The 68596-nt window shown below is 51.2% G+C and overlaps 3 protein-coding genes and 1 long non-coding RNA gene across 9 annotated transcripts; 1 reads left to right on the top strand and 3 right to left on the bottom strand.

Moving 5' to 3' along the window:
- Nucleotides 1-9217: 9217 nt before the first annotated feature.
- Nucleotides 9218-16782, bottom strand: TAGLN2 (transgelin 2). Of its 2 annotated transcripts, none has more exons than XM_053608095.1 (5): nucleotides 16636-16782; nucleotides 11217-11424; nucleotides 10579-10753; nucleotides 10313-10415; nucleotides 9218-9990 (listed from the first exon to the last, which is right to left on the bottom strand). In XM_053608095.1, the coding sequence occupies exons 2-5, from the start codon at nucleotides 11394-11396 to the stop codon at nucleotides 9849-9851; spliced, it is 600 nt and encodes a 199-aa protein (XP_053464070.1). In that variant the 5' UTR covers nucleotides 11397-11424; nucleotides 16636-16782; the 3' UTR covers nucleotides 9218-9848. The 2 variants fall into 2 exon arrangements, with proteins under 2 accessions (XP_053464070.1, XP_053464071.1); XM_053608096.1 differs by lacking the exon at nucleotides 16636-16782 and adding an exon at nucleotides 15596-15684.
- A 1373-nt stretch (nucleotides 16783-18155) lies between these two features.
- IGSF9 (immunoglobulin superfamily member 9) lies at nucleotides 18156-36716 on the bottom strand. 5 transcript variants are annotated; one of them, XM_053608091.1, is made up of 21 exons: nucleotides 36592-36716; nucleotides 33757-34014; nucleotides 33364-33552; nucleotides 28496-28648; nucleotides 27600-27754; nucleotides 27212-27329; nucleotides 25412-25553; nucleotides 25166-25311; nucleotides 24932-25074; nucleotides 23360-23500; nucleotides 22759-22875; nucleotides 22408-22558; nucleotides 22098-22221; nucleotides 21684-21859; nucleotides 21188-21438; nucleotides 20922-21006; nucleotides 20664-20840; nucleotides 20341-20383; nucleotides 19201-20061; nucleotides 18868-18995; nucleotides 18156-18641 (listed from the first exon to the last, which is right to left on the bottom strand). In XM_053608091.1, exons 2-21 carry the CDS (start codon nucleotides 33812-33814, stop codon nucleotides 18460-18462), a joined length of 3540 nt encoding a protein of 1179 aa, XP_053464066.1. In that variant the 5' UTR covers nucleotides 33815-34014; nucleotides 36592-36716; the 3' UTR covers nucleotides 18156-18459. The 5 variants fall into 5 exon arrangements, with proteins under 5 accessions (XP_053464066.1, XP_053464063.1, XP_053464062.1 ...); XM_053608088.1 differs by lacking the exon at nucleotides 36592-36716 and adding an exon at nucleotides 36399-36498; XM_053608087.1 differs by lacking the exon at nucleotides 36592-36716 and adding an exon at nucleotides 36028-36167.
- Nucleotides 36707-38780, top strand: LOC128597596 (uncharacterized). Its single transcript, XR_008383295.1, has 3 exons — nucleotides 36707-36841; nucleotides 37338-37587; nucleotides 38169-38780. It is a non-coding gene; the product is annotated as an uncharacterized LOC128597596 (long non-coding RNA).
- A 1890-nt stretch (nucleotides 38781-40670) lies between these two features.
- SLAMF9 (SLAM family member 9) lies at nucleotides 40671-45934 on the bottom strand. Its single transcript, XM_053608093.1, has 4 exons — nucleotides 43592-45934; nucleotides 42840-43181; nucleotides 41837-42109; nucleotides 40671-41464 (listed from the first exon to the last, which is right to left on the bottom strand). Exons 1-4 carry the CDS (start codon nucleotides 43635-43637, stop codon nucleotides 41259-41261), a joined length of 867 nt encoding a protein of 288 aa, XP_053464068.1. The 5' UTR covers nucleotides 43638-45934; the 3' UTR covers nucleotides 40671-41258.
- Between the last annotated feature and the right edge of the window lie 22662 nt (nucleotides 45935-68596).

Here is a 68596-nt window from a genome sequence, read left to right as displayed (position 1 = left end):
ATCACTGCCAGAGGCAAGAGGCCCAAGGCCAGGAGAAGAGTTGGGCCAAACGGGAGCAGAGCCCAGCAACTGAGGCTGGACCTGGGCCTGACACCTCCTCCTCAGCCTCCCTGGGATGTTGCAGTCTTCCTGATCACCACCTGGTCACCCCACTGGCCTCTGAGCTGCTCCCTGCACTGGCTGAGGAAATTTTGACTCTGTGATGAATGAGCACATTTTAAATGGGAGGAGCCTGGGAGGCAAGCTCCAAGTCTGGCCTCTCATTTGAGGTTATCTCCCCTCTCAGAATAGGGAGAGGGAGAGTAGACCCCTGCTTCTTGCTCTCTCCTCCTCTGAAGTATGCTTGGGAGCCTTCACTTCCCAGCTCAGGAAGCAGAGATGCTGAAGCTGGTGGGATAGAAGAGCGGGAAGAAAGTGGTCTAGGGAGCAGAGCTGTATGTTTAGAGTGAGACAAGGGGTTTCAACAGTCCTGTTGAAGAGTCTCTGACAAGTGTGTGTTGCTCTTTGTTAGTGATGGTCTGTTTCTTTTGTGTTTTCTCTGACCTCCTTTGCTAACTCCTGGGAGTTCTCTAAGACAAGGGTCACCACCTTCCTCTGGACCTGCCCCATTGCCCTGCACAGGCTCTGTTCCCATTGAAAGGGTGCCTGACCACCGGTGAAAGGATTTCTACGATGCCCATTTAGTCCTCAGTAGAGCATCCTTTCTCCTAGGCCTGGTTCCTAGTCAATAATTCCACTTCACACAGCCTCGAAGAAGCTCTCCCATGCACTGTGTTCCCTGGGGATCACAGTGAAGAAGAAAAGTGACAGTTGGTTTAGAAGACAGACTAACAGGGTTTGAACCCTGGCTCAGCCACTCAGAGCTGAGAGACCTTGGTTAACACGCTAAACCGCCTGGGCCCTGATTCCTTTTCTGTGAAATGGGGAAATAGCCCCACAGAGAGGTAGCGTGAGGATAAGACCAGGCTCAAAAGTCAATTTGCACTATGTCTGGCTATTTGCTTCCCTTTCCTTTCCCTTAGTGCATGGGAATGTGGGGGGCTCTTTGTCCTTAGTGTAATATAAACACCACCAGGAATCAGATCATAAATCCTCTAAGTTGCATAGACGTCTGAGAGGCTAGTTCACTATTCCCCTTCTTCCTGGAATACTTGAACTCGAGAACTGCCTTACATTCTTTCTAAATCAAAGTTGGGCTTAAAACATAAATAAATACTCAGATGCATGAATGATTTTACTCAAACTATTTGTTGTGCTCTCTCTTTCTTCAAAACTCTCCTTCTCTTTCCCATTCTTGAAGATTGTCAGAACTTCCCGCAACAGTCTGTGTGAGGCCAACCATGGGCAAGGAGAGGGGAGAGAGTTCTTACTAGAGGGGAACCCAAGTGAAAACTACCAGGGGGCACGTGTGGCTATAGGCCCCAGGTCTAGAGAAGAGAGGAAGGAAGGAGGAGAGGAGAGAACACAGGCCAGAAGGACACAGTGATATTGGTGCCCACACTCCCAGGCAGGGGGCGTCCATCAGGCCTTGCGTGAGGAGTGCCACACCAGAGTAGGGACAAAGAGAGCCCCATGCTTGTCCCATCCCCCTTTCCCATATTCCCACTGGGCAGATATCTCTCAGGCCCAAGAGAAAGACTTTAATCTGTGGCCTTCCTGCCTTCTTGAAAACCACATCTCCACCCTCATGCCCACCCCAGGTCCTTGGGCCTGCATTGCCCTGGTGCCCTGGACACGCCTCCACACGCCTGGCACCAGCTTCCCCTCCTACGTGACCAGCACGGGCCCTGGACTGGGTGGTGGAAGCTGAGATAAGGCCAAGGAGGGGGAAAACCACCAAAGTCAGGAAGTTACACAGCCTGGTTTCCCTGGCAACCTAGCCACAGTCACCAAACAGTGCAGGGTTGGGGGCAGGGCCAGCTCCTGTTCAAGGCCTTGGCCCAGGGCCTCCCAGACCTCAATTTTCTTACTGGAGAAACTTCTCTCCAAATCTCCTAGGATAGTGCTGCCTAAAGATTATGGGAAAAGCGCGTTTAAAATGCAAATTCAAGATACCACCCCCTACGGCTCTGCCACAGATTCTGTCTGTAGGTGCCATGGCTCTAACTTGAATCTGCATTTTATTTTTTTTTTAATCCATTTAACACATTAATTTGTTGAAAGACCACTGTACCAGGCAGCATGTGGAGGAGGTACAGCAGGGCTAGAGGGAGTGTACAATAGGGATTAAGATGGTCAGGCCCTGCCCACATCCCTTGGTGACCACTGGGCCTCATGTCTCTGTGACCAGATGGTTGTGGAATCTACATTTCTAACCCGCATCCCAGGAGATTCCAGTGGTGGCAGTCTGAGGATGTCACCCGGAAAATAAAACAAGTTTCAAGAAGTTGGAACTCCTTACAGCAGGATTAGCAGATATAGACTGGTGCGAGGGATATCCAACCTTCTGTGTTTGCTGGAATTTACAGCCAATGCCATCTCCAGGGGTATTTAACTATGGATACTTTAAATATCAGCTGAGTGACCAGGAATCTAGAGGCATGGATTCTAGCACATGTAGAGCCAATTTAAATCCATGAACTTTAACCAAGTTCCTTCTTGGCCTGGCTTGTTTTGAGAACCATGAGCCTCGCAAAAGTACATAAGGTATGCTTTCTACTCTGGGCCCTGGACAAATCACTTATGGTCTCTAGACTTCAGTTTTTCTCTTCTCTCCGAAAAGTGTAAAAATACTAAAGCCTTATCAAGAAGTGACCGGCCTCTCTAAAATCAACAGATATGCTAATGCTAGCCAAGCACAGTGGCTGATGCCTATAATCCTAGCATTCTGGAAGGCCAAGATGGCTGGATCATCTGAGCTCAGGAGTTCAAGACCAGCCTAAGCAAGATCGAGACCCCATCTCCACTAAAAATAGAAAAACTATCCAGACATTGCGGTGAGCACCTGTAGTCCCAGCTACTCAAGAGGCTGAGGCAAGAGGATCACTTGAGCCCAAGAGTTTGAGGTTTCTGTGAGCTATGACACCAAGCTCTTTGTCTCAAAAAAAAAAAAAAGAAAGAAAGAAAAAAAAGAAAGAAATAGATATGCCAATGCCTTGGAAGTGCAACTCTCAGGCATGTCCTGATGGTTGTGCTAGCTTTTATTGCTGAAAGTAAAAGTTGGGCTTTTGGAGGGGTGTTCATAAGGACAGGGAGCGTTGAGGATAGAAACCCCAAGGAACAGCATTGGGGACTAGACCTCAGGTACTCTCCCTTAGTTCCTATCTAAGCATCCAGATCTGTGTTTGCCTCAGAGAGGAGGCTGCTGCAGAGCTGAGCTTCCTGTACCTCTTCCCCAGAGGGCCCTCTTCCTTCCTCCACAGTGGCCCTGGGCCTCTGCTCAAGCCAGCTGCAGGCTGAACCTGGCCCCAGGGAAAGACACCTCACAGGGAAATCCCAAGATGGGGACTGGACTTCTGTAGTCATAAGTTCAAATCTGTTTGTCCACTAGCTGGGTTCAGCAAGTTACTTTTACACTCTCAGCCTCAGTTTCCTCATCTGTCAAATGGGAGAGAATAACATTCTGTGGTGGTGCTGAGCTCCTTCCCCTGGATTTCCTATACTAGTGACAGATACCACCATTTGCTTAGTAGTGGAAGCCAGAAGGAGTCTTTCTTGACCCCTCTCCCTCTCCTTCCCTCTCCACAGTGAATCAAAGGGAACTTGAAAATTTTGAAATCCATTCTCTTTTTTCCATTCCCTCTGCCCTTCCCTAAACCCAGGCCACTCTCACTTCAGCCTGGGCTCCTGTCATGACCTCCTAAATCTGCTGCTTTCGGACTTCCGCAATCTTATGTCATTCTCTACCCTAATGCCTACAGGAGCTGTCTGAGTAAAGCACAGCCCTCAACTCTTCATTCCCCTGCTCAAAACCCTTTCACAGCACCCCAGGCCCTCAATGAGATATCCAAAATTGTTAACTTGACGAAGCTCTTTTGATGCTCTGGCCCCAACATCCCTTTTCAGGTGCATTTCTCAGCACCACCCCCCATGCCTCTGCATACACGCATCCCACAGCCGGTTCTGCCTGTTCTCACCTGCAGCCGACAACGTGCCACACTCCTCCTAGGACATGCTCCTCCTCACCATCTTGGGCCTTCCCCTCATGCTTCTAGTGATGCTTAAGTCTTCGGTTCAGACATCACCATCTTATAGAAACCTTCACTGACGCCCCTCCCCACCTCCCAGGGTTCTCCCAGCACCCAGATTCCACTATCATGCCACAAATCATACTGTGTGATTACTGGCTGTTTGGTTTCCTAGCTCCTCCCAGGAGGACACAGACTCTATTTGTCTGGTTAACTTCTGTATCATCCCACATGCAGCAGACAGCTCACTCTGCATAGGTGCTCAAAAATATTTTTTGAAGTAATAAAAGAACAAATAGAAAATGCAAGTAAAGCTTCTTAGCACAGTGAATAGCAGAAAAATAGTAGTGAATTACCACCACCATCATCATCATGGATCAGTACCCCATTGAGCTATATTTCTCTGAAAACCCCAATTCAAAATTCAGGTCCTGCTCATGGTGCAGGGAAGCAGTGAAACAGCCCCAGTATCTGAGGAGATGGTTGCATAACCTCTCCCCGACATACTTCTCACCCCAGTGACGTGGCTCTCTCCTTGCCTGATTCCAAGGGCTCACCCTGACTCAGCATGATTAAGCCTCTTTTCACATCCCTACCCCCAGGCAGGGAAGGAGCAACCCCTCCCCCACCACTGAAACCTGACCTCTGATCACAGAGCCAGTAACTGCTCTTTTCTCCAGAGAGCCCCCACCACTGGGCTTCACATTCCTCTGAACTAATCAAGGAAGACGATCCCTGAGGTATGTAGCCTCAGCTCCCGGTGACATCATCATCAATCACCATTCTGGAATGTGGCCAAAGCCCTGGGAGTCTGGCGAGTGGTCCTTTCACCGGCCTCCTGAATTATCAGGGCCACTACTTGTGTTTTATGTCCCTATAGAACAATGCAGTCTTTGAGCAAAAAGATCAGGTATTAATAATCCATTTCCTTAGGTAGGCATTGTGGAAGGGGCCTGTTGTCCCAGCTACTCAGCAAGCTGAGGCAGGAGGATCACTTGAGCCCAGGAGTTTGAGGTTGCTGTGAGCTAGGCTGACACCACTGCACTCTAGCCTGAGCGACAGAGAGACTCTGTCTCAAAAAATAAAATAAAATAAAATAATCTATTCCCCCCATAAGGCCTGACTTAACGTAGAACCTCAATAATTATTAAATCAATGAATATATGAATGATAAAACTAGTGTGTATATGAGCATTCCCAGACTGCCTATTTTCCTCCATAAGAAGATGAGATTTCTCCTATTATTAAACTTTCTTCTGGACCCTTAAGAGATTCCAGAGGCTAATAACCTTCAGAGTCAAGAGGATCATTTTTCCTTGTCCAACCTAAATTTCTCTAGATGCAAGTACAGTGCATTTTCTTCCTAATCTACCTCCCTTGCCTCTGGGACTAAAACCCATTTCTTTGCAAGGAGACAGTTATTAATTCACCCTCTTAGACTTTTCTTCAACAAATTTAATCCCAGGACCATGATTGTTCCCTCCCTGGAGTCCTATCTTCCAGCTCCTTCCCTGTTCCACTGCTCTTTGGGCCTTTTGCCAAGCTCCCAAAGGCGTCCTTCAGCTGTTGAGGCAGGAATGGACATATTGTTCTCCATGGAGCCATGTACAAACACACAGATGCCTACGCACACAGGACAAACGAACACCTCTCTGCACCCATTGTCCCGAAGTCTTGGTAAACACATACTCATAGGCAGTCCCCACACCCAGCCATGGGCTTAGTTCCTCCCACCAGCAGCCCCCTACCCCCTAATCTGTGAATTCCCACACACCTGTGTGCACACTCACAAGTGTATGAATAGGTCACACAGAACTACCTTTCACCCACAGGTGAGCCAAACTGGGTGGAGCATCTCAAACCTTCTTCCCTGGCTCTTCTCCTCCTCCTCCACCTCCTCCGCCTCCTCTCTGCCTCCCTTCTCCATTGGCCACTACAGGCCAAGCCTACTTTTCCTCCACCTCCAGTGATTTTCCACTTCAAGGCTGAAGGCAAAAATGTAAATGAACCACAGTTGGCTCCTACCTCTTCCTTTTGCCCTCCTACCATTCTCTCTCCCCCAAGTCCTCAAGGCACCTGCCATTTGCCCAGAGAATGCTCACCACCCTCCATCCCCAACCTCTACTCCTCTGGCTGCAGGAAGTACAGCTTCTTGGGTTTGTGCCTTTTGGAAATGAGCAATCAGGAAGCATTGCAAGCTGGGTTCCGCCTCAGATCCGCTGACAGTCTGGGTTGCTAGGCCCCAGGGCCGGGTCGGCCAATGTGTTACCAGGCCAGGGGACTGAGGAGCGTGAGGGTGGCGTGATGCTGTATTCATTCATTCAGCAAATATTTACCCAGCATCATGCCAACCACCACTCTACATGAACAAAACCAACAAGTGCCTGCCTATCTGTAGTGTGCGTTCTACGGATGAGGACTGAAAGTAAATAAAATATATTGAGTGATGGGCGGCACCTGTGGCTCAGTGGGTAAGGCGCCGGCCCCATATACCGAGGGTGGCGGGTTCAAACCTGGCCCCGGCCAAACTGCAACCAAAAAATAGCCGGGCGTTGTGGCGGGCGCCTGTAGTCCCAGCTACTCAGGAGGCTGAGGCAAGAGAATCGCTTAAGCCCAGGAGTTGGAGGTTGCTGTGAGCTGTGTGAGGCCACGGCACTCTACCGAGGGCCATAAAATGAGACTCTGTCTCTACAAAAAAAAAAAATATATATATATATATTGAGTGATAAAAGAAGGCAGGAGTGGAGAGTGGGGTGCAGGCTAAGGGTGGAGTGTGCAATTTCAAACAGCGTGGTCATGTGGATGGTGCCATGTGAACAAAGACAGGAAGGAGATGAAAGTGAGACCTGGGAGAGACTCTCCCCAGCAGCAGGAATAGCACTGCAAGTACAGTGTCACAAAACACCAGCACACAGAGCCACGGAGAACAGAGTACTGGGAGATGACAAGAAAAGGGAGTGCCATGCAGAGGAGCTTTTGCTCTGAGCCCCATTCTGGGCTCCAGGGCCTGAAGGGAGGTCAGGAGAGAGGGGAAAGGCCAAACTAGGAATGAAACTGTGACTTCAGATGGGACAAAATGCTAAAAAGCAAACCAACAGAAAACAAAGCAAAATTTTGAGATGCCATTCACTGGCCAGTTCCAGAAGGAAGAAAAATCCCTGAGATTCCTCACAAATCTGCTAGGTGACTGGCAAAGCTGCTGGGTGATGGGCACAGCCAGCCTTCCCCCCTCACCACCCTGAGCACCTCTCAAATCCAGTGTCTGCTTTGAGAATAAGCCATTCCAGAGAGTTGGGGTAGCACCACTCGAAGCCCAGGTCCAGCAGGACAGCGACTGAGGGTCATGGCATTGCTGGGCATCAGCTCCCTCCCAGCCCGGTATCCACACAAAGCCCAGCTTTGTCTTCCCCATGCTTCTGTTTCCTGAGCACTTGCCATGTGCTAGCATGCACTTTGCCATGCTCTCTCCACGAATGCCTTACCTAATTCTCACCACAGCCTCCACGTGGCAAGAATTATCATCCTCAGTTTACCTGAAGAGCACCCCCACCCCACCCTTCCACGCCCCCAGTCCCTCAGCAGTTCCACCTCTCAGGGAGCCTGGGACAGCACCAGATGGACTCACAGCCAGGACCACTGGACTCCAGTCCATGCTCCTTCACTTAATTGCTGTGTGGCCTTGAATAAATTTCTTGCCCTTCCTGAGACCCAGGGACCTCATCTGGGGACAAAATGGGGAAAATAATATAGTAATATCCCTATCCTGGGCTTTGGGGAGAATCTTCTGGGCACAGGCAATGGTTCTCGGTGCTGGCACTGAGGCAGAAAGCATTCCTCAGAGTTCTCAGGCCTCTGGCCAATAATTTGGAGCTATAAATAAGTTAGGGAAAGTAGCAAAGGGTTTGTTGTTTTAGGATAAATATCAGTGAATTCAATGTTTTGTCTGCAGTGACATCACTCTCCCTTGCTGGTATTTGCAGCTCTTCCTGAATGGAGATAAAAGGGTGGAGTGCCCAGTGCCTGGGGACCTGCACACAGGCTGTGCAAATGTTATCAGTGCCCCGCCCACGGGAAAAAGCAAGCAAACAAATCCCTCTCTGCATGGGGTGATGGAGTTGGACAGGGAAAGGTGGAGAGCCACAGAGCTGACAGCTTCTGCAGGGCACCTGGCCCCCAGTGTGGAAGGTGGAGCCTCAGGTGGCAGAGGAGCAATGGGGAGAGGAGAGAGCTCTCTGGTTGTAAGCCTGCATGGTCTGTTACTCTCGGGTACAGTCAGGGTGGCTTTCTCCTGCTAGGGAAACAGAGACACCCTAAAGTAGAAAGGTGAGAGGGACAACAGAGATCAGGCCCCTGGTGGGGGACAAGACCTAAGGTCAGGCAGGCCCACTGCCCCTCAAGTTCTCTCCAGGAAGACACAGGGTCTGATGGGAAGCTTTGAGGTAAAGACAGACACCTAGAGGTTGCAAACTATGGGTGGGACACTCATGCCTGGGTCAGGGCTGGCACTGGAGACAAGTTGATGGAAAATTCATTATCTTAGACCAAGGCCTCTGAGGCCGGCTCTTCTGAGCATGCAGCTCACAGGTGCTGCAGATGACACCAAAAATGCCTCTTCCCTCAACCACAGCCACCAACTCACTCATTCCCAGGCTTCCACATGTCCATCAGCACCACAACCTCCACCCAGGTCTGGCCAACCGCATCCAACACAGGCAGGCCCCTTGTCCTACAACTGCCTGAGGGGCCACCCACCTGGACTCAGCTGCACCTGCCAGGACTGTGGGCTGTGCCAAGAGTGAGCCCGCTCCCAGCCAGGAGCACCAAGACTGCCCAAATCCTTGGGTGGTGAGGGCCTCACCTCCCTGTGAACACTGCCCACGTGTTCTGCATTGTGGGGCCCAGCCCATAGGCAGCTGTGAGGTCCTGTCCCTTCTCAATCCCAACACCCCCTCCCCTGAAGTGAATGAGAAAGGGACAGAGAAGAAACTGCAGATGGGGACTAGTGCTGTGGCCCTCCCTCTCTGCCCTGGGCTTAGTGTTCCTCTCTTCCCCACAGTGGGCACAGTGGCCCCAGACACAGCCAGAGTCTATCCAAAAAATGACTGGGAATCTTTATTAAATCAGCAAACTCATATCCCTCAAGCCCGGGACCATACTGGGCTGCTCTCCCTTTTCTGTCCTCACCTCCCCTACCCCTTAGCCACAGTGAGGGGAATGGAAAATGAGAAGCCACAAGGGCCTCTGCCTGGGAAGGTTGCCCCACATGTGTGGTGAGCACAGTCCAGTTGTGGCCGGGGTAGCAGCTGCCACGGGCCCCTCCCTATAAATTAAGTCCCCACAGCCACAGCAGAAGGCAGGCCAATTGGAAGGTAGCATGTCTGACCCCAGCCAAGGAGTGGCTAAAGGAACAGAACTCAGGGGCAGAAGAGGCCAATGGGAAAAAGGAGAGTGGAGGGCAGGGGGAAGGTCCCCAAATTTTGGTCCCAGAGTAAAAGATAAGGCCAGTCGGTCCAGTTTTGATGGATGTGGAAAAGGGAATATCTTAGTAAGCACAGGGGAGAGGCTGCCATCAAGCACCCTAGAGGTAACAGGACAGGCTGGATCCTTCACCCTGGCAAAGAGGGAGCTCGAGAGCCCAGAGGCTCTCAGGGAATGTCACTGCTAAATATATACACACACATATATATTAACCATTCATGGGAAGGCGGGGCAGGGATGGGATCAGAGGATCTGGCGCGGCATCCCATAGCCAGTCATGCCCGCCTGAGATGCCCCGCGGTTGGTGCCCATCTGTAACCCAATCACGTTCTTGCCCTCTTGCAGCTGGTTGTCTGAGAAGTTCCGAGGGTTCTCCTTGGATTTCCTGGGTGGGAAGGGAGTGCCAATTAGGGGGAAGTTAGAGGCTGCCCAGTATATCCTGTCCCCACATAGAGCATAGGCTTTGCTGGGGCCCCAAGCCTTAGTGCCAGCTCTGGCTTTGAGCTCCCTGAAGCTGACTCCTCATCTTTCCAAAGGGATACTCTTCCCACCATGGGGAGAGGTGTGAGGACTAAGGGAGCCAGGAATATGAAAGTGCTTTGAAATGGGCTGGCTGCTCCCAAGATGATGTTAGTTTTTTCCTAGGGATAGGAATGGGCAGGAGCAGTGTGCTTGCTGGCCCCAGCAGCTACCCCAACAATACTTACTTAGGGAACCAATTGGGATCCCCAGAGAAGAGCCCATCATCCCGGGCTACTGCCAGCCCACCCAGGTTCATCAGGGTTCGTTGCACACAGGCCATGTTCTTTCCTAGGAAGGAGAATGGGAATGCATTGGCCACAGCAGGGCTGGGGTCACATCATCCCTTTTTGTCCTCAAGGAGCCAGACACTGGTTCCTTCTCCCTGGCCAAGATGGCCAGCACAATCTCTGGTCTCCTAAATGACAGGCCCCAGACCCTGGTCCTGGCCCACCTTCCCAGAGGTCCACAGTTTGGAAGATGTCAGTGGTGTTGATGCCGTAGCGCTCAGCTGCTTGCAGGAATTGAGAGATCTGCTCCATCTGTTTGAATGCCATGGTGGAGGACTGTATCTTCTTTACCGGGGCCTGCCCCTCAGGGTACAGTCCATTAATAAGCTCACACAGTACCTGGGTGAGGACAGTGGATGTGCAGAGGTGAGGATGCACTTAGCACAAATCAGTGTGCACCACTCCCGACAGCAGAGACAGAACCAGAAGGGGGTCTTCTCCTGCCTGAATACAGCTGGATCCCTTCCCCCAGAGTGAGCCTTGGGGTCCTTGGTCCAGCCCCCTGCCGCTGAACCCAGAGTGAAAGGCCAGTGTTCAGCCTTCCCTTGCCATTCCCGTAATACTGCATAACCTTCCTCATGTCACCAAGGCCTCCCAGGGCAGGGGAGGCACACTCACCCTTACGCTTCCCTCAGTGGGAAGGGAGGAAAGCTTGGGTCCTCTCCTAGCCTCAGTGAAGACACTCAGGCTTAGGAAGATGCTGGGACTGTATGCCCACATCTTCCCTTCCTCAGGTTAAACCACCGGAACTCGTCCTACTCCCTGTGTACTTCCAAGCTCCCCGTGGGGGCTCAGCTCTCACCGTGCCATCCTTGAGCCAGTTCTGGAAGTTCTCACGCCCAGGCTGGGGCCGGCCCACATCCTTGCGGCATTGGGTGGTGATCCACTGGATCAGGATCTGCTCCAAGTCAGCATCATATTGTTTCTCAATCTTCTGCTGCACCTCCCGGCTCAGGCCATACGCAGGTCCCCTGTTGGCCATTCTGAAGGGCAGTAGTAGCTGCGGGAAGCTGGGGAGAGGACAGGCCCAGACCTTCTGTCAACATCTGCAGCTTGTGCTGTGGGGAATCCTGCCTGTGGGGACCTACACCATACCTCCCATGGTGGGCCCTAAGGGTAAGAACCAGAAATGCTGCCAAATGAGGGAAATTTGGCCTTGATCCCTGGACACGGGCTGGAATAGCACTGCTCAGAATTCTGACTACACAGGCTGTCTCCAGATTCTCCCATCCCTATGACAAGCAATAGGTTTATTATATTGAAGCTCTCCATTAGATTTCATTTGAATAATAGAATAACTTTTTTTTAAAGCCTGAAATAGGATATGGGGTAAATGAGACTAAGACTGGGGTTTAGCTCCTCCTTTGGAATGGTCATCTTTAGCAAAGGTAAACTGGTCATTCTAACCACAGCCCTGCTCTTTAGAGCCCTGGGAAAGAGGAAGATTTGGGGAGAGGTGGAGAAAGATGGAGCAACTTGGGAAACCCATGCCAGGAGCTGGAGGACTGGTCAGATCCACTCTCAATCACCCACTGGGTTTCAATGGGGCACCTACCATCTGTGTTAGGGATTATAGAAGAGATACAAATCCTTGGTCCTAATGTGCCCACAGCACCATCAGGGAGACAGGGCAAGTACAATGAATAGGTTAAGGACTGCACACCATGAGTACCAGGCTGCACAGTTCAGATCACTCGTTGTAGGAATTAGAAGAAGAGGATGGGCAGAAGCAGCATGAGAAGACTTCCTAGAAGAGGCAGCCCTGAGTAGGCCCTTAACAAATTTCAGCAAGCAAAAGGAATGTCCCATGAGAAACCAGGCAGTAAAAACAAATTCTACTTTCCCTTCTAGGAATTGTAGTAGGCAGAATAATGGCTTCCCAAAGGAGTCCAGGTCCTAATTCCCAGAACCTGTGGATACTTTCATTACCTTACATGGCAAAAGGGGACTTCTCATGTGATTAAGAGTGTGAGGTGAGGAGGTGACCCTGGATCATCCAGGTGGGCCCAGAGTAATCACAAGGGTCCTTACTGGCTGAAAGGAGGAGGCGGAGGAGTCAGAGTGGTGTAAGTGAGTAAGGCAGCAGAGGTCAGGGTCATGCAGGGCCACAGACCAAGCAATGCAGGTGGCCTTCAGAAACCACAAAAGGCAAGGAAATGGATTCTCCCCCTAAGCCCTCAGAAGGAATGTAGCCCTGCCCACACCTGGATTTTAGCCAGGGATGCCCTTGTTGGGGTCTCTGGAAATGTACTAAATATGTGTTGCCTTAAGGCACTAAGTTTGCAATGATTTGTAATAGCAGATATAGGAAACTAATACAGGAGCCTTGAGCTGACCACGACCAGGATAGCAGCCCACAGTGTAAGATGCCAAAGGAAGCAGGCGGAAAGACAGTGCGGTCCCAATTTGGAGGGAATTGGTATTTTTTGGGAAACCTGGGAAGAGAGGGAAAGATGAGGAAATACATAGGAGAGTTTCTTTAACTTAGTTTGAGGGCCTGAGTTAGCAAGAACTGGGTGGTTTCCTGAACACTGGCTTGAGTTGGCAGAACTCACTGTGGGCAGTCTGTCCCCACCCACATCACTGCCAAGGTCCCACAGCCAGGGGCCTGCTGAGCAAGTCCCAGGAATGCTACTAACCCCAAAGGGAGCCAGGAACAGAGAAAGGACAGGGCCCCCCACTTCCTGCCCCATCCCCTCCCTGGACTGGCTTGTCTCTCTGCCCTGAAATAGTACCAGCTGTCTGGTTGCTCTCAAAAGTAGATCCCCAGGATGGATACCTGTGTTTAAGGAAAGGAAATGGAGCCACCTCTTTCCCCACATCTGGCTCTAGGCCAGGTGAGACATAAGGGACAAAGTGACTCTGGCTCTCTTTTTCCCAGGTTCAACAATCCTGCCACCCTCTCGATGGGCCTTAGGGCTCTGTCCAGGTACAAGAGGCCAGGCAGCCTCAAACACTCAAACCTCTCAGCCCCAGAGGCTTTGTGTCTGGGGCCAGTTCCCTCCCCACATTCCAGCATGGCTGCTCCTTTCTACTGTGGCTTATCAAGCTACACATTTCCAGCAGAGAAATCAGTTATTTTTAACCTTCATTAAGAGTGACCCACCCCCACCTCCATCTTCCCCCAGCCCTAGCCAGATAAATGTCAATCTGGGTCTGATCCACAGCATCAGCCACACATACAACCAGCTGGGGGAAGGCAAGTGGGTCAAGTGGCTGAGGCCAGAGGAGAAAGGGAAAGCAGCTTTCTTGCCCTTCCTGCCACTCAGTCTATAGAGCCTACAACCTCTGATGCACAGGGCACAGCTGGAGGCATGGCAGGAAGAGGAAGGGGAAGGGCTGTCATAGCCAGTGAGCTATCTTTGCCCAGCCCAACTTTCAGACCTCTCTTCTGGGAGTGGTCTCGCTAGGGTCACCTGGGTCTCAGGGCTGTGCTTCCAAGGGCCAAGTGGCACAGGGCACTATGGCACAAGTAAAGAAAGGGCAGGAGAATGATTAACTTAAGACACCAGAGTTCAGAGGGGAGGGGAGGGCCTGATGCCAAGAGCCCCTCAGGGCAGGACAAACTCAGCCTCGCAGACCCTCCTCTGAACAAAAGGTGGATGGATACTAAGTGCCCACACACACACACTCTGGGTCCTGAACAGAGCTGGCAGGGTTGCACGTCCAGCTGCAGTGTATCTGCTCCACACTGGGGCCATTGCCCTAGAAACCTGAGGTGCCAGAGCCACAGGGTGGACCTCTGGGGAGGGGCAGGCCCAGCCTTGTCAGCAGCTGTTTCTCTTCCCCACCCCTATGGCCAGGCAGGAGCTGATGGGCAGCGGCTGCTGGAGCTTCGAAGGCCCACCCTACTGAGACCCAGGGACCTACCCCTGCTCTCCCTCAAAGGAAGGGAGAATAGCAGATCGCCTACCAGGGTGGGCAGAAGAGATATGCCTAGCTGGAAGACAGGTGTGGGAGATGCCCCACAGCTGGGGAACCCAAGGGAAGGCAACAGCTGAACAACTTGGGGGGTAGGTTGGCAGCGAGCAACCTGAACTCTGGAGCTGACTGCAGCTGTGGGAACAACGCCAACCCCCACCCTCAGTGGTGGCCATGGGTAGGAAAGTTGGGAAAGGGGCAGGAGCCCGGGTAGACAGACACGCCAGCCCTGAGCCCCACCCGGCCCCTGGGCTGGAAGCTTACTTCACCCTAAGCCAAAGAAAAGGCGGACATGGGGTGGGGTGGAAGGATCTGAGGATTCTTGGCTGGGGTGCTCAGTTGAGAAGACAAAGGGACTCTCCAAACACCATGCAGATGGGACACAGGGGAACTTCCCAGCTCAGATTTGGGGCAGGGACTCTTCTGATAGACAGCAACCAGGATAGCAGCCCACAAAGTGAGATGCCACAGGAAGCAGGCAGAAAGACAGTAGGGGCCCATGGTCAAGGAATCCCCTTGGGGCAGCCCCTCACCACACCAAGAGTCCTGAGCAGAAGAGAAAGCTGAGGCTGCACAAACAGGAAGCCACAAGGCTTGAGCCAAGGAGGTGAAGTGGGGGCTGTTGCCATGGCTTCTGTGTACCAAACACAGAAATGGAGGCAGGGTGGGGGCACAGGCAAGAACGCCTGCTCAACACAGGCGTGGGAGGAGGAGGCTGAGCCCAGGAGGAGCAGTGGGATCCTCACAGCAGTTCTCAGGTGTAGCTAGGTTCAAGGGCATCATCCATCCAAGGGAGCCACAGGGGGCAGAGACAGCATTTGCAGAAGATGGGAAAGGAACAGTTCCGGGGTAGAGAGGGAGACTTAGGGAGGCAGAAGTTCAGAAGAAATACCCTGGAAGGGAAGGTGTGTTTTGAGCTAGAGCATTCATACCTGAAAATTCTGAAGGAAGAAGGGATAGTATGAAGAAAAGATGAGAGGCCACTCCCCTGGGGGTGCAGAGGCTGTAGGGTGAGAAAGGGGATTTACAGTTGGACAAAGACTATTTGTTGGTTCTGAAGTGACAGGACCTTGCTAGCCCAGGTCTATTATGGCCTCCTCTGCAGTTTTAGGTCTATCCTAGGGGATAGGAAGGAGAGTTTGGTGGCTGAATGTTGCTGTCTGGGGCTTTGGAATTACCAACGGTCAAAGAGAGAACTGGAGGAAGGAGGATTTTCCGGGCAAGCCACAGGTCTCATACACCGGATCCCCACTATCTAACCTCACAGGTACCAGGTGCGCTCAGAACCTCCACGCTACCGGCTCCAGGAGGCTCCAGAAGGCAACAGGAGGCTCCAGGAGGCCTGCAGAGCTCGGGGAACGCGGCAGTTCACTTCCGGTCCTGCAGGTCCAGCCTCCACAGCCGCTGCCCCCACCCCACGGCCACACCCTGGCCGTTACTGCCGATGAGTCACCACCGCCCGCCAGCGGGAGCGGGGTGGGGGGGTGACGCAGTGGTCTGGGCAGCCCGCCCGCCGCCCGCGGCCACCGCCGACTTTCCCAGCAGCAGGGGGCACGGGTGGGGCAGCGGGGTTCGGGCAGAAGTAGGAGAGTCTGGAAAGCAGCCGATCCTCCCGCACACACACACACTCACACACATACACACTGGCAGGGCATCCCAGGACGCAATCTAGGTTACAGCCCCCAGGTGTCTGAGAATGGGGCATCCTCCCGGAGAAAACTGGAGCTTCACAGAAGGTGAGGCCATAATGCGACCCACGCATGGAGTCTCCTAACCCCATCCCGCGACCATGCGTCTCCAAAAAAGTGAGCTGGCAGGAGAAGGAACAGAAAAGGCGGCCTCGGGGACTCAGAGGCATGCAGCGCCCACACGTGCTCCCAGAACCAGGAAGTGAAGGGTCGCGCGGGAAACCCCAAGAACGCCGAGCCGGCCCGGGGCTGGCGCCAGGGCCCAGTACGCGCGGTCATTCAGACCAGCCAGCTGAAGTCCGAGACCCTTTCACCCTCGCCCAAACGAGGACTCGGCACTGGAGCTGGCAGATGGGGCGCAGTCCCCGAGTCCCTGCTCCAGACGGACGCCCAGTCTATGCACCGGCCTGACCTCATCGTCCAACAATGCTGGGTCGGGGCTTGGGGACCTGGTCTGACAGCACAGGGCGGGGCAGAGCAGTTATTAGGTCATTGAACCCTCGCCTGGTACCAGCCCTTGATCCCCAAGCTAGCTAGAGCAAATCCCACGCTCTGGCTTCTCGCTCTCTACAGTCCATGCACATCCCCCCTTCGCCCTTCCACCCAGCTCACCGTTCAGACGGGCTGGACAGCTGCGCGCTCAAGGCAGGGTCTGCAGCGGCCAGTGGTGCGCCCTGGCGGGGCCGGGGGTTTTCAGTAGGGTCCCGCCTCAGACTGGGTGGAACAGGGGCGGGGCAAGGGCCCTGTGGGTTTAAAGGCGCCGCAGCTGAGATGGGGGGGGAGGGGCAGTGCTTAAGAGAGGGGCAGTGGACCAGAGGAAGGGTTAAAGGATCTCAGCTGTCTGGGCCTACAAAGGCAGTTGTGGTGGTCTCCACCCATGAGAACCTCAACTTCCACCCAGGAGCCCATAGACTCGCGCTCCCAGTAACTTTCTGCCTAGAAAGTTAGCCCAAGACTGTGGGCGTGTTTATGTAGGAAGAAACCTCTTGGTTTAAACGCGCCGGCAAAGTAAACGGAGGCACAGGAAGACCCGCCCCCCAACCCCAATTGACTAGGGTGTGGCAGGACTGGAGTTTGCAGGCCAGGGCAACACTCCCACGTGGTCTTGCTCCCCACCTGCTTCAAGCCTAGGCAGAAGGAACGGTGAGGTCACTCTTTGCCCTTGGCATGAGGGGCGTGGTGAACGCTGCGACCTGTGGTTCAGACCTGACTTCTCTCCTGCTTTCATCTTCTCTATGACCTGGCATCTTTCCTTAAACCTTGGAGGGATGGAGTGTGGGGGTCTCAGTGGAGGAGGAAGCCAGCCGGGTTCAGTCTCTCCAGGTTGGAGTCCTAACTTCAACCATCAGTGGAGCTCTCCACTTATAATATAGTCCCCAGCTGAGTCTCATATCAAGGACATCAACTACCAATCTTGTCCCACTTTTCCACAAACTGTCCCCTTTCCAAGTCCTACCCAGCCCTATATTCCAGTGCTATCAAGTGTTAGGTATGTTCACTCCCCTGTGCCTTACAAAGGCTGTTCCTCTGCCTGGGATGCTTTCCCTTCCTAAACTGGCTTCTCATCTGCTCTGCCTTTACCCACAGTGACTTTTGGGCAGAGCATTCTCTGCTTCAGTTCCCTAATCTGTGACATAGCACTAACAGTACTACCTAACTCAGAGAACTAGAGCAGTGTCTGGAACACAGTGAATGCTATTATTACTACCACCTTCTGCAAGGATCCCTCCGATGTACCTGTGTACCATTTGTCCCAGCACACACTGTAATCATTCACTGAGTATCTGTTGCCTTGAGCTGAACTCCTTCTGTTGTGCTGCCATAATAATCAACAGACAGCTTTATCTCAGAACTTATCACATCATACTGTAACTATTTCTTTACTTGTCTGCCTCACTGACTAGAAATAACTCCCCAAGGGCAAAGGCATGTCTTCGAAAACTTGTATTTTTCTCAGCATCTAGTTCAATGGCTGGTCTTTCGTAGCTGACTTCAGTAGGCACTTCTTGAATGAATGTTGAATGCAGCCCTATTCATTCAGGAAGATCCCCCTCGTCTTTAAGGACCCAGGGATTTCCCCACCTCCCTTTTAGATTCAAAGCCAGATAGATAACACACAGAAATATCTTTCAAACTTTCTTTATTCACCTGTAAAAAAAAACTTCACCCACACCACAAATACCAAACCCACACCCATACACATACACACACAGATACACACACACAAAGGGGCAGACCTATGATCCCTGTTCCAATCCCCAGACTCACCTATGGGATCAACACATACATCTCACACCAACCTCACCCAAACTCACTATCAGGGTTTATGCCTGGGCACCAAAGGGCCAAGGTCAGTGCCCTAGTTTGGAGCTAGATCTTATTGGGGGCCTCCTCTGCGGATCCACATGTCCTTGCCCAGCTTCACATTAAGGGTGTTCACAGCAGAGTGGCCTGTTCCGGGTGCGGGGCTGGCTGTCGATAGGCAGGTAGCCGAGCCCTAGTAGCATCCCTGCGGCGGCAGAAGGCAAGGAATTCCTCCCGGAGGGCAGCACACCGGGCCTCAGGGCCAGTAGCATGGGCAGTGTTCAGGAGACAGCCCTCCTCTGGGATCTTTGGACCTGCAGAGGGGGCAAGACAATGACAGAAGCCGTGGCGTTCACTGAGTGTAAGGCTCAGATGCAAGCACCCTACGCTCTTCAGTGCCGTTACACCAAGGGAGTAAGTCCTTATCTAGAGTGGAGAAGCCTGGGGCAAAGGGCCTGACTAAACAGACGAGTCCTCAGGTGATGGGGGGTGTGGGACAGGGCTGCCAGAAGTGCCTGCCTTTCTGGAGGGCTCACATACCTAGCTCTGGCTCAGTGTCAGGTCGGAACCGGGATCCGGCCAAGCCCAGGTGCATAGTCTCCAGCAGTTCCATGTCCCCGGGGAATTCTGAGTCCCATTCATAGTTCTCATCCACTGATGTGTTCCTCCTGTTAAAAGTGACAAACATGTGGGTGGAAGAGTTGGCCATGGGTTTCCTGTGGAAATCTTTGGATCTCAACAAAAGCTTCTAAAAAGAGGCATGGTCTCCTGTTCCCAGGGTGCACATGGAACAGAGAAGGTGGAGGAGTGGGGAGGTCTGGAATGGCAGGACAGGACCGGGGTCAGGGTAGGGATGGGGGACTGTCCTCACACCTCTTGCTTACTGTCACCACATGCTCCCTTCGGGGCCACCTCTCAGGGCCACTGGCCCAGCTGCTGGTGTCTCCAGGAACAGGGCTGAGGTAGCTGCCTCCTGCAGAGGGGGCTGTGGAGGGGGGCCGCAGGAAAGAGGCACTGCCCCGCCCACTGCTCTGGCTTGTAAGGCTACCCCGAGGGGCGGCAGGAAGCAGGCTTGGCAGCAGCCGCTCCCTCAATGTCCAATCAGCCAGGGCTGTGTAAGGGGCCTCCAGGGCAGCCACAGCCCGTACCACAGTCCCAGGAAGTGCTGCCCTGGTGGACATAGGTGGTGAGTCTGGGGGCGGAAGGAAAGATGAGGTGGGGCAGGGCCGGGTATCCATATAATCTGGTGGGGCAGCAGGGCCAGGCTCCTCAAGAGGGGGCCAGTCCCCATCCACATTCATCTCCCGGAAGAAAGGCAGGCTCAGGTACTGAAGCAGGGGTCCCGGACCTGGAAGGGGACTGGGCGGTGCTGCTGGAGGGGGCACCACAGGGCTGATGTCTGCGATGCAGAGGGGCTGGGGTGCCCCACTGGGACTGCTGCTGCTGCAGTGAAAGGACCGGGCCAGACGCCGGTCTGGAGTCTGAGGTTCTGCCTGCTCTGAGCCTGATCTTTCTTGGGAGGCCCCCACGGTGGGTCCCATCACAAAGCGCCCATCTGGGCCGCGACAAATGGTCTCCAGGGGTAAAGGTCCCCGTCCAGAAGGAGGATCCGTATGGGAGCTGGGAGGTCCAGCGGGCTCTCCCCAGAGCAGACTCTGGCGCAAGCTGGGAACTGGGGAACCCTGGAGTTTCAGCTTCACCACGCTGTCTGGACTGTCGGATCCCGGAGCAGAGCTGGAAGGATGGGGCGGAGATCAGGGTCCGTAGTAGGGAGACAATCCCCCTCTGAGAGCCAGGCTTGAGCGGTATGGTGCACAATAGTGCAGGGCTGGGAAAGTAAGCAACCACAGGACCAATTCGGTAGGAGGGTGGAGGGAAGGTACAAGCAGCACTGGACGGGGCTGGGTCCTCGCACCCACCTTCTTGCCCCCACCCCAAGGTGCAGAAAAAGAAGCAAAGGACACTGATGCGTACAAATAGAAAGGCAGAAGCCAAGGGGATGCAGTTACTTACTGTGAAGCTGACTTCCGGGGCGGGGAAAAGAGAAGAGGTGGATCTGTTAGGGCGTGAGAACAGGAGGGGACACAGGTGAAACTCAAACTCTTCCAGGGCCCCAGGGCCTGACCCTCTCACCCCAACATCAGGCTCTCAACCCTATACGGCTGGGAAAAGCTTAGGCAATTCAGTACGCAGGACTGTGGGAATGCACCTGAGCCCCGCAGGTGAGAGGATGGTCCTCCAGGCGTGGGGGGTGGAAAGGAGAAGAGGGGGCTGAGTCCTTCTGGTGGGCCCGGCCCCCAGTACTCAGGCGGGACTGATGGGGCGGAAGGGACTACCTTGGCGGAGGCGTTTTCGTCTTCTACGAACCGCCCTGCGCCGGTTCATGAGGCAAGCAGCCAGGATGCTCACGAGGACGGCCACGCCCAGGAAGCAGACCCCGCCCACCAGGCCTGCCAGCACAGGTTGGGGCAGGAGGCCCGGCAGCTGCATACGCGACGGGTAGACCTCTAGGCCTAGGCAGGGGCCGTGCGGGAAAGTCAGCGGATCAAGAGCCTCGCAGTCCCCCGCACCCTGCTATCCCTACCGGTTCTCACCGGAAGTGGAGACATTGGCGGTGTTGCTGGGGTCGCTGACATAACTTCCTGCTAAGGCCACCAGGCGGAATTCATAGTGGACATCCTGGAAGTTGGGGATGGTGTCCAGGATGGAGGTTAGGGCTGGCATTGACCATCCCAGCCTCACCGAGAAGAACTTTGCAAGTGGGACAAAAGGGTGAGCCAGGACATGTGGGAGCCAAAGATGGTCAAATCCAGTTGGAAGGTGGGGTTTGAGGAATGGAGGACGCTGCTCCTGCACATACCTTGATGAGGCCTGGCACCAGCAGCTGTGTTTCCGCGCCAGACACGGCCCGGTCCAGCACCTCCCAGCCCTGGGAGCCTTGCCGTCCTTCCAAGATGTAGCCATCTAGTCTCTTAGGGACCAGTTCTGGGGGATCCCAATGCAGAAGTACCCCCCGGGATGTTCTCACTGCTACCAGACCTCGTGGAGGGGACAGAGAAGGCCGTATCTCTGTCGGGGTAAGCCTGGGAGCAGCTGTTGTGATAGGAAGCCCTGAATAGGACGATAGGCAAATCGCGTTTCTCATCCTGCCCCTCTTCTGGCCTTCTACAGTCCACAATACCCAACCCTTCTCCTCAGGGCCCCTAAAGACAAGCTCGAATCATCCTTCACACACCCTTCTGTACCCCAAGCTGCCCAGCACCCCATCCCCTCTCACCCAGACCCTCCCCTATCCCAGCTTCCCCAGCCAGCCTATCCCACCCATGTCTCTGCCACTTTAGGGCAAGAGGCCTCACCTTCAGGAGCAGACAAGACAATCTCACTGAAGGGCCCACTCCCCAGCCTGTTCTGGGCCAGCACACTGAACTGGTACTGGGTGTGGGGCTGCAGCCCGGGCACCAGGAGGTGAGCAGCCCCGATAGGCACAGCCAAGGACACCCAGTCATGGTGGGCTCGGTCAGGACGCTTGGCCCTGGGGGACATGAGGAAATGGCCAGGAAGACCAGGAAGGTCTGGAGTCCAGCAAGCTGACCACCCCACTCTTCTTAACCATCTGAGATCTCAGGACCTGGGCCCTGAACACCTCCAAGTCTGAAGACAGGGCAGCAGGGCTGGTGCCAGCTATAGAGGGCTGGGGAAAGGGCAGAGGACAGAGGATTTTAGGGTGGAGAGGGGGAAAGGTGAGGCTGGGGCAGAGGCAGGCCACTCACAGTGGGGTGTACCAGACACTGAACCTCTGCAGGTAGCCACCATCAAAGCCAGGCTCCCAGGAGACATTGGCACCCTTGGGCAAAGGCACCACAGACACATTGGTGACAACATGGGGACTGGTGCCTGGGTAGGGGGGAAAAGCGAGATGGGGAGTAATAGTCAGGGCCCTGTGGAGGGTGGAAAGCAAAGGGATCCCAGGGCCTCTAACCTCCACCAACCATCCCAGGGGCCCCACCCCCACGATCTCCCATCTGGGCCTCCTATCTCATGTGGTTCTCCCAGTGCCCAGCGCATACTCCAGCCACTAACCCAGCACGTAGACATTTGTGGAGGTGACCACTCGGGCTACAGCATTGCTGGCACTGCATTCCCAGCGCCCATGGGCCTCCTTGGTCAATGGTCGCAGTATAAGGCTGCTGTTGCTGTCCACTTGGGCCTGGCCACGCAGCCCCCAGCCCACCTACAGAACCACTGGTCAGCCCTGAGGACACACGCAGCCACCCCTCACCAAAGGCGCCCCTCATCTCTCCGGGCAGCTCAATTCCTCCTGCCTCCAACAGCCTCTCCTCCCCACACCCTCCTTCCCACAGAATGGCCAGGGGCACAGAGAGGCAGTGGAATAGTGGGCACAAATAGAAGCAGAGTGAGTCGGGGCCTTACCTTAGCCCAGGAGACAACAGGAGGAGGGTCCCCTCGAGCAGAACAAGGGATGAGTAACTCCCGCCCTACTTCTTGGAAATATTCTTCCTTAGGCCTTTCTATAAAAGCTGGGGGAGCCTGTAAGCCAGAGCTGGCATTGGGAGGGGCCCCTCTCCTCCTGCCTCTCTTACATCACTGTCAAGGTTGGCTACTCCCCTCTCTAGGTTCCTTGAAGCTGGATGTTTCTGTTTCTGTCTCAGTTTCTCTCTACCTCTCTGTCTATTCCCCAGCAGGCAGAGTTTGGGGGTGGGGTAGTAAGCACTGGTGGGTTGGGCTGGCATCGGAAGTACATCAGCCTCTACAGAGCCCCAGAGAGGGAGGCAGCATGGTCAGCATTAGTGAGCACGGGGGCAGTCAGGGATCTTTCTTGGGGGTGACTGATGTCCCACCTCCCCAGTGCCATCTCTACTACATATATGCCACCTCTGGGACAGCATCTGATAACTGCTGCTGTGGCCACCGTGGGAAACACAGGCCTCTCCCCTGTGTGTGGCCTCACTCCACCCATCAGCCTGGCTCAGACAGGCTGCTATTGCAGGTGCCAGTGCACCCTGCACCTCACCTTGAGCAGCACGCGGGTCACTGGGGAGGGCCCAGCAGTGCCCAGACTATTATAGGGAGTGCAGGTGTATTCTCCCTGGGCATCCTCATTCCCCAAGGCGATGATCAGTGAGCCCTCTGTGCCCTGGGACCAGCCAGGGTACTGAAACAAAGGAGAGACATACAAGAGAAAGAAACTCAGCAGAGGCAAGACCACGATGACAACATGCGAGGAAGGCTTCCTGAGACCTACCCATGCAGAGGACGCTACAGCTCCATGTCTAGGCCTGACCCCTTTGAATTCATCCTTCCCTTCTCTCTCTCCTTTGGAGGGACCACTACCACTACCAATGGTGTGAGGCTGTGACCTCAAGTCACAGAAAACAGTGAAGGGTGACCCCTGGAGTTCAGCCATGCCTGCTGGAACCTCCCTGAGCTCTCTTTCCAGTGCTCCACAATATTCAGTGTCTTTCACCCCAAACCAGCTCCCATTCCTATATTAAGGCATCTTTGCAAAAGTCTGACCGCTTTCCCTCCCTCCCTGTAGCTAAACCCTCACTAAGCCCGTCTTCTTGGGCAGAGGGCTCATCCATCTTCATGGCCATCTAACTAAGACTTCATAACCTGTCACCTGGACCATTTCAACAGCCCCCGACCTGCCCCTCCTACATCTGCTTTCCCTTGCTGCATTCCACCTGCCACACTCAAGTCCCGCTTTACTGGCTCCCACGGCCTTTCGACTTTTTTTTTTAAACATTCAACAAAAACGTACTGAGTACGTACTACAATAGTGGTACTACTACTATTCTAGAAGACTTGAGGACATGCTACAATTAAAAGATGCAACACTAGTCCTCAAGGAATTTATAGGCTCTGCAGACAAAAGATCCCAAGCACCTTGGAATGAGGTAATACTAACTTGGCATCCATGAGTCTTTCTTTTGGCCTGAGCCTGTCTTTCCAGCTTTCTCTGTACCATTCATGTCCTTACAGGCACTCCCACTCCCCCCAACCAGGCAATTCATTATTCCCTAAACACACTCTACTATATCCTGCCTCTAGGCCTTGGTTTTGGTGGTGGGATGACGATCTACCCTTTAAGACCCATCGCCAAAGTCCCAGGACCTGTTGCTGATCTAAGTGGAAGGCACTTACTCCACTCTCAGCCGTCCAGCAGATTGTCTGTGTCACTCTCCTCCTGCCACAGTGCCCTCAGTAAAGATGGAGGTCTCCTTGCCCCTGTCTCCACTTATCCCCCTGCACATGGCACCTGGCAAGAAGTGCCCATTCTCCCAGGACACACAGTTCCCCAGTCCTCACACAAAACAACCTTCTATTCTGCTGCCCAACTCAATGCCATTATTTTCCCCAGAAGTCATCTCTCACCTTTTTCAAATAAGAAACACAACCAGCTGCATCTTAAACCAAGATATTTCCCCTTAGGGGCATAACGTTGCCTATGCAAACATGTCTTGTAGCACAAACTAAATTCTACAAAAGAAATGCATGTTCCCTAGTCACTGAATTGGATTAAGCTGCACTAAACAGAATATCACCAAGCTGAAATCTTCCTGCCCCTGCCCCAAGCCTATACCTTGTCCAGCTGCAGGGCCTGCCCATCCTTGGTCCAGCTGACAAACAGCAGTGGGGGGTCAGCACGAACTGGGCACCGGATCACTCCCTTCATGCCTATGGGCAGGGGTGTCTCGGGAGGCATGGCTGTCACCTGGGCTGGGTCTGAGGGAAAGTAGTGGCAAGTTGGGGGAGGGGGCTTGGCTTGGCCCAGGGCAGGGGAGCAGGCTGGGGAAGGAGCTGGGATCAGGCTTACAGAGCACAATGAGGTAGGCAGAGGCTGAGGGTGAATGCTGGAGGCCATTGCTGGGCACACAGGTATAGTGGCCGGCATCGTCGGGCTGCACAGCCTGCAGCCACAGGCTCCCGTCCACCAGGATCCGCACACGGGACTGCAGCCGACTGTGATATGGCACATGTGAGGGGGAGGCCAGGCCTGGCCTAACCAAGGGGCTCCTCACAGACTGTCCACCTCCACCCCTCTTAACGTGAGTGAGCCCACCTGATGTGAAAGACATTGATGCCATTCTGGAACCAGCTGTAGGTGAGGTTAGCAGGGTATGCCTCAGCCTGGCAGGCCAGGGAGACATCCTGGGAGACATTGACGGTGCTGTTCTTGGGGGGCACCACGATGACGGGAGGTCCTGTGGGAAGCACCAGGGGAGGGAGGTGGCCTCAGCCCATAGTCTTCTCAGAACCTGGAGGACGCTTCTACAACTCTTCCTGGCTCTGCCCTCTGGAATACAGGGCTGGCTGTTATAGGGCTCTGGGGAACTAAAACAGAACCTCTCCCTTGTATGTGATAAAAGTTCATCCTCTCGCAGAGACTAACTTCCCAAATTCTCCCTGTCCCACCAGGGGCAATCTGGTTCACCCAGTTCCCCTGCCTACACACTGTGTGTGTCTGGGGCTCTTCCCCATTTAGCCTTTGTATCCCTGCCAGGCACAGCTGAAATCACCTCTATGCCTCATGCCCTAACCCCAGTCCCCAATACCTCACCCCAAGATGCTGCAGACCTCTCCCCTATTGCTGCTGTTATGGCCATTCATGCAGAAATGGCCTCTTGGCCACAGAACACTCTGTTCAAGAACCTGCAGCAGCTCCTGGCTCTGACCACATTGAGCTTAAACTTCCTGACCCAGCCATGTGGGCCTCTGAGACTCAACCCCTCCCTTCCTGGCCAACCATCTTTCCATGTCAACCCTTAGGCATGGGCAGGTGGCTGTCCCCATGCCAGGCCCACCCCATCTCCATGCTTTTGCTCTCTATACTCGCTGGTCTGAAATGCCCTTCCCGAGGGCCTGGCCCACCCACATACCCCCTGCAAAACCTCCTGATTACTGCACAAGTAAGAGGAGGTAGGCTACAAGCTGACAGGCAAAGTGCACCATCTTCATCTTATAGACGAAGAATGGGAGGCTCGGAGGCAGAGAGATTGTGAGGCAGAGAGACTTGGCCCCAGGACAGCAGGGGAGGAAAGATTTATGTTCAGGCCTTCCCGACACCAGACTACACCCTTACCCACTCCCCAGCGCTTTCTCTCAGTACCGTGGAGAACTCTCGCTGTCTCTCCATTAGTCCTATCTCCCCACATAGAGAAGAGGCCCTATGAAGGCAAAGCCCAGGCCTTGTACTTCTCAGCTTTCCTCCTGAAGGAAAGGTCTTGGTCAGGAATTACTATGTGCCCTCCTCATCCTCGGCTGAACCAAATTAAATTCATGTGGCAGTCCTGAAAGAGGGCTATGAATCATAAAGATGAGGAACTGGAGTGGGGGCTACGTGGCTCAGGCCTAACAAGGACTCCTGCCCACCCACCGGAACACACTGCTGAGCACTAAATAGTGATGGGTCTTAAAATTAAGGTGCTGGTGGGCGGCGCCTGTGGCTCAGTGAGCAGGGCACTGGCCCCATATACCGAGGGTGACGGGTTCAAACCCGGCCCCGGCCAAACTGCAACAAAAAAATAGCCGGGCGTTGTGGCGGGCGCCTGTAGTCCCAGCTACTCGGGAGGCTGAGGCAGGAGAATAGCCTAAGCCCAGGAGTTGGGGGTTGCTATGAGCTGTGTGACGCCATGGCACTCTACCAAGGACAATAAAGTGAAACTCTGTCTCTACAAAAAAAAAAAAAAAAAAAAATTAAGGTGCTGGTTTTAGAAAAGTAGTCTGCTTTGGGAGGACCTCACTTTCCATGGGGTCCTGCCCTCAGGTGCAAGTCTCTTCCCCATCCTTGCCAAGCACCTCCCCAGCCACAGGTCAGTCTTCTTAAGTGTCCCTGGACCCCATCCCTCCCACCAGTGAGCACCTAGCACCAGCAGCTGTGTGGCGTGGGTGGTGCTGCCCTCAGTGCTGGTGGCTTGGCAGGTGTAGACCCCAGAGTTGCTTCGCTCCACCCTCTGAATCCACAGCGTCCCGTTCTGCAGCTACAGAAAGAGTAGATGAGGAAAGTCCCTCCCTCACCATTTCCCTATCCCACCGCCACCCTGTATCCCCTGCTCCCTTCTGGCCTCAGACCCTGCACTTCCGAGGCTCACCAGCAGAGGGAGGCAGCACCCCAGGCTCAGGGAAGCCAAGACAAACCCCTCCTCCCGCCCACCTTCCAGCCTGGTCTTTGCCCCTACTATCCTCCAGCCTCATTCCCAGACCTCACCTTCCCCTCTATCTGGCCTACTTTACCCAGCCCCAGGACTCACTTGCACGTGACCCTGGCCCTGGCCAAGGTCTTGTCCTCGGAGCTTCCAGGTCACATGAGGCTGGGGGCTGCCCCGGGCCACACAACGCAGGGTCACAGGCTCCAGTTCCTTCACTTCCAACACCGGAGGAGGCGTCTCCTGAAATTGAGGGGGCGCTGCAGGGGAGAAAGACATCAGGGGCTGCCAAAGGTGCTAGCAGCCCAAAGAGTAGTGTCCGCGGGCCAGGGAGACAGATCACTCAGGGCTGATCCTTCTGCCCACCAGCCCACCCAGCTGCATAGGACTCCCCAGCCCAGGGCCACTCTGCTGTACCCAGGCCCAAGAAAGGCTTGCAGCAGCCCATCCCCACACGCTGCCTGGGGTCTGAGCCTGGGAGAGCTAAGTGCCCCCCAGAAGAGCACTGTTCTGGAAGTCAAGAGGCTGGGGTCCTAGACTCTACCCCCAATCGGTGGCATGGCCCAGCTTCTCTGTTCCTCTATGGAAGAACAATTATGATTTCTTTCCCTCTTAGGAGTGAGAAGGAGTGAGGTGCTGGGTGAAAAGGACTTTCGCAAACAACGGGCCTGATGTGTGTGAGCTGTGCTTCAGTCAGGGCCCATGAGCCCCTCTCCCTGACCCTCTGCTATGGCTAGGGAGCCAGTAGGGAAGAAAGAGAGAGAAGTTCTCAACATAGAGCCTAGGAGGCTGATTTGATTTGGAGAACTGAAAGGGTAAGAGCAGGGAATGGGGGTCGGATAAGATGTAACCACTAAGTAAGCAAACAAGGCCTGCCAGGAAGGGTGGGGCATTGGAACTGCTTGTGGGATGGAAACAGAACCTCTCCTTCCCCTTTCTGCCAGAGGTCCCCATCAGCCTCCTCCCTGCCCTTCTCCAGTGCCTGCTCCCCAGCTTCATACAATTGACTGTCAGGTGCACCCAGGAGCCGTTAGCAGAATCGTCTTCAGGCCTGTGCTGGTCCAGGAAGAGAACGCGGCACTCGTACCAGCCCTGGTCTTCCGCCCGGAGCCCCTCGATCTGGAGAGATGCCCCCTTCTGCAGGCGGACTCGTCCTGGGGGAGGAGCTTGAATCAGAGGTGCTGAAGGGGCCCCATAGACGGCCCCAACACCTAGTCACCCTAGTCATTCTCAGAGGTCAAGAACAGGCTCAGTCTCTCCCAGTTATCCTGAAAGAGTGAGGTCCAGAGAGGTACAGATGGGGTGGAGGTCATTCAGGGGAGGTCCCTCCATTCAGCCTCTCTGACTGCCTCTGCCCTTCAGCTGCTAGGACCCAATCTACACAAGAGAAGCCCAGAGGGACAGCAGGTGCACGAGGTCTTCCACTGAACTGCAGCTGGTGCTCAGGACTGTCAGGGGAGGTTGGTGAAAAGAGCCAGCACTTAGTTCCTCTGGATTCTCATAAGATCTATTCACACTTGGGCTCTTTTTATAGGCACAGGGCATGGATGGACTCCCAGGAGTATTCCTCCTGCCAGAGGACTCTGCCCCTGAAAACCTCAGCCATGTTTGAGGCCCTAGCAGGGACACAGACCCCGCCTGCCAAAGCCCCTAATCCCTCAGCGCTATTATCAGCAGCCTAAGCGCCTTAGGGTGGCCAGAGTCCAGCCCAGCCCAGCAGCAAAGTCAGCAGCCTCCTCATCCCATCCCCTCCATGCCCCAGGGCACTCAGGCCCCAGCTGACCGACCACATAGAGCTCCACAAAGCCACACAGTCATAACACAGACACCCCAATACCACCCTGAGTCAGCATCCACATGGCACTGCCAGGCTCAGACTATGGTGTCCACTCAATCTCAGCACCCTCCCAGTCTGGAGCCCTGCACCCCAGGCAGCTCTGTGCATCCCTGACAGTGTAGCCCAGTGAGATAGGCATACACCGGGGAGCCAGATAGACCAACACAAGCCCAGCTCTGCTGCACACTCCTTTGGGCAAGTGATTTAGCCTCTCTCTCTATTTCAGTTTCTTCATTTGTAAAAATGAAAGAAAAAAAATTGGGATGGGGTGGAGGGGAGAGAAAATGTGGGGGGGGGGTGCAGCACGGTGCCCGGCATCAGTAGGTGCTCAAATAAAGGCTGTCGAACAAATAAATAAGCTCCGAATTTGGGATCAGAAGCCTGCACTCAAGCCCCGGCCCTGTCCCTCACCTGGTCACACACATGCTTTCCCTTCTTTCCCTGCCTTGGTGAATAGCTTCTCATGCACTAAATCATCCTGCCAGAAACCAGTGACCACCTAGACCCCTCTATCACTCCGCATGTCCGTGTGTTCACTGCATCTTTCAACTGCCACCTCTACGGATGTGTTTCTTTCTCTGCCACCCCCACCTGTACACCTGTAGCATGTCTCCATGGGTTTCTCAGGTAGCCTACTCTCAGGTCTCCTGCCTCCAGCCTACTCCCCTCCACTGTCACCAGTTGCTCACCCCCACCTTGACCTCTGATATGGACAAATGGCCTTTTCTAAATCTCACAGAGTATGCAAAGGCAGCACAAGTCCCTTGGTGTTATGCTCATCCAACCAACCAGCACTGTGCCCAACCCAGCCCTTCTAAATTCTTCTAAATTAAGAATTTCTTGTTAAGAAATTCTGAAGCCCCTCCAACATGCTTCCATTCTACTGATATAGTGACCTTTCTGAATCAGAATCTAAGCCTGAGGGGGGAAAGGACAAGGCTTATGTTGAGGCGGGCTTCGTGGTCTTAGGCAAGGGTCTTTTTACTACTAAAGCTGAGCTCAGGGTGTGGGTTCTCTAGAATGGGTGGACCTGCTTAAAGAGCTAGATGTTTAAATCTCCACCCAGCAGATAAGACTAGGCCTAGCAGGTAAATATTTAACATAATCATACATTTCCACCCACCAGCAAGATTCCTCAAAAACCCTAATCTACCCGGCCACTGAGCCCCCCAGACTCCAGACTGCAGCCTTTTCTGCGGCCCATATGAGGGTGACATTTCACTATGCCAATCTTCTAGCTGAACAGAGGAGGAAGAGGGAAGGGAGACTGAGCCACGTAGTGTTAGGCATTATCACCATATTCAGTCTCCCTAAGAATTTCATTATAGATAAAGGAACTGATGTTAAGTTCCTATTCAAAATCACTGGCCTTCTTTCTGCAGATGCAACGTGCTTTACCCTGAACACTGGGGTTAGAATCGATTGACTTTCAGGCCACCGAAAACAATCAGGGCATTCTCGCTTGGGAGATGTTGGTAGCCAGTGGGTAACAGTTCCACACATTAATCAGAATAGCCAACAAAGCATACTGCCTGTCCTAACTTTCTGTGAGATCTGCTAGACCTGCCATGTTAGAGAAGAACAGGCAGATGATCAGGGCTGCAGTCCTGAGTTCTCCTGAGTGCTGGGCCCATCTCTTTGAGGCCTTTCCTACTACACCTGCAGGGCCAAAGTCCCATGAACTTCAGATCTTGCCCCACACAGGGGCATGTCAAGGAGATAGTGTCTGCTCTTTCAAACTCTCAGAAGGCAGGGAAACCACAGGCAAGTTCACAGAAGTTCAAAAAATGGTGTTAACTGTGCCCAGACAGTGCACTATGAAGCAAGTGGAGTAAAGAAGGCTTCTGGGAAGATGTGACTAGGCAGAGGGTCTTGAAGGATGAGAAGTGGAAAGGGGAGCTATCTAAGCAAACAGGGGAATTCTAAGTGGAGAACAAGAGAACTGATTTTTATCAAACAATTCAGGACAAGACAAAACACGTGTCCCTCCTCCTGTTTGGGGCATCTTGAAACTCCCAAGAAATATACCACAAAAGTTACAAAAAGCCTCTCTCCGTCTCCCCCTCCTGAGGCCTGGTCACAGTCACCACACAGGCACTCTGTGGGCCTGGTGTTGGGCTAATTTAATCCCACTATTTAGTCCCAGCTTGTTTTGTACTGTTTACTACTTTTGTACTAGTTGATAAACCCAGTCTCTTCTGCTAGATGGCTCCTAGAGTCCTCAAAGATTGGAAGCTCTCCCTTTGGTGTGGCTCTAATGCTCCAAAACTCTCTTGGGGTTCCTCACACATTTTAGGCCACCAGTCTCATGACAGTCCCAGTCCCATCTCCCCTTCACTGCCCAGAGGGTTTATGACAGAACGGCATTGTCCCTAGCAACCTCTACCTCCTGTTGCTTAGCAACTGCAGTTCTGAGTCCCCCATACAAAGGCTGAGAGGCCCCTTCCACACTGTGAGGCGGTAAAAGGGTTAATGGGCTCAGGGGCCTCCCTCTAGAGTCCCTTAACCAGCTCTGGCAAGACAGGAGCTCCAGCCAGGGCAGGGGTGGGAAGAACGGGGAAGGTAGGAAGAAAGCATCAGAGATTACTGCTCACAGCCAAGGAACAAGACAGAGATGGAAGGAAAACCATCAGGTAGACAAAGTCGTCAACCTTCCACTGGCATCTCTGCCCAGGGGACCTCAAGACAGGCCAGAAGCTGAGGGGAGGAGGAAGAGTTTCACTCCTCCCTGGTGGAGGCCCAGGACCAGCCCTCCTCCTCCTACCCCCTGCACTCCCAGCCAGGCAACACTTTAAATCTGTCCAGCCTCAGTGGCCCCAAACTCCTCCCAGGCCAGGCAGGCAGAAGCCGGGAGGGAGGGCTGGCGGACGCAGCCGTTTTTTCTCCACTTGTGCTAATTAGGGCCTGCTTTCATTAATTCCCATGGGCTTGTGTAGACACATCCACTCCCACTGGGCTGTTTGCCAATAACTGCCCCCAGTTTGAAAATAAACTCTCCCCTCCTGCAGCACCTGCCTGCACCTCCTCCCTTCTCTGCTCAGCCCACCCCAAGGCAAGGGCTCAGCCAATCCCAGGGTTTCCCTCAGGATTCAAACTAAAGAGGGAAAAGGTAGGGGTCCTCTTCCCCGGTGCCCCTTCCTGGGTTTCCCCTCTGAAGAAGAGGCAAGAAGACAATGTTTTGCCCGACAACCTAGATCCATCCTTAGTACCTCCCCCCTCCCCCTCTGAGACCTGGAGCTAAACTGCTCAGATTAAGGCTCCATCTGGGATTAGGAGGAAGCCAAATCACTCTAGGGGGCCAGCTGGGGTGAGGCCGAGGTCCCCAGGGAGGCCTGTACAGGAACTGCCTAAAGCAGCAATCTAATCTGGCCCCATCCATTCACTGACCTTGGGGAGTCCAGGCCCTCCCAGCCCACCCCTTCTGTACATTCACTCCTCTGTACTCAGAAGCAGCCAAAGTCCCCCAACCCTTCCTTTCTGAGGAAGCAGAGAAGTCACAGCCCACCTCGACCCTGCTGCCCCCCACCACCCCTATCAACCCATACTCCCTAGAAGCCAAGAAGCCTCAAGCAAACGCTTCAGCCCATGCAGGAGGGGAGGGCAGAGAAGAAAGTTGAGCCAAGACCAGGAAGGGGTCAAGTGGGAAGACCACAGAAGCTCAGGATGGAGTCTGGGGGTTTCATGATGAAATGTAGAAAAAGCACTTAGAGGATTAGGATGGGTGCTTGGAATAGGGCTGCAGGTCCTTTGGAACAGACCACATGGAGTTCTAACTAGCGAAGCTATGGGGTGCGTGTGTGTGCATGTGTGTGTGTGTGTGTGTGTGTGTAAATGAATGAATTCTTCAATGAATGAACACTGCTTGGGAGCAGGACCATGCTTGCAAGCAGAGCTAAGGTAGTGGAGTGGAGCTGGTGAGGGGACTAGGGCAGGGACAGAGCAGTCAATAGGAGGTCACACCCTGCCCTGTGCCCTGCCCCGCCCACCTTGGTTGTGGATACCCTCTACCTTCCACCTGAGGATAACTCTTACCCACGTAATCAGGGTCAATTCGGGGAGAGTAGAGGCCGAACTGGATGAAGATGGGAAGCAGGAGTCCAAAGCGCAGCCACTCGATGACATGCAGAGGGGGCCGGCCAGCCGGGGGCAGCAGGTCACAGCCCAGCACCACACTCTCCCCAGCCCGGCCCACCACAGACACCACCTCAGGCTTCCCTCGACCTGCATGGCGGGTGGCATGAGGGCACAACAGGGACCAGAGTCAGGGCTGAGAGGGAGGTTCCATCAGCATTTCTGTAGGCTCCTTAAGACTCTGGGTGATGGGATGAACCCCCAGCTTCTCCAGGACCAACTCCACTCCTCCTCTGCCCTCCCTTGCACCCCCACCCCAGGACTGATAGGCAGCTCCCCAAGAGTCCAGCTCACCGTCAGCCCCCTGGCTGATGATCAGGCTGAGGATGGCCAGACTGAGGCACCACACCATAGCCCAGCTAGCTGCTCACCCAGCCCCTCCCAGCCACAGGAGCTCAGATGGAGGGGCCGAGGGATGGCCACAGCCCGGCAAGCCGGGGGTCAATCCTGCTGCTTGGCCTCAGGGAACAGGTGTCAGCTCTCACTCTTCAGGACAGTCAGTGCTGGGCTCATGTAACAGCCGAGGAAGCTGTTCTCTGGATCCCACCAGATCTAAGTGCAAAGTGCAAGGCAACAGAGTTGGTCAGTACTGGAGACAGAAGAAACCCCCCAGCTAAAGGCTCCAGGAAGAGAAAAGAAGGAGAGGGGATTGGGGTAGGGGGAATGGTCAAAGAGGCCAGAGATCTTGAAGCCCTGGGGTGTAAGTACTGCAGGAATGAGGAGTGCTGGGCAAGGAGGCTAGAAAAGTGGAGAAATGCTACATACCCTCTACCTGCCACCTGGCAGAGTTGGCAAGATATTTTGGAAACAGAAACTCTGGGGATGCCTAGGTTACTAAGGTCTTGGAAAGGGGTCTTTCCAAGGGCCTTGGAAAACTAAGCCAGGAGAAAAGTGGAAATTCCTTATACACATGGAAAAAGACTTTTCAGGGAAATATCAAGATGCTCATGGCCCAGCCTCCTCTCACTTCTTTCTTTACTCCTAACAACAAAGTGGCAGATAGTGAGACAGAATCACTATTATTGCTTCCACTCCACTGTGACAAATAAGGACTCTGAGTTTCTCTGCTCAAAGTAGACAGGTAGTCAAAGGCAAACCCTGGATTCAAATCTAGTCCCCTTGACCACCAGAAAGTGGTCCCTGGGCACCTGCCTTGCACAGTCCTTTGCCCATTTCCCAGCCTCTATGGAAAGCCCTGGAAGCTGGGGGCCCTGTGGCCTTTCTCCATACAGGCAGAGAATGAGTCAGGCACTTGGGAGAGGAGAGGAGAGGCGGAGCTGTCTCCCACACCTGCTGGTATGGGGGGCCCAGGCAGCATCCTCCAGGTCTGGGCAGGTCCGGGGGCTGAAGACTGGGGCCGCTTCCTCTTCAGAATGCTGCCAGGCAGCACTCCATCTGCCAGGCACCACGACCCAAGGGCCTCACCCCAATTCCTCCCTCCCCTTCACTCCCTTCTAATACCCTCAGAATGCCAGGGTTTGCCAGCCCTGTCTTCCCCAACCCTAGAGGCATGATCTACAAGATGCCAAAAAAGCCCATGAGTCCTTAAGGCGTAGAGAATGAGCCCTGGAGCATGGAGGGCAAGAGCTCTTGATAGCTCCAGCCCCACAGGTCCTGGGACAGTCACAGTAGCCAGAGGGCCCTGCCTGGGCCTAGTGAATCCAAGTGGACTCTGCTCTGAGGCCTCCACCCCATTCTTGACCTCACAGTTCAGGACTGGCTATAAAACATCCTCCACATGGCCATCTGACCCCTTGCTGCTACTTAATGCCCTCTATGTCTAACTCCTGACAATTCATTGGCAGTATGTCCCACTGCTCCTAGCCAGCTTGCTTAGGGGATTTTCAGTTTTTAGATTCCCTGAAAAACTGTTTTCCATGCGTATAGGAGCCCCCAGCTCTCTCCTGGCTCAGTTTTCCAAGACCATTAGTAACCCAGGTATCCCCAGAATTCCTCCCGGTCCCCAGGGTCTTCCCAACTCCCCTGGCCTTCCCCATTTCCTCGGACCTTTCTAGACCCAGCATCCAGCACTCTCTCATTCTCCCTGGCCTCCCTTCCCACTTACCCCTACTCTTTAGCCCCTAAATTCCAGTTTCTCACATCTGATCTCCAATTGCAGCAGGTCATCGGTGCCACAGAGAACTCCCTTCTGTTCTCCTCTAGAATCCCCATCTCTCCCTTCTCCCCATCCTTTCCTCCCGGGAATTCCCCTCCTTGGAATTCTCCAGCTTCAGCCCACAATACACTCCTGATACCCCACCCCACCCCCAATTCCATTCTCCCTCACATGCTCCGGTGCCCTGGAACTCCTCCTTTCTTCTGGAACCCACCAAGAACTCCCCCACATTGCCTCCAGAACTCCTGGAGCTCTCCGGGAGCCCCCATCCAGCCACCCACCCATCTGGAATTCCACTTCACTCCCTAGAACTCCCCCACTTCTGCTCCCCCAAAGAATCCATTTCTCTCTGGAACTCCCCCGCATGCTCCTGTCCCCCACAACTCTGCGGTGCTCTCCCTGCCCTCACCAGCACCCCATTTCCATCCGCACAGGACGGCACCCCTCACCTGCTCCGCTCCGCTCGGCTCCACTAGCGCGGCCACACAATAGGGGGCGGACCCGCCTCCCCGCCGCGGATGCCCCGAGCGCCTCCCGTCGCCCTGGAGACCGCCAATCCCCTCCCGCGGCGGCCAATGGGAACAGACCCGAGGCCAGGCGGCGAGCGGGACCCCGAGCGGCCTGGGAGTTGTAGTTTGGACAGCTGCGGGCTCGGAGGCACGTGGGCGCAGGTCGCCCCCTCGCGGAGCTCCAGACCACCGGGGAGAAAGGCCGCTTCCCGCCGCCGGTAGGAGGGCCCTGGGGTCAGGCTGGGGCTCTGGAGCTGCCGGAGCCGGCCCGCTGCAGCCTCCGCGCACGCCCTGCTTCCCTTGCAACCTACCTGCGACCCTCTCCCCTCTGCTAACGGGTGAGCCGCGGAGGCGGCAGCTAGAGTTGAAATCCGAGCCCGGGGGCAAGAGCTCCCTCTGCCCGCCCTCCTCCCAGGGGATCCTCCCTGGTCCCGGCTCATCCGATCTCCTCCCCTGTCCCTGTTCCATCTCCACCCATTTCTTTTCTCGCCGGACTGGAAATACCTGTCTGCATTGGCGAGCTCCCAAATCTTGCCCGGCGCCTCCAACGGTGCACGGCCGGGGAAGGCCGGGCTCTGAGCTCGGGGTTGCGGAGTCAGCTCTGAGGCCGTTCCCAGAGAAACTGGCCCAGAGGGAAGGAACGACACCGGACGTTTATAGGGAGGCATGACATAAAGAATTGTTTACTGAAGCCCTGCAAGGTGCCAAAGCCTGGACTAGACGCCTTATATAACCAGCGCAGGAACCCTGTAAAGTAAGTATAGTTCCATTTGACGGATGAGAAAACTGAGGTTCATGGAGATGAGGTAACTTACCCAGGATTTGCCATCTAGGACACGGGCAGAGATGGATTCAGATCCAAACCCTGCTTCATCAAACCCACCCCCTTAGAGACTTCACCTATAAGCTAAAGAATACCTCGTATATCTGCCCCTCGGAAGTTTCAACTTCTAGCTTGGTGATGCTGTAGGGATGCAGGGTTTTCTTAACCTATCCAGGTCTGTCCCATTCTGTTGCTCCCACCCCAGTCTGAGCTACTGAAAATTCAAACCGAGTGCAGCAGGCATTTAGTATATGGAATCATCACTGCAGCGTCAGGTCTGAGTTCTGCTTGGTATCGGAATTCCTGGCACATCTTCCCTCCAGTGGATCGTCCAGTCCTTATCTGATCACACCTTGGGCCAGAAAGCTCAGTACTTCTGTGGTACCCAAACCAACTTTAGTAACTAACTGATGGAAACTTCTTCCAGGTATAAACATCTGAGTGCTTTTGCCACAGAGAGAGCAGAAAGTAAAGAGGCAGGAGCAGTAAGCTGGTCTCCCACCATCCCTCCAGCAAATCTCCCACTGTAGCAATGAAAATGTGTCAGCGGACAGAGCTCGGAAGCAAGGCTAGAAAAGATGGTCAAAGAGAGAAGCCATCTCCAGTGCCCATGTTGGAATTGGCAACACCTCTGATCCACACGATTCGTTTCTGCTGTCTCTAGTGGTTTCTTGAGGGTAAGCTAATCTCATTTGCATGAGTTATTTGCAAAATAACTTTTTGTAAGGTGAGATGTAAAATGGCTTTCAATTTTTTTTTTTTTTTTTTTTTTTGTGGTTTTTGGCCAGGGCTGGGTTTGAACCCACCACCTCTGGCATATGGGACCAGTGCCCTACTCCTTGAGCCACAGGCGCCGCCCAATGGCTTTCAATTTTTAAAAGCTTATGATATGTCCATTGTTTTCTATAAGTTTCCTTTGGAAGTTTTTTCCTACTATTATTTTCATTTTTGTCTGATTCAGAAGTATATTGCAGAATTTGGGGTAAGAAAAGGGACTGGTAGCTCTATAACTTGTTCCCTCACTGTGTTAGAAATGAAAGTTGACAAAAATAATTCCTGAGGTCCAAAACTAAAAATTTTCCTCTAGGATTCATAGTCATCGATTCATAGTCATTACCTTCTGGGAAAGTGTCAACCTACTAGGATTCAACTTAACCTAAGTATCAGCCAGCCCACATTTTTTTATCTTGCTGACGAGGATGTAGAAAATATTGTATCTCCCTCTCTATCTTTCTCACTCTCTTTCTCTTTCCTACAGCTGGTTCACATTCCTCCTCTTGCTCTTGAACATCAAAACTCCAGGTTCTCTGGCCTTGGGACTAAGAATTACACCAGCAGCCTTCCTGGTGGGGAGGTAATTTGAACTTGGACTGAGCATCCCAGGGCCTCCAGCTTGCACACAGCCTGTGGTAGAACTTAGTCTTCATTATCATGTAGGCCAGTCCCCCTAATAAGTCCCCTTTCATGTATTGATATCATATCTATCTACATCTATATCTATCCTACCATTTCTGTTTCTCTGGAGGGTCCTCATCAGCAGGCCCAGTGAAGGAAGAATCAGAGCTGCTCCCCAGCACTGCACTCAGGGTATGATGTGACTTCAGAGAAGATGTCTACTTGGCATGGCTAGGCGCAGGTCTTCCCATTCAGCAAAATTTCTCATTGTCCATAGATGAGCAGATAATTGCTTGACACCGAATGAGACCCGGAAATTTGAACACAGGAAACTCAGGAAATTTTAGTAGTGACGTATTTGATGTGTTAAAACTGCTTGTATCAATGAACTGCCATGTAGCTATCCTATATTCTAGAATGGAAAGGGGGAGGCTTTAATAATAAATAATATGGATTTTCCATAGTAATATATTAACATATAAATGCTCTTAATCTGGATTATGTTAAATACATTATATCTGAGTTGAAAGAAAGAATATGTTTCCAGGGATTCTGTTGACCATGGGCTTTGGTCCCATTGTCAAATCAGAAAAGGATGGTTTCTCATATGTTGTCATTTAACTTTTTGTTCACCTGTCTTCTGTACTAATGAGACACTAAGCACCACAAGGGGTTGGGCCTTGTTCCTTCAATTCCCCCCTTGGTAGAGCTCCCGCCTGCCTCTCCAGCTTGGCCTGTCACAGTGTGTGTGACCTTGCTCTTTTATGTATCACTGTCATAGCACTTAGCTTCTGCCTTGTTGGAAGGCTCTGTTCTCATTACCCTACATCTACTGCTGATCACAGGTCAAATTTCTATTGACTGCTCCCTCCAGGACACCACCCTGGTTTCTCCCACCATGCCCTCATTTTCACCCTAGCTTGTGTGGCACTTTAATTGTAGCTTTACACACTCCACAAAGAGTTTCTTGAGGGCAGAGGCATCTTTTCTGCCTCTCCAGTGCTTGCCAAATTCCTCACACTTAGTGTGAGCTGAAACATTACCCTCATTCCCAAGTTTGCTCTCACCTGTTTCAAGTGTGAGACAACTTTGCAAACTCTAAAGTACTATCCAGTGATTATTTTCCTGCCCTCTGGGGGAGGAAGAGGCCTGGGCCTCTCTGAGTTTATATTCAACTTTCTTTAGGGTCTCACCCTTCTTCTTCCAGGTGTTCTGGGCTGTTCTAAGGCCTTTCTCTGTTCTGAAATTGGGTGTAAGAAGAAGGGACTTTGCCATTTCTCGGGGAAATCCCCAGGCCAGCCATACGTCCACACCTTCATCCAGTGCCTGGGTACAAACTCTGAAATGCGTGGGGATGAGCTGCCCCTACGGGTGTGAGATGGAGCCATCTGGTCTTGTCCAGCCTCCAGCTCTACAATGGAAAAGTATGAAAGAAGGCAGAGGAATTTGGGGCTGTAGGAGTTTTGGAGACAGATTGTTCCAGAACCCAGGGAAGCATAGGAAAGAAAACTCAGGCCAGGGACGCCTTCCAGAGGGACAAGGGCTCAGGCCCTCAGTAGAGGGGACCAGTTTGCCATCCTGGGAGCTCTTGAACTGGTTTCCCAGCTTCACTATCTTCTTCCCAAGCTCCAATGGGCTACATCTCCTGTACAAAAGCCTAGGGAGGCCCTGACTCCTGCCTCCCCATCTTGCCCCATGCTGGTCTCAGGGCCCTCCTCTTGGGCCCTCCTGTGCCATCCCACATGTCCTATTTTGACAAAATCAAGGTGCCTTTGGTCTCCTTTGTGCCCCAATGCATTCCAGTGACTCCTTCACAGATTCTATGTTCCTTTTTTGAAAGATACTTTGGAGATAACCATCCTTCTCCTCAAAGACAGAGGAGTAGGAGAGATCCAGAACAATGACAGGCCTTCCTCTTGACATATGTGCCCTCCTGCCCCATGCTGCTCTCAGGGCCCTCCTCCTGGGCCCTCCTGGGCCATCCCTATGTGCATTCTTATGAAAAGGGACTATGCTCAAGGAAAATTTGGTGAATACATAGTCCCAAGCCAGAGGCAAGTGGAGGCATTACCCAGAGCTCTCCCCACCATAGCCACCATCACTCCCTCCAATTCACTCCTTGCCTACACCTGGCCTGTCACTGGGGTGGCCTCTAATTCTCTCTCCAGCCTCCATTCCCCCAGCTGCATATGTACCATCTACAAGATCCGATTCAGAAGAATTATGGAGACTCGGACAGTGGCACATCAGGCCTAGGGGAGGAATTCAGACCAATCACTGGTTTAGGGAAAGAGAAAGAACATAAATTTGAGGGTCTTTGCAAGGAAGCATGGGCATTAACCCAAGAAAAGATGCCAGAAAGAAGGCCTGAGACATGGAACTCTATATGGAAGGGATAAAGGGGACAGTAATACCAACTGCAAGCAGAAGTCAAGAGTTCAATATCTCAGCTGTTGATCTGGCTGAGTTGTTGTCTCTATGAGGTAGGCACCAAAGGCCCAGAACTCCTGTCTTCAGGAAGAAGACTGACAAGGCTCTGGGCCACGTCCTGCTTACCTCCGCGTAGGACAGCTTGCGTGCAGGTCGATTAAGTAAACATACAGCCAGGAGAGTGACGGAGAGGGAGCAGAGGAATCCCAACAGGAACAGGACCACTTTAACGCAGAATTTAAAGTGCTTCAAGTTCTCCCATTTAGGAGTAACAAATTCAGCGGGGTTAAAAGGAATCTATCATTTTTCTTATTAAAAGTATAAACACAGCTCCGCAGAGAGGTAGTCACTTAACTTGACTTTATGGCCAGATTGTCTTTCCTCAGGCAGCCCTTTGCATACTCACCCCTGAGTCCCTCTCCTCCCCCCACTCTGGAGGAGGAAAGCCAGGAAGGATCTGGCTCTGAGGGGGTCTGAGACGAGCCAAGGCTCAGGACTTGACTCAGGGGTCCCCAGGGAGCAATCAGACAGGGCTGAGGACAAGCTGCCCCTTCCTCCTTAGTTTCATTCTGTTTCTCCTGAGTTTCTTCATTCTTGGCATTTTGTGTCTTTTCGGGACTCGGGCGACCCAGAGCCCCACAGCCAGGATTACCAAGAGCAAGAGGAAGAGCAACCCCTTGGCCAGGAGGCAGAAGGCTGTTGAGGACTTCTCAGAAGGATATTCGGGATCTGGGATGGAAGAAGTGAGGGAAAGGGGACTCAGCAGAGGGAGGCATGGAGTCAGATTGGGGACAGACTCCTGCCCCAGATTCCACTGAGGGGTCTCAAGTTCACAATCAGCTGACGTTCCTTTGCAAGTGCCTCTGCATATATATTCTCTGCAAAGAAGGTCGGGAACCAAGATCTAGGGAGCATTCTCAAGTTGAGTGAGAGAAGAAAAGAGACCTTCAGAAGTGGAGGCACTAGGAAAAGAGACAGTCCCCTCCCCAATGCCCTTCCTCCATGGGTGCAGTGAGGTTCTGGGTTTCATGTCTTCTCTCAGGAAGAGCTGGGAACACAGGTCTTGTGTGAGCTCAGGGTCTTTCTTTGGGTTCCTGATACCTGCACAGAAGGGCCCAGCAGGGGTGGGGCGAGAACTGATGTTGCTGACAGGGTTGCTGGCCCGGCAGGTGTAGGAGAGAGCACTGTCCCCGGGCCTCCAGGATGTGCTGAGGACAGGGCCTTCATGAACTGTGCCAGCATTGTCCCCCCAGGAGAGCCAGCTGTAGGTAACATCCATGTCTGCCTTCTCCACAGAGCATGTCAGGGACACATTACAGGCACGTTCTGCAGAGATCTTAAAGCTCACGGCAATTTGGGGCTCTGACAGCCTTCCTGGGTGAGGGGAAAACACAGAGACCCTGTAGAGAGTCAGGAATCAGATCTACTTTCCTAGCTCCCCAACCCTGGGGTGCTGGTGCTGCCCTCTGACAAACAAAAACAAATAAGCAAAAACAAACAAAACCCAGCCCCCACAGCACCTGTGGCTCCAGAGTCCCCAGGACACTTGCTAAGGTAGACACAGCTGCCTTTGCCATTTTCTGCCTCCCCTTTACGCCTTCTTCCCTCTCTCTTTTGTACCCTACCTTCCTCCAAACTCTATTCTGGCTCCTTGATCCCCCCCCCGAAATATTATCATCCCTCCCAGGGACATTTGTATTATAATCAGTGTCTCTTCAAGATTCGAGGTAGAGTGGATGTGACAGGCACACAGAAGAAATTTGGGTTCAAATAGATAAGATACTGATTAGCACCCCTCAAATCACACAGGGTGACAAGAGGCTCGAGAATGGAGCTGGCGTTCATGCCCAAAATGCACAGCCTCTCTGGAGGGTCTGTCCATGAAGCCCCCCGGGGGAAAGCCTCGCTGCCCAGAGCCTCCTGCCCCAGGTGCCTTCGCCTGAGGCTGCAGCTCGCAGCCTGGGGTTGGACAACCTAAAGATGGCCTGCCTTCTAGTCCAAGCCCCACAAATCACAACTCCAAGTTCTGAGACCCCTGCTCCATGGTATGGGTGGCTCAAGAGAGCCCAAAAAAGCAGCTTTGTGGGCCCCAACCTAAACTCACGGTAAACTCGTAGGTTGAAGAGCTGCAAGGCAGAGACCTGGGATGTGTTCAGGTTGACTTGCGCTTGGTAAAGCCCTGAGTCCTGCCAGCTCAGATTGCTGATGTGGAGGGAGAAGCTGGGCTCCAGGAAGCTCACGCGGCCCTGGTACCGGGGGTCAGTCACCGTGATGGCAGCAGGATACCCCTCTTTCCCCGGCACCACAGTTGCAAGCCTCTTGTGGGAGGACCAGATGATGTCCGCGACCTCCTCCTCACGTGGAATTTCCAGGGGGAGGTAAATGGACTCCTGAAGGACCGCAACCACTTCCTTGGGATCCACACCATCCCCAGAGTCCCCTTTTGCTGCAGATATGGGAAGAAAAGAGCTAGAACAGCCTAGCTGGGCAGCCCAGCTGTTCTGGGCTGCTGAGCCCAGCAGTGGGGCTGTAGCTCAACTTACCTGAGCAGCTGCTATGGCCCACACACTAAATCTCTACACCTTCCCTACACCTGATTTGAGCACTTACCAGCAGTTGGCACCCATCTGCCCCTTCGCCCACCCAACTTTACCTTCTCCTTTGCCATCCTGGGGCTGGTTTCCTTCCTTATCCCCAGATGTCCTCGTCTCTCCCTCCTGCCCTGAAGCCATATCCTATTCCTTGTTACTCCTGAAGATCTGACACATTTGTCCCCAAAGGAAGGGTCTCACTAGCCCTGCCCAGCAGAGCAGGAGAGCAGAGGGGGAAGAAGACAGGTATGAGTGGCAATCTCACCCTCCTGGAGCAGCAGGAGAAGGAACAGGCTGGGGAGGGCCACCATGTCAGCAGCTCCGGCCCCAGGACACACGACTTGGTGGGCCCCAGGGCTGTGATGAAGATTAGGTTACAAGACCCCTAGGGACAGTGCCAGCTCCGAGGGACTGAGGAGAGGGAAATGAGTCTGCCCCTAACCAGCAGCCCTCTAACTTCCTCCACCCTCACTAAGCCCCTCCCTGTCCATTAGGGAAAGAGTTCTCTCTTGGATTCTGACAGCTACTGACTCATGTAGCTCAGCCACCAAACTCAGCCCAAGTTCCCCTTCATCAATGAAGCCTTCCCAGACCTCTGTACATACCACACACCCTAAACTCTTAGAATACTCCCTAGCCTTTTTTTGGCTCCCAGCGTAGTCTGCCCCAGCTTCCTCTTGGCAGTTCCTCTGTTGCTGTGATCACTCCATATTATAAATATCCTATTACCCTCAGATAGATGCCATCTTCCATTTCTTCTGCATGCCCTACCGTTGTCACCCCCAAACTAAACACAATCTCAGCCCTCGGTTGATGTCTTTAGAATGAATGAATGAATGAATGAATGAACGAAGTCTTTGTATTTAAGGCTAGTTATGTTCCCATTTGAGAGACTACTCACAAGGGTGTCAATTTTTATTCTCTTTACAAAAAGAAGTTTGGATAGGAGAGTTGATCCAGGTCGTTAATATGAAAAGAAAAACATTAAATCATTCCAGAAGAATATGATGTTGAGCAAAACTATAGCAGGGCGGCGCCTGTGGCTCAATGGAGTAGGGCACCGGCCCTACATGCCGGAGGTGGCAGTTCAAACCCAATCTCGGCCAAAAACTGCAAAAAAAAAAAAAAAAAAACTAAAGCAAATCAGATTCGGGAGGAGACTGCAGAGGATCAGCGTTAGGAAAAAACTTTCCAGCACTGAGAGCTTCCAGGATGTGATGAGTCTCCTTGGAAGGTGGTTTCTCTACCTTGGTAGTCAAGCTAAGACTGGATACTCACTTGCATTATCTACACAATCTCTGATGTCTTCAGACTGGACAATCTTTAAGTTTTTTCTAATAATCATTTCTATGAGTCTGGCTGTGAACGAGGAAGTAAGAATGGTATTTCAAGATCAGGGTATGATGGAGGCAGACATTCAGTTTCAGTCCCATGCCAACATTTCACATTTGTAGATTAGTGAATCTAGAACTCAATTAAATATCTCTGGGGCAGCTTCTATGGTCCACACACTGTCCTTAGTGTTGGGGAGCTAGCAGTGACCAGAAATTTTGTTTTTATGTGTTTAGTTCTTATTTGTTAATTGTTTATCACACGTATTCATAGCTCAGGAACACAGGTCAGTGACAAACTTCTGTGTATAACAGCCTAAATTAATTTTTTATATTCCAAAATTACTTTGTGCTGTGAAAGATACCAGCCTTTCTCATCTCCTCAAAATCTTTCATAGAGTCATAATTTCCATAGAAATCTGCATATGCCTTCTTTCTTGGTTCAGCCACAACAAACTTACAGAAAGCTGCAACTCCCAGGGACACAGCAAATGCTCCAACAATATGAACACATGGGCATCTAGCCAAGAGGTCACGCATCTGAGGTTTGTCTGAAGCACTGGAAACCATGGCACTTGCTGTCCTTAATGGGTATACCAACCTCAAAGGATGGAAGGTGGGAAGCCACATCCTTCCTGGCTGAGGGAGAAACAAACTACTGACCGGGAATTTTAAATAGCGACTTTGTGAAGCTCAGAGGTTGGCAATGGACACTAGGCAAGTAACTCCAAGTTTAATGAGTCTTACCAAATGCAAAAATGGGCCACCTAGAACAAGGATATTTGACAAAGTGGGAGTCAGGAAAGTTGGGGGAAAGTTATCAGAGAGAGAGATGATATTTAAGGTGAGAACTCTAGCAGCAGTAGCATGTGCTAAGTGAGAAGAGAATCAAGAGAATAGTTCTCAAATTTCAATTTATGAGGATAAAGTCTCAGGAATTGGAATTTTTTCTTTTTTTTGAGACAAAGTCTCACTACATCACCCTTGGTAGAGTGGTATGGCATCACAGCTCACAGCAACCTCAAACTTTTGGGCTTAAGCAATTCTCTTGGCTCAGCCTCCCGAGTAACTGGGACCACAGGCGCCTGCCACAACACCTGGCTATTTTTGTTGTTGTTGTTGTTGTTGTTGTTATTGTTGCACTTGTCATTGTTATTTAGTAGACCTGGGCCAGGCTCAAACCCGCCAGCCTCAGTGTACGTGGCTGGCACCCTACTCACTGAGCTACAAGTGCCCAGCCGTGGGATTTTTTTTTTTTAAGGTAGATTAGGTTTTAGTCGGAGTATGAAACTTTTTTATACAAAAAAGTTGAATAAAATTAGATCCCACCAACCCCACTAATGGCTGCATGTGCCGCACCCACGGCACCACAGCCGTAGTGAGGCGGCGCTGTCCGCGTTCTAGAACGCCGGTAAGGAGGCTTGTGCTCCACGGAGCTTCGCCCCCAGCGACCCCTGCACAAACGGCATCAGAAACGGTGCTCTACGTGCCAAGTCACCCGCAGGAGCTTGAACGACCGTGGCAGTCTTTAAAATTTATCACTTTGTTTTTCTTTAACATAAGTCTGTGTGTTCTATTACTAATCACAATGTGCTTTCTCAGGGCCGGACCCATTACACTGCAGGATGAGATAAGGCACGAGCTTGCTAGGCTCAATGCCGCCTATAAGTCAGGCACTAAGATGTTTAAGTAATAAATACCTTCACAGTAAATACCAATAATTTCAGACAATATATAGATGTTTTGTTACAAGAAGAATCATTTATAACTAGAATAGACAATGATCATATACAAATCAAAATAGTACAATCACGCAAAGGCAGGGAAAGCAGAATAAACAGAAAAGTAAGAAATTATGCCAGCCTTCCCTTTGCCTTGAGCAGTTAGCAAAAAAATGCAAACCTTGTTATCTCTGGAAAGAGGAAGAAGCAAACAACTTCACAACCATGCTGAGACCAGCTCTTTTATAATAAGCTAAACTTTGTACTGTTTAGTCTGAACATGCTTTTGACTGTTATCAACAAAAGGCAGAGCAATTAAATTGTTGTTGAAAATGTCTCAAATAATCAGAACTTACCTAAGCATGAAAAACTGCAAACATAAAGGAAAGATCTGTACATCTAAGTAAATGATTGTAACTCTCCCACTAACTCAAAATAACTCTTGTGTATGACGCCCCCTGCCTGTAAGAAAAAGTGTATAAATACTTGCATGCTTTCACAGTGAAATTACAGCTGCATACTTTAACCCGTAGTGTGTCAGACTGTCATTCCTTCGCCGATCTCTCAACCTTCCTCGTTCCTTCTCCCTGCTTTCCCTCGGACTGAAGCCCACCGACAGGGTGGTCCGCGGCATGCATGCCCAAAGGAAATGAAATTGTAAGCACATCAAAGAGACACCTGCACTCCTGTGCTCATTGCGGTCTCATTCACTCTCTGGAAGAGAAGGAATCAACCCAAGTGGCCATCAACAGGTGAAAGGGTGAAGAAAATGTGATACCTCTGCTCATGATGGAGTACTGTTCATTAAAAAAGGGGGAAATCTTGACATTTGTTGATGACATGGATGAACCTGGAGGATGTGATATTAAGTGAACGAAACCAGGCAGAGAAAGACAAACACTGCGTGATCTCACTCATGAGCATCAGGACAGGTTCTCCTTAATTCCCATTGTAAATTCCACAAGACCAGATCTCTCTCACACTGCCTTTGATCTCCTGACACCTGTCACACTGCCAGCTCAGTGTAGCCGAGGCAGGAGGACATCCATTCTAACATCTTGCTGCTGTAGACACTTAAGGTTCCCTATAGCACAACCTGACTTCTACACTGCTGTCATGGGCAGTTTCATGACAGGGTCCACCCTGAAGTTTTCACCCTAGGAAGTCTCTGCTTTTCTGCTTCCAGGCTCCCTCTGCAATAGCATAAGGCTGCTCAACCTGAGAGCAGGTACAGCTGGGAAGCAGGTGTGGGGCTGTGCATGCACCATTCAGTGGACACCAAGTTATTGGGTAGATGTGGATAAATGTCCCAGCCCCCTGCCCTGTTCCATGGAACAATGTTCTCTGCGGTTCCTCAGAGGGATTGAGTCCCACAAGTACAAAGCAGCAATCAGCTACTAACACGCCCTTTTTTGGCTTTTCTCCCTTCCCTATCTCGTTTTCCTCATTCTTTCTTCTTGGATCATATCCCAGAAAGACATTCTCCACCCAAGTTCTTGTCAAAGGGTGTGCTTTGGAGGGAGACCAAACTAAGACATTATTGTATATGAGAAAGTAATTGCACCGGGAAAATTTAGATCTCCTCTCTCTCTGCTTGGGTTCTTAGGAGCATATAAGCCAATGAGAAATCATACTCTCACCCCTATTCTGATGAAACAGCTTTGGGAAAGAGGAAGAAGGGAAAAGCTGGCCTTGCTCTAATGGAGAGGCTGAAATGGGATCAATAAAGGGTCAAACCTCTGCTCAAACTCTCTCCTCAGCTTCTTTTTGGGTCTAGAAAGATAGGGACCCACACAGAGCCTTGGTCCTGGAGAAGCTATTAACAAGAAATTCCAGGCTCAGCGCCTGTGGCTCAAGTGACTAAGGCGCCAGTCACATACATCTGAGCTGGCGGGTTCGAATCCAGCCCAGGGCCCACCAAACAACAATGACGACTGCAACCAAAAAAATAGGTGGGTGTTGTGGCGGGCACCTGTAGTCCTAGCTACTTGGGAGGCTGAGGCAAGAGAATCACTTAAGCCCAGTAGTTGGAGGTTGCTGTGAGCTATGATGCCATGGCACTCTACCCAGGGTGACAGCTTGAGGCTCTGTCTCAAAAAAAAAAAAAAAAAAAAAAAAACAAGAAGTTCCAAATAAGTCACCTCCCTCCCAAGGCAAAGCATGTAGACACCTACATGTAACTTCTATTCTGGGGCCAGCCTGTGCACTTGATAGATGGTTTCCATGTTTCTTTACTTTTCTTTCTCTAGGTGTTACTGTTAAAAGGGTTGATTATTCCATGGAGCCATGAAAGTGGCTGGAGAGAACTGAAAGAGTTTGCAGACTGCTGAAGTGCACCCAAAGGAGCCATTAAGAAATGGAGGAGAAAAGAGTGTTTCTTACAGGAGGGACCAACCTGTGCGAGATCCTTGAGGTGGGCGTGAGCACAGCAGGTGGAGAACCGAGGAAGGGAGGTGAAGAAGAGTCTAGATGAGGCTACAATGAGGGACGGAGGCAGCTAACTAGGGCCTGGTAGACCTGTTGGAGAGTTGACAAGTTACACTGCACTCAGGAGGGTTACCTTTGACAGGGAGGAGAAACACAGGATGGGAGACAAAGAGAAAACAGCATAGAGGGAAAGTTTTAACACTGATTAAGTTTTAATACTGATTTTTTTTTGAGATTGGAGAAATTTGAACTTACTTAAATTCTGAGGGTAGAGACAGGAGGGAGAGGGGTTGAAAGCGTAGCAAAAGACAAGGGTTAAGGCAGCAAGGTTTCTCTCCCACCCGAGGGGAGAAGATGGAGGGAATTGAGAAAGAGGAAGAGAAATTGGCCTTAGGCTACTAGACAGTCCTCCACTATAATAAGAAAACATTCAGCTGGCACTGTGGCTCACGCCTGTAATCCCAGAACTCTGGGAGGCTAAACCAGGTGGATTGCCTGAGTTCACAAGTTTGAGACCAGACTGAGCAAGAGTGAGACCCCTGTCTTAAAAAAAAAAAAAAAATAGCCGGACACTGTGGTGGGCACCTGTAGTCCTAGCTACTCAGGAGGCTGAGGCAAGAGAATCGCTTGAGCCCAAGAGTTTGAGGTTGCTGTGAGCTATGGTGCCATGTTACTTTACCAAAGGTGACAAAGTAAGACTCTATAAGAAAGAAAGAGAGAGAGAGGGAAAGAGAGAGAGAGAGAGAGAAATGAGGGAGGGAGGGAGGAAACATTCACAAAAATAATTATATATATTTTTTGAGACAGAGTCTCACTTTGTCGCCCTCTGTAGAGTACTGTGACGTCACAGCTCACAGCAACCTCAAACTCTTGGGCTTAAGCGATTCTCACATCTTAGCCTCCCAAGTAGCTGGGACTACAGGCACCTGCCACAACACCCGACTATTTTTTTATTTTTTGGATGTAGTTGTCATTGTTTGGCAAGCCCGAGCTGGATTCGAACCTGCCAGCTCCAGTGTATGTGGCTGGCACCCTAGCCGCTGAGCTACAGGTGCCAAGCTATACACACACAAAAATTTAGCTTTAGAAATGAATTTTCGGGGCGGCGCCTGTGGCTCAGTGAGTAGGGCACCGGCCCCATATGCCGAGGGTGGCGGGTTCAAACCCAGCCCCGGACAAACTGCAACCAAAAAATAGCTGGGCATTGTGGCGGGCGCCTGTAGTCCCAGCTACTCCGGAGGCTGAGGCAAGAGAATCGCTTAAGCCCAGGAGTTGGAGGTTGCTGTGAGCCGTGTGATGCCACGGCACTCTACCCGAGGGCGGTACAGTGAGACTCTGTCTCTACAAAAAAAAAAAAAAAAGAAATGAATTTTCGAAAGCACATATCAGAAGATATACAACAGAAGAGGCATTGGTTACATTTTATCAGATTAATTGAATATTGGAGTGATTTCTAAAGAAAGCATGTATTTCGAATTGTAAAATCCTATGTTGTTTAATTACATATATTAATTTTATGTTTAATTAAATGTGAGATGGCTTGTTTTAAAATTATAAAACTTGTATGTTATCAAAACCTGGTATAGAAAGACACTTATTCTTAATACTTAACGGTTTTGTTGTTTCAGTTACTGTTAATAAAAAAAAACTCTTGGTGCCTATAAAGAAAAAGAGAGAGAGAGAAGAAAACATGGGCAGAGATGCAAACAAGTTTGTATGGGACAAGAAGTTAAAGCAGGCCCTGCCTGACGGTTTCTGTTTTCTCTGTAAAGTAGAGGTGAAGTTATCTTTTGAAACTGAAGTTCAGAGGGAAAGGCATTGCAGGAGAAGGCACGCAGTTTGAAACAGATGAGATGACAGTGTGTCCAGGTTTCCTGGGGACAGTTCCAGTTTAATGCCCTAGCCTAATGATCGATAGTGCCCCCTTTCACTCTCAGCAAAGTGTCCTGGTTTTGGTGGGGGGAGAAAGAAAGTATGCTGGTTTGGAGGACAAATTATGTGGTTACCCTAAAACAGTAGCAAAATCTTATTAGAAGAATCACAGTGAGATAGCTAACCTTGAAGCGTTCAAGGCTGCTGTTAGCTTTTCTGATCAACAAGCTGCCCTAATGATCTGGAAGGTGGCAGTGGGGTGGGTGGTGCATAAGAGCATGCACCTGGAGCCACACTGCTTTCTTTGTTCATCTGCAGAATGGGACACTCATAATACCCACGTTACAAGGTAGATGTGAAAATCAAATGAGAGAACACCCAGAAAGCATTCAGCACAGACCTTGGCACATGGTGAGGTCTCGGTGAATGGGAGTGGTGGCTATTACTGAAGGTTGGCTAAGCATAAAGACCACAGGCTTTGATATTATGAAGACCTGGGGCCCCTTGGTAATTGGCTGGGGTCTGTGGGTATTGAAGAGAAAACACAGGAAGTCTCTAACATAAGACACGTGAATAGGTTTATTCAAAAACATTATCTAGCAGCACCAATTAGCCCCTGATCTGAGGAGACCCGGCAGCAGTGTACAACCCAGATCGGTGTTTTCTGTGCCAACAGCCTGTTTACCAGATCAGCCCGTTGCACATGCATAGATGTAATGCGCCAGGCTGGTCCCCTGTAATCACGCTGCCTGAACAACTCACTCCTTGTCTGTCAGGCCTCCAGTATCCCGGGTGCTTCATGCACACACATCCTTCCCTCAACTCACCTCTTAAGTACAATTTGTCTGCCTTTTCTATAATGGACTCGCCGTGTGTTCCTCTGATTGCCTCAGGCTCACTGCTCTCCAACTGCAGGCTTTTGTACCTGCAGCACGCAGAGGGCTGGGTAAAATGCTGATTCCTTTGGCCCCACTCCACCCACCTAGTCAGGATGGAGGCTGTGTGGGGCGTGACCTGAGAATTCACCTGTTTATCAAGGTCCACGGGTGACTCCGCTGAACACTAGAGTTTGGGAATCACTATGCTTCACCTGCTCTTCTGTTCAGAGAGGAAGTTCCCCAGCCAGCCATGTCTTTTGTCTCCAATCACAAAAGGTTTCTTTCCATCTGAGTAAAGCCATGAAACGAAGCTCTCTGCTCGACTCTCAGTCTGGGATTTGGAGAACATGAGGGGGGCTCTGGGAGCTTTTAATCTGTTCTTCTCAGCTTTCTGAAGAGCCACATCACGGACTGTCACAGGGAGGCAGGTGCAAGGCCAGGGTGCTGCACCCTGAGACCCTCTGCTTGCATGTTTTCACATTTGGGGCTTCTGACACAGAACTTGCTTAAAAATGGGGCACTATTGCTAGAAGAAAACAAGTTTAGAATCTACGTATCATGTCCAACTCCTTATTTTAGAAATTAAAAACTATTATAAAAAACAAATAAAAACCAAACACCAAAGGTCCTGGCAGTGGACGGACTTTTGTAAGGTCAAACAGTTTAATAGCAAAGCTGGGGCCAAAATTCAGGTCTCCTGGTGTCTTGCTGGCAGGATTTTACTTGATAAAACCAATTTGAGATGTAACAGAACTCCAGAGTATCACGAAGGTCACCATATGCACATACATAGGAAAAATGGGAAATTGTAGCTAAAGGTACCTTTATTTAAAAAATACTCCTTACAAAATTATATAAAATATTTCTCTGTGTTGATATATAAATATAAAAAATATAAAATACAATATGAGTCTGTTAATTTCCTATTATGACGACCTTTGGGACACCCTGTCTATATGGCAGTGTCCTGGCACATAGAAAGCCAGGACATGTTATTATGGTTGGTGTCATAATTAATCTGTATTTATGTTCATTTGCACTTGTTATTATTAGTTTGTATCTGGGACAGGAAGTGCACAAAGAAAGCACAAAGGAAATGCAGGGCAGTGGCTTTTTGAGGATCAGCAGGCTGCCCCAAGGGGATCTACGCACATGAGGACATTTTTTGTTTTTTATCTTTTTTTCATAGTCACTTCAGCCCCATTCAGGGTCTGACTCTCCATGGCACAGGCTCAAACTCTAAGCCATCAATGACACTCAGCGAGATAAGCAGTATGCAGCAAACCAACAAATGATAACCTTAAGTATAAAGTACAGGGAGGAACACAAAGCAGGATTAAGGAACACAGCGGGATAGGGGCCGGTCCCCTTGGCTAGGGTGTTCAGACCAAACCTGTGAGGTGTGGCTGCTTGGCCTAACCTTTCCTCCCTCCCCGTACACAGTCAGCATGGGGAGCTATCCACAGCCACCAGGAAGCGTGGGGATAGAGGAAGGAGATGAGCTACAATTCAACACTTGGGTCACAACCTACCTTTGTGTCTATCTCTGGTGTGACTGTGGTCTGGCTGATGGAGTCCCCTTGGCGGAACCTGGATGGGCACTGTCAGGGTATACTTCTGCCACTCTTCTTTTATGACAGGTCCATGCCACCCTATCTCAATTTTCTAATAAGGTACAACCCTTCATTTGATCATTTGTTTCTTTAGGGATAATTTGCATATCTCATCTCTGATCTACTAAGTATCAACTCAGGACTCCTGGACTCAGAAGGCACTCTGGCAATCTCATTTTCTTCTTTTCCCCAGCTGCTTACTACTCACCTCTCCCTCCACCAATTTTTTTTTTTTTTTGCACTGAAGAATACTAACCCTTTTTCTTGAAGTCTGCTCTTCTGTTGTTGAGTACACAAATGCTCTCTCTTCCCTGTCAAGTTCCCCAAAGAGCTTGTCACAAGTTTCATGTCACCCATGGCACTCTACTCTCTGGGTCAAATCCTTCTACCTAGGGGAGAGAGAGGTTGTCTGGGATTCTGACTGTGGGACGCTGAAGGAGGCATGGAGTTTGGGCCATCAGAGTGTGAGGCTTGATTTCCTGGACCTGAGAGGTTCCCCTTCTCTGGTGGCTAAGAGGAGGGAAAGACCCTGGGGGTTCCCCCTCAAACTAGTAGAAGAGGAAATAAAGGGACAGAAGCAGAAGTGAAAGATTTAGGGGTAGCCGCTATAACTGCTCTGTGGCTGGGGAAGAAGAGGTGTAGAGAAGAATTTTCCTGGGATTGATAATTCCCAGCAGTAGGATAGCCAGCCTGATTGACCAGAGGTAGGCTTTAATCTTCCCTTTCCATGGCTCACCTTTTGAGGTATTCCCTAAAGGCCATGCACTTCTTCCTCTAGAACAGTGGTTGCTGGACTTTAAAAGGTATAGTCCATCTTACACTTTGCTCAAACTCCAAGGCAACTCCTTGGAGCCCTAAGGCTTCTAGGGAGCCTCATCTGCTCAGAGGTTACAAATGGGCAAAGAAATGGGGCAGCATTAGCTGGTGGAATTCCTCCACTTCCACTTCCCTTTCATCTAGAATGGCTAGAATTTCACCTATTTTCATACTGGACTTACAAAAAGATTTCCCTTGGGGAAAAAAAAAATCTTCCCTTAAAAAGCCTCTCACCCACTCCATGCAAAATCCTTTGAAGTAGTGCTGATCACCTTTTTTATGGCCTAAATCCCACAGAAGAGTGCTAAGTGCTCCTACACATAACCAGGGCTCAGACAGAGGTCCTCAGAGTCGATGCGGGGTGGAGCCCCCACAGAAAATCACTGAAGTGGTTTAGCAGGATGATCAGAGCGTTGCATCCCAAGGCACACCACACAGGGGCCATGCAGACTCACCCACTGACATGCTTTGCTGCAATGTCCATGGCCTATGCAGAAGGGTGTGATCTATAAAGCAGGAATATTCAAGAGGGCCATGGAAAAACGTGGCTAAAGATGCTGTTCACTATCATCACACAGTGCCCTTTTGAGAAAAGATGCCTCCCAGTGGCAAGAACAGCAGGGCCAGGTGCCTGGCAGCCCTGTGATTTTGTAGCAGACTTTGTTGCCCTCCTGCACTTGCTGCCAGAAAGCACGGGGCCCCAGCTGCAGCCTCCCCATTGCCATGGAGAGCACACCAAAACCTGCCATTTGGATACCAGCTTGTCCCTTGCTGCAACTTATTTTCCTGCCCTCCTTTCTCCTAACTTCATGTTCCTAAATGATTGGTATTTCATTTTGTGAAGTTGCATGCATTTTGTAAGCGTTTAGCCCAGCGTAGGGTGAGAACACGGCCCACATAGGGCTACCCTTCCTTCTGACTCCAGTTGCAAGTTCAGGAGGTTCCAAAAACTAGCTTTGGTTTACATAATTTGCTAGAAGGACTCACAAAGCACACAGCTGTTTTACTTGTGGGTATGGCTTATCATGGGGAAAGGATGAGGATTAAAACCAGTTTAGGGAGGAAGCATGTAGGAGTTCAGAGAAGCACACCGTTTGTCCTCTCCACCGAGTTGGGACACTGCCATCAGTTTGCGTCAAAAGACACAGAGTATTTCCACTCAGGAAAGTTCCTCCAGGCCTCAGAGATTTTGCTGGAGTCAGATCACACACTACCCAAGGGCGGGCCTTGAGCCACCAGCCCTTCCAAAGGCCAAGCTGATAGCTTTAGACGCAAGTCGCTCTAAGGTGAGAATGATACTCCTTGGCCTAAAAGCCCCATTATAAACTCACTGCTGGACTGTCTAAGTCTGAGGCCCCTAGACAAACAAAGACACTCCTACCAGATATGGCATTCCAGAGCTCAGAGATCACCACCCAGTAGCTAAGGGCAAAGGCCAGACCTCTCTCTCGGGCAGCTTGATTCTTCCCTAGGCAACATATAAATTCCAGCTTTAGAACAAGGTGAGAAGAAAAAAAGACAAAAACCGGGCGGCACCTGTGGCTCAGTGAGTAGGGCATCAGCCCATATACCAAGGGTGGTAGGTTCAAACCCAGCCCCAGTCAAACTGCAACAAAAATATAGCCGGGCATTGTGGCAGGCAATTGTGTAGTCCCAGCTACTCGGGAGGCTGAGGCAAGAGAATCGCCTAAGCCCAGGAACTGGAGATTGCTGTGAGCTTTGTGACGCCACTGAGGGCGACAAAGTAAGACTCTGTCTCTAGCAAAAAAAAAGAAAAAAAGACAAAAACCAACCAATCAAAACAGATCAGTCAGGCTGACCAGATTCCTGAGAGTGCCCCTTACTGACAATGACACTACTGAGAACAAGGTCCCTAGGTGTTGAGCTCCAGAGGGAGGGGCTGGCCATGCTGCTTGTGGTAGCCTGGGTGGGAGGAGACCCCAGGGTGCTGCTCAGCTCTGCATGAGGTGAGGAGAGACATCGGTCAGTGCCCTCTGAGACCAGGGAAGACGTGCACATGTTGGCACAGATCAAGCCTGACTCAGTCCCATCTGTCACCTACTTTACTGGGTAAAAGACGACTCCCAGCTATAGGTCAGGTCAGTGATTTTCACTGGTGTGCTGTGAAAATTTCTAAAGCTCATTAATTAAATTATTTTCAAGAGAAGTTCAACACACAGTAAGTATATTCTGTTTTTTACTTTGTTTTGATCAACATAATTTAAGTGTGCCATGGAAGCTTAACTACTGGTTCAAATGTGCCATGAGATAAAAAAGGTTGAAACATACTGAGTTAGGAAGTGCAATGGAAGGCGGGAGTCCAGGCTGCTTTGCAGGGCCATTTAGGAAGGACGCCGGGCCAGGTTCATAGTTGACATCTGGGCTACAGCACCTCAGAGCTGCTGTCAGGATCTTCAGAAGCATCTGGACAAAACAGAACTAGCCACTGTTTCTCTCCCGGCACTCTGAGTCATCCTGGGGAAGAAGAGGCCTGGGGTTCCTGAAAAATCCATCTGTGAGGCTATGGAATCTCCTCTGCAGAGAGGTACACAGGTCCCTGCCAGCAGCTCCCCCCAGCAACACAGGGGAGCAGGAAATGTGGCCAGCTCTGAGGGGAGGGTGTCTATAGGCCCCAGAGAGTAATGAGGGCCCAGCTGAGGATGCCGGGGCCCTGTGGGTCCCCCCAACCCATCTGCACACAGGCCCCTCTCACATCTTGCCCTCCTCTCACATCCACCATGGGCGTGTGTCTCTGCCTGTGCCCCCGCTCGCACCTAGACCGCAGCCTAATAGTGGGACAGATCTAGATGGCTCAGAGTTGGCAAGATCTCAGGGAACGGGTTCTCTGCAAGGATCCGCAGTTTCTGCTTCCCTTTCTTACTTGCACGACACTTGAGACTTCACACGTCTGCCTCCTCCAAGCCCTCCGGGCTGGTGAGGGTGAGGAGGAAGCTGTTACTCCAGGATCCGGCACGCAGAGCCCTGCTGGGGGACAAGATGCACCATCTAGGGAGGCTTCTGGACTTACCCTTTTCTCTGGAGACACGGCTCTGGGCCTCCGCAGAGTAGTTCCCTGGGTCCTGCTCTGATTTTACATAAAGGAGGGAGATGTCTCAGCCACGGAGAAGCAGAATAGTAAGTACGGTGGAGGGAACCCTCTGGCCACGTGGAAGAGCACTGCCACTCCTCCCTCCACAGCGCCAGGGGGCCACTGCACGGAGTGAGCAGAGGACGGGACACAGAGCTGGGAAGGCACATGAGGCAGGAGGGTCAGCCTGACCCTGCAGGTCCCCAGCTCCCCCCAGCGCAGGGACCCTTCTTCCCACTCCTAGGTGATCTCACTGCCTGATGTTCAATCCCCTGGGGAGTGTCTCCATCCTCGACTCTCTTATCCTGTGCCCTGATTTCCAGCTAGCGGTTGTTTCTGGACCTGACCATTCAGGGGCCACCTCACACCAGCAAAGCCCAAAGTCTCCCTCCTTAACCCTGGGGTGCAGAGCTCTGGGTGGAGGGCCCTGCCCTGCAAGGTGGGGCCCTCACTGTGGAAGGAGAAGAGGAGCCAGGAGGCGGACTACTGGGGGTGTGGCTTGGGCTGATAATCTGTGTGTCACCAGGTGAGCTCAGCACAGGAGGTGGAACAGCCCAGGGGAGATGCAGGCCCGGGGCTCAGGAGGGCAGTACTGTACAGCACAGCCCTGGAGGCTGAAGCCTGAGCTTCTGCACTTCACCATCTGAAGCCCTGTGACCCACACAGGAGACAGTTTCATCCTCAGGACCTGTCCTCTTGTCCTTGCCCAGAAGCTCTGAAATGACTTTCACATAGCTAAAAGTCAGAGCTAGAAGGGGCATTTGAGGTCTTCTAGTCCACAGCTCAGGTGAGTGGCAGCTTGCCCAGGCTCTTCCTAACCTGTCTTTAGCATATCTTGCCCCATTCTGCTGGCTCCAGATGTGCCCCTTGTAGATAGGGGGACACGGGACAGCATCACAGGCCTCCTCAGGGCCCCACGTATTGACCCAACATCAGGAGCAAGCAGAGAGAGGGGTCCTGCTCAGGAAGCTACAGAGCCATAGAGAATGCACCCCTGAGCACCACCTGCTGCCCCCCCCCAAGTTGGTGACTCGCCTTGGACTTGAACCATGGCAGTCCCTGAGGTCAGTGTGATGTCACCTGCCCCGTGCAGCAGTACTGCTTTTCACTGCTTCTGTCCCCATAGACAGAGTCTGGTTGTCCTTAGAGAAATGAAGGATTTCTCTGTCTTTGCAGAACTCACCTGGGTCAGTGTTGAATGCTTCCTCTCCTGGCACCACACAGTCGGGGTGTCTTCTTCATATACAGGGTTTGGCCAGACTTGAAAGCATAGCCAGCCTGAGACAGAGGGACAGGGTCAACCCTGGAGCTTGTCCGATCAGTCACTTTTTCCCTCCATCCCCCAGCCTGAGGCGTCCCACTGGGGATGGAGGCACCTCCACCCCTCCTACTGTCTCCAGCCTTGGGGGCAGCCAGGGAAGGGCCTCTGCTTCCCCCTCCCTCCTTTCTCTCCATCCTCTTTCCCTTCTGTTCTTCTCTACCCTTTCCTTTTTCTTTTCCTATTTCCTCTCTCCCTGACACTGTCATATATTGGGTTTTCCTCCTTGTCGACACGTTTGGTTCCAGCTGGCATCCTCCCAGTCACGTAGCTATCTTATTCCTCCTGACAGCCCAGGAGGGCAGGGTGGACCGTGAACTCAAGCATACGCATGGATACATGCAGGGTCACAAAATTGAAAGCTCACCAAACTCCCCATCACAGGGACCAGCAAAGGAGAAAAGTGAGAGTGATGAGATCAGATACCAAGGGCTTCCTGACAGGCGGAGTGGTTAAATGGGGCAGGTGCATGCGGGCTCCCTTACCCCTCCCCCATGGATCGGGAGAGTGCCAGCCCCCTCTCCACACAGCCATGGACAGTTCCTGATGAGCTGTGCAGGAACATCTCTGCCTGGTGTCTGGACATCCATGGCATGCACCTCCCCACTTCCCTTCCTCCCTGCTTTAGGGAAACAAGGAAAGGAGGCCAGGTGGTACCTAGGGACTCTATCCTCTAAGAAGTAGCAGAAAGGACAAGCATGGGAGTGGGGTAGGGGGAGGAGGTGGGTAACTCTGTGGAAGAGAACTTGACTTTGGTGTCAGTTACTAGGGGGAAGGGGGAACCTTAGATCTGGTGAGGTCAGTTGTAGGCAGGTGAAAGGATTTCCTAATCTCTCAGGGCTCAGGCTTCTCCTTGAGGGAGAAGGACAGTCAATGGACAAGGACAGTCCTCTGGATCACAGACGCCAGGATGTCCAGGAACTAAGAAGGGAGGCAGACAGAGACGAGCACACCAAATCTTATAAGAGATTCCTGCCACTCATTTTCTTTTTAAGTTTCCCTTTTGTTTTCCCTAGTATTCAATAAAACTAGTCCGAAAGTACCAAGGTGCCTGTCTCAGCGCTGTGTTGAAGCGGAAGCAAATTTCCCCAAAGTCTAGATGGTAGACAGCAGTAACCCAGGAGACACCCCAAGGGAAGGTGGACCACAAAACCAGAGAGAACCTGGGTCTACGGGATCCAGCTGCTCTCCTCACCAGAAGGTCCTTCTCTGGCCCAACATCAGTGGTTCTGAGTTTGGTCACTAGAAAGAAGGCAGAATTTTCTTAGAAAAAATGTAGACAGGGCGGCGCCTGTGGCTCAAAGGGTATATGCCAGAGGTGGTGGGTTCAAACCCAGCCCTGGCCAAAAACTGCAAAAAAAAAAAAAAAAAGTAGACAGAGCAGTAACTGACTCTCCTCTTGTAGCAAGGGTTCGTCTCCTGTTCTGTACCAACTTTCCCCCAAACTAACCCCAGAAATATTTAATTTGTGTGAAAATATGGATTGTTTTTGGTTCAGAGGGATAGGAGTCCATTTATGACTATTTAGCACGAGGCACTTAACTGTGTGTCATCAGGGCTGTCTGTGTCACTTCCTTTCAATGTCTATTTGATCGAGTTCAGTTTTCCAAGTTTGCCGTTCACTTATCCTGAATAGAAAACCCAGTAAAACTGGTGTGGGCAGAGAGGTCGCAATGCTGGCTTCGAACGGAACCTGCAACTTTCTGTTCAAGATCATTCTTTTTTAAGCACCAAAGGAAGCAAGAAAAGTTTTATTTTCTCTGTTGCACCCCTCTTATAAAAGAATTTGTTATGTAAAATTTGGATTCAATCACAAGGCCACATTTAAGGACCAGGAAGGCCACAGGTTCCCTCAAAGCCGCAGGTTCCCTGCCCCTGAAGGTGGTATGGTTTGAGCAGTTTTGGCAAAACCACTCTCAATCACCTTTCTGTGGGACACCACCCAGCACACAAGAAAGTCCACTGATTTCTTTTTGGTGTTCACTATCTTCCCCAAGTTCTCCTTTGAAGATGCAAATGCTGCCAGGAAGTTAGGAGGAAGCCACATCATAGCTCTGTTTAGAAACTGTTCTATGGGGTTTCTAAATGTTCAGCAAAATGTAAATCTCCTTGGATGAGCAGGGTTAGATGAAGCTGTGAGCTCATTCTGGTGAATAATGTGCAAGCTTAGGAATTTAAAGCAAAGTGCTTCGAGTCAGTCTGAGCTTCAGAAGGCAAGAGCTAGAAGTCAGAGTGTGGGAGCCGAAAGATATTTTCTTGGCTGGAAGAAACCATCATGAAACTCTCTACCATGAATGGCCTACAGAAAACAACACCAGGCAACCTTTTTTTTTTTTTTTTTTTGACTTCGAGTCAACAAAAGTTTATTTAATCCCACTACACAGGAGTCGAGTCACTGTGTCTGGTAAAACCGAGGACACCAACTTGCATAGATGTCACCTGCCCTGGTATAGCCACTCAGGACAACACGTGAGTGGAAACACAAAGCCAGCGCCAGATTACTGGGAGAGTTCACAGAAGGGAGGTAACCCGTCTAGTTGGGGATCTCAAAAATGGCACTGGGAAGGGGTTTGGAGGCAGCTATAAGTACAATAAATTGCACAGGAAGGAACTGGCACAGAGACAGGAAACCACAGGTGTTTTAGGAAAAATGGGATGGGTGGTGTGGATGGAGCACAGGGTAGGAGTTAGTGGAAAATGAGGATCTGAGAAGATTGGGACCCTCTGAGCAACACCAAGGCAAAGGTGGTGGAAAGCGAGTCAGCTCAGGGGTCTCCCATTCTCTTTCGTTTCTTCTGCTGAGGGTTCAACCCCGACCACACAGCAGAATAATCAGCCCCAGGCAGGCCCAGCTTCCACAGGGAGCTGAGCCCTTGGGGCCACTCCTGTCCTCTCATCTGGCTCCGTTTCCTTCCTCCCTCGGTTACCCTTCCCAGCCGGATCCCGCCACCAGCCTCCATACTCTCTGCCCTCTTATGTCTTTACTTCACAGCTGTCTGTTCTCTTTTGAAAGTGACAAGTGATAGAAAGGTACCAACCTCATTCCCAACACCTGCCCACCTTCTCCACCGATGGTCAACAGAGACCCCTGGGGAGCAGGAGCTAAGGAGAGTTCATGCACCTAATTTGAGAGCTCAGCCTCCGCCCTGCCCACTTTTCACTCTCTGACTCTCCATGTCAGTGTGTGAATTTCCTTCTCCATGTCGGATGGCAGGAGCAATCCCAGGAAGGAGCAGCATACACCACACATACCAGAGGACCAGGGCCCCTTGATGTGCCAGGGGGCTGCAGAGACAGGTTGCTACTTCCCCCCTGTTAGGGGCTGCATCGTGCCCTCGGAAATCCATATGTTGACGTCCTAACCCCTGTTATCTCAGAATGTGAGATAGGGTATCTATGTATACACGTAATTAAGTTAAAATGAGACCTTCAGAGTGGGCCCTCATCCAATCTGATTGGGGTCCTTAGAAGAAGAAGAAATTAGAAGACAACTCTCCATTCCCCAGCACCCCTTCCCCCCCCCCACACTCACACTTCTCCCAGTCACCTTCAATTCCTAATAAGACCCACTTCAAATTCCCCCTCCTCAGTAGTTTCCTGGACAGACACAAGCTGAGGAAGCCATGCCTCTTTTTGTGTTATTTTTAGCATCTACTAATATCTCTTAAGGCATTTACCAAACTGCCCTTGCAATTCTTTGTGCCTTAGGGAAATCTGGTGGGTAGGCAAAAAGTCGTCTCTGCATCCTCAACACTAGTTATACACGGCACATCCTGAGTGCTCAGATTTCATGTAACTGAACATGTCTAGATATGCCCGTGTGTGAGTAAACATACACATGCATGTGTGTGTGAAACATAATGACATTAAAGTGACATTTCTAGCTTATATCCCAATATCTTGGCTAGTCCTTCACCCCAGCTAGACTCCTCTCTCATCAACTCATGCTCAGGCCCAGCTGCTGCCTCCTAGGCCCACAAGCAGTCTGTGTGTCTTCAGACTTTGTAGAGTGTGGCACATGTGACAGGTGGTTATTTGAGAGGCCCTGGACTGAAGTATCACCATCGCTGGATGTGTTCTGGGAGTCAGAGGGGGACAGGGAGAGTCCCCTTTCCTAGAGAAGGGGTCCTCAAGTTGTCAAGAAAAGAAAGAAATCAGACCCCACCCAAGGGGAGGTTTTTAACCAAATTTTTTTCTTTGTTTAATTCAACTTGGTTTCTATTACTTGCAAGTAAAAGACTTTAGATCTACTCAAAATGTCACTGCCAGGAAGGAGATAATCTGATTGAGAAATCAAGCTCAGATTGAAAGTCAGTGTTGGCCAGGACACTGACAGTGCAGTTAATCCTAGTGGCAGAGCAGGTGGGGGGGATGGGCTGGCGGGGCTAAGTGACCTCTCAGGTCCTTTCTAGGAGGACAGAAATGCCTCCTCTGGCCAATGGTTCTGTCCAGTCTCTTCCCCCAACTAAAATGAGAAGCAAAAGGCAGGAAGAAGGGCTCCCATAAATATGCAGCTCCCTCAGGGACAGAAACCAGTGGAACTCCCAGCAGAGGGCTCCGTGGCAGTAAGGGGCCAGAGCTGAGGAAGACAAGAGACACCAGGAGAAAGAAGGCTGTGTGTGTGTCTCTGTTAGTAGCAGCCAAGGCTGCAGATTTTATTTTAAGATGGTAGGTCTTGCTATGTCACCCAGGCTGGTCTCAAACTTCAGGCTCAAGTAATCTTCCAGCCTCAGCCACTTGAATAGCTGGGATTACAAATTCACTCCACCATGCCAGGCTAATGGTACAGATTTGATGGAGCAGGGGAGATAGTCTCTCCCAGGAGCAGACTGAGCTAAGTGACACAGATGGTAAGAGGAGGAAGCAGAAAAACTGTGGTCCCAGACTAGCTTTCCTTATGTGATTGTGAAAACAGCCACCCTTTGTGTAGGCTGAATAATGGTCCCCCCAAGATGTCCACTCCCTAATCCCCAGACCTGCCAATGCTAGGTTATATGGCAAAACACACTTTGTAGATGTGATTAAATTAAGAATCTTGGGATGGGGAATTAGTCTGGATCATTGGGGTGGGTCTAATGTAAGCACAAGGGTCCTTTTAGTAGCCATATGATGACAGAATCAAAGGGAAGCCAAGTCAGAAATAGAAGATGTTTCTAAAGGAGGACGGAGGCCACAAACAAACACTTTTATTCTTTTCTTTTTTTTCTTTTTTTGAGACAGAGTCTCAAGCTGTTGCCCTGGGTAGAGTGCCATGGTGTCATCATAGCTCACAACAACCATGAACTCTTGGGCTCAAGAGATCCTCTTGCCTCAGTTTTTTCTATTTTTAGTAGAAACTAGGGCTCACTCTTTCACTTTTGCTCAGGCTGCTCTCAAAACCCTTGTATTCTTTAGTAAATGGCAGCTGCCTTGGAGTGCTGCTTTGAGTGTTAAATGGCTCACTACGCGTAATAGTAATTGTTTAATAAATACTCACTATTATAATTATCCTTGGATCTTTCAGAGCTGCACAGTCCAATATGGCACACATAGCCACGTGTCTATCCAACCCTAGAAATGTGGCTTTTCTGAATTGAGCATACTATAAGTATAAAATGCACCCCAAACACCAAAGACGAGTATGAAAACAATGCATGTCAGATAGCTCAATAATTTTAACATTGAGCGGGTATTAATATAGTTTTGATCTATCAGATTAAATAAAATATATTATTGAAGTTAAATTTCGCCTGTTTCCTCTTGCCTTTTTCAATGTGGCTCACATCATATTTCTATGACCGTGCGCCTCTGACTCCTTGCTGAATGGAACTGCCTAGAGGCAGAACCTACACATTCAGGGAAGAGATGTCTGCACTGACCTCCTTACCGCTGCCCCGGCACTCTTCTGCCCTCTGCTCTCCATTTCCCATCATGCTGGCTGAGGAACATCCCGGGAGCACCCTTAATTCTTGACCGACACATGTGGTTAAACCAAGAGAGCAAATTCAGTTGGCCTCAGACACAGCACAGGCCCCTGTACCAGGCAGATCACGCCTTTCTCTGCAGGCACCTGGGCCCGCCGTGCCACAGACTGTTCTTTTAATCCCTACCATCTGCTCCAAAGTGTTTACCCGACAGTCTGCCCAGAGTGTGAACTTCCACCGTTTGGACGAGTCTTTGGAACAGGACACTACCTCTGTCTGGCAACCGCGCCCGGGTCTTACAGCCTCAGGGGCTGTGAGAAGCTCAACTTGCTCTCCTTTCTTCTCTGGCCCTACCCATCTGCTGTCTTCCTGAGAGTGGCTCTAGACCAGGAAAACCTTCCCAACTCCCTTCTCCTGTCTGTCCCTAAAGACACACACATCACAGCACACACGTGCACACACAGAGGCCACCTCCTGTGAAAGGCTCTGTTGCTAATCATCACAGAGGCACTGAGAGCAAAGCACAGCAAAAATGACAAAGCTGGCAGCCTCGATGGCTCGGCATCCTCCTCAGGTCCTGGTCGGTGAGGACTAAAACAGACCTTGGCCCCTGCCTGTATTCCCTTTTTTTTGTTTGTTTTTTGTTTTTGAGACAGAGTCTCACTTTGTCACCCTTGGTAGAGTGCTGTGGCATCATAGCTCACGGCAACCTCCCACTCCTGGGCCCAAGCTATCTTCTTGCCTCAGTTTTTCATTTTTAATGGAGACAAGGTTTGATTCTTGCTCATGCCAGCCTTCAACTCATGGGCTCAAAGGATTCACTAGCCTTGGCCTCCCAGATTGCTAGGATTATAGGCGTGAGCCTCCGGGCCCGGCCTTCCCGCCTCTTATTCTTGAGGGTGGAGCTCACCACCCTGCGCCTAAAAGTGAAGGCTCCTCACCCCGAGAAGCCCATTCTCCACTGTGTGGGCCTGAAGATGCAGTAGGGACCCCAGGACAGGTGCCACTCTCAGGGCCAAGTGGGAAATTCCCCACTCAGGGGCCTGTGGACAGGATGGTGTGCACATACAGGCTCTCCATCTCCACCTCTGGACAGTGCTCATAGTACCTGTTGAAACCTGTGTTTCTAATTAAAAATAGAATTGCTGTCTAATCCAGCAATTCCACATCTGGGATATTTGCACACCGTATTCGTAGAAGTATCATTCAAAATGACCAAAAGGAAGAAGCAACCCAGTGTCCACGGATAGATGAATAGGCGAGCAGGTGTGGGGTGTGCATACGAGGGAACATTATTCAGCCTTAAAAAGGAGGAAAATTCTGACACATGCTACAACAAGGATGGACTTTGAGAACACTATTCTAAGCAAAAAAGCCAGACACAAAAAGGCAAATATTGTATGATTCCATTTATATGAAGTACCTGGAGGTGTCAAATTCATAGAGAGAGAAAGTAGGTGAGAGATGGCCAGAGGCCAGGCGAGGGGTGTGTGGGGAGTAATTGTTTAATGAGTAAGATGAAAAGAATCCTGGGGATAGGTGGTGCTGATGGCTTCATGACTGTGTGAGTATACTCTCAACATGCACTGAGCCATGATTAAAATGGGAATCTTTTTCAGTACCTCTAATTTTCTAAAATCTGCTTTTATAGCATTTCTGACCAGAGCCAGATTGCAAGCAAATTTATTTCCAAGTCTATCAGTTTGAAAATTCTCATTCTCTCCTGGGGCGGCGCCTGTGGCTCAGTGAATAGGGCACCGGCCCCATATGCCGAGGGTGGCGGGTTCAGACCCAGCCCCGGCCAAACTGCAACAGAAAAAAAAATAGCCGGGTGTTGTGGTGCGCGCCTGTAGTCCCAGCTGTTCGGGAGGCTGAGGCAAGAGAATCACGTAAGCCCAAGAGTTAGAGGTTGCTGTGAGCCGTGTGACGCCACAGCACTCTACCCGAGGGCGGTACAGTGAGACTCTGTCTCTACAAAAAAAAAAAAAAAAATTCTCATTCTCTCCTCCTTGCTTCGTGGAAGAATCCTGCCTCCTCTACCCGGCCTCCCAGTTCCTCCCCAATATGGCCTTCATTCAGGTGTTCCTTGGTCTCTCCCTGGAACCTACCCACCACCTGAGAGATGCATTCTCCTCTGGACCATGAGCTTGGGATCCTCCCCACAGGGGAGGCCCACACTTTGAGGTATGAGGTTAGAACTGGGATGTGAGCAAGGCCAGCACATTTCACTGCATACTTAAGAGCAGAGACTCTGTTAGTCATAACACTGTTATTTTTATCACCATCTTCTGTTTATTGAGACTCTCACTTCATTGGTTCAGAACTCAGGCAGGGAAGACAAGAGACATTATTCATTGACCTCCTAGAATCCAAGTGTTATCAGCACTAGACCAGAAGGTCAAGTCCAGAATTTTCTACTAGACCTAAGTCTCAACATCTCTGTCTAAGGAAAGTAGTTAGAAGTACTTCTTATTAAGCTATTGTCTCTAGGTTCCAAATCACCTCTTTTACACTTGTTTTGTGATGCTGGGTTCAGGACTCTGCAAACATATTTCTCCATGGCCACCTTGCTTGCTTTAGGTCATGTCAAGAGAGATGACAGAGAGGTGGGAAGTCAGGAGAAGAAAGATGGTCCTTCCTGTTGGTTTGCTTCTCCTGACAGGCAGACCCAGCAGTGGTCCTTCCTCCCAGCAGCCGGGGGGCTCCCTGACACTGGATTCTTTCAGCAACCTCAGAACAAGCTTCACGATACCCCCTGAGGTACCTGCACTGTCTAGGCCGCACCACTCTCCCAGAGAGCTGAGCTCTGCAGGGCCCCTCCTTAATAAGCACGATTAGGCAGAGAGGGACTTAACTCTGGGGTTAAGGACTTTTCTCCAAATTTGTAATTCCTGATAACCCTGACTTAACACCCTTATTCCCCCAGCTACTGGGGTGGGAGGGGAATGATTGTTTCCTGCCCTTTTTTCTTTGGTATATCACTATTCCTTTTTTTGCTTTCTTACTCCACAAATAACATTTAATATCCTATATTAAACACTTTCTATTAAAATACCTAGTGTGGTTGCTGTTTTCCTGTCTGGGCCCTGACTGCTTTGGGGGTGAGGTTCGTAGCAGGCCGACCTTAGGGTGACCCAAATGACTCCTACCCCTGTGTCCATTTCCTGTTTGATCCCTTCCTCTTAAGTGGGGGTGGACCTTTGACTTGATTCTAACCCATAGGATGTGGCAACGGTGAAGGGACTTTTCAGGTGTAATTAAGGTCCCACAACAGTTGGCTCTGAGTTAATGAAAAGAAAGACAATCTGGGTAAGCCTGACTGAATTGGGTGAAAGCCCCTCAAAGAGAATTTAGGCCTCTCCTGAGGTCAGTGAGAATCTCTCCTTGCTGACTTAATGAAGTCACAGCCCTTGTGTAGGAGCCCCAGTGACAAAGAAATTGGAACATCCTCCAAGACCTGGAAACAGCCTCCAGCTGACATCATGCAAAACACTGGGGCTCAAAGCCTTGCAGCCACCAGGAGCTGAATTTGGACAGCAGCCTGTATAAGCTTGGAATAAGATTTCCACCCAGCAGAGCCTCCAGCTGAAGATGAAGCCTAGGTGAAACTCTAAGCACAGGACTCATGTGAACCAAGTTAATAAACGTATGCATTGTCTTCAGCTCCATGTGTGGCCATTTGTTATGCAGCAATAGAAAACTAATACAACATCTAAAGACGGTATGCAGCAAATTAAGCATAATGTTAAATTACCCATGAAAATTCCAGGAAAGCTGGCACTGACAGTCCAGCACACCCAGGTTTTTCCCTTCTCGATTGGAACTTATGATGCCAGTTAAAATAGGTGGCTTTCATTTAGGGACCACCTGGTTCAAAACTGCATGAGCTTTTAAACATTAGAATCACACTCAGAACGCTAAGATATCGCGCAGGAGATGGGAGCAGATTTGCGTCTCCCTCTCACCTACATTTGGTGGGATATTCTCCTTGCATAGAATAGCAGGTGGAAATTCCTTTCCATCTAAAGTATTCTCTTGCTCTGTAAACAGTTGGGTTTATTTAAGCTAAACAAGTACATAATATAATTCTCCTTTATTTGCAATTCTATGTTTGCATTTTTAAATTAATAAGACATTTGTGAAAAATTTTGGAGAAGCTTCTTTTATACTCTGAGACACCTAGTTTAGCCAGGACTATATTGAGCCTGTCAATAGTCCATTGATAAGCAAAATGAAACACTCTCCCGGGGGTAGCTGCAACAGAACGTGAATACTTCTTTGGCTCCTCTGGGTAAAGGATGAC

Source organism: Nycticebus coucang, chromosome 10 (genome assembly GCF_027406575.1).
Source record: "Nycticebus coucang isolate mNycCou1 chromosome 10, mNycCou1.pri, whole genome shotgun sequence".
Lineage (NCBI taxonomy): Eukaryota > Metazoa > Chordata > Mammalia > Primates > Lorisidae > Nycticebus > Nycticebus coucang.
This window is presented reverse-complemented; position numbering and strand designations above follow the sequence as displayed.

What these genes read in the sequence shown, in the direction of transcription:
- IGSF9 (XM_053608091.1), bottom strand. Translation starts at nt 33,814, where the DNA reads ATGGTGTGGTGCCTCAGTCTGGCCATCCTCAGCCTGATCATCAGCCAG. An exon ending in GGTGCACCTGACAGTCAATT is followed by an intron (nt 27,755 to 28,495) that starts GTATGAAGCTGG and finishes TCTCCCCTGCAG; the next exon opens with CGCCCCCTCAATTTCAGGAG. An exon ending in TGTCTTGTCTGCTCCTGAAG is followed by an intron (nt 21,439 to 21,683) that starts GTGAGGCCTCTT and finishes CGTCCTATTCAG; the next exon opens with GGCTTCCTATCACAACAGCT.
- SLAMF9 (XM_053608093.1), bottom strand. Translation starts at nt 43,637, where the DNA reads ATGGTGGCCCTCCCCAGCCTGTTCCTTCTCCTGCTGCTCCAGGAGG. An exon ending in TCTCCTGCTGCTCCAGGAGG is followed by an intron (nt 43,182 to 43,591) that starts GTGAGATTGCCA and finishes CCATATCTGCAG; the next exon opens with CAAAAGGGGACTCTGGGGAT. An exon ending in CTTCAACCTACGAGTTTACC is followed by an intron (nt 42,110 to 42,839) that starts GTGAGTTTAGGT and finishes CCCCTCACCCAG; the next exon opens with GAAGGCTGTCAGAGCCCCAA.
- TAGLN2 (XM_053608095.1), bottom strand. Translation starts at nt 11,396, where the DNA reads ATGGCCAACAGGGGACCTGCGTATGGCCTGAGCCGGGAGGTGCAGCAG. An exon ending in AACTGTGGACCTCTGGGAAG is followed by an intron (nt 10,416 to 10,578) that starts GTGGGCCAGGAC and finishes TCTCCTTCCTAG; the next exon opens with GAAAGAACATGGCCTGTGTG. An exon ending in GATCCCAATTGGTTCCCTAA is followed by an intron (nt 9,991 to 10,312) that starts GTAAGTATTGTT and finishes CTTCCCACCCAG; the next exon opens with GAAATCCAAGGAGAACCCTC.